Source organism: Mesoplodon bidens, assembly GCF_964165515.1.
Source record: "Mesoplodon bidens genome assembly, contig: HAP1_SCAFFOLD_412, whole genome shotgun sequence".
NCBI classification, from domain to species: domain Eukaryota; kingdom Metazoa; phylum Chordata; class Mammalia; order Artiodactyla; family Ziphiidae; genus Mesoplodon; species Mesoplodon bidens.
This window is the reverse complement of record NW_027672600.1, coordinates 219,921-292,009: the sequence shown is the minus strand read 5'-3', so window position 1 is coordinate 292,009 and position 72,089 is coordinate 219,921. Positions and strand designations below refer to the sequence as shown.

At 39.1% G+C, this 72,089-nt stretch overlaps 2 pseudogenes across 2 annotated transcripts; one reads left to right on the top strand and one right to left on the bottom strand.

The window, feature by feature from the left end:
- The first annotated feature begins 33,190 nt into the window (after window positions 1-33,190).
- Window positions 33,191-57,483, top strand: LOC308609933 (ubiquitin-like modifier-activating enzyme 1; annotated as a pseudogene). Its single transcript has 25 exons — window positions 33,191-33,328; window positions 33,391-33,449; window positions 33,553-33,721; window positions 33,816-33,950; window positions 34,592-34,702; window positions 34,934-35,020; window positions 35,136-35,266; window positions 37,150-37,247; window positions 37,334-37,480; window positions 37,604-37,780; window positions 37,900-38,004; window positions 38,095-38,175; window positions 38,499-38,654; window positions 41,099-41,264; window positions 41,388-41,583; window positions 43,181-43,245; window positions 43,467-43,662; window positions 44,324-44,398; window positions 44,457-44,688; window positions 55,678-55,766; window positions 56,183-56,276; window positions 56,400-56,591; window positions 56,891-56,992; window positions 57,097-57,197; window positions 57,348-57,483. The product of its transcript is annotated as a ubiquitin-like modifier-activating enzyme 1 (transcript).
- On the bottom strand, window positions 45,591-47,059 carry LOC308609929 (uncharacterized protein C2orf78-like; annotated as a pseudogene). Its single transcript has one exon. The product of its transcript is annotated as an uncharacterized protein C2orf78-like (transcript).
- Window positions 57,484-72,089: the final 14,606 nt, after the last annotated feature.

Sequence of the window (72,089 nt, the reverse complement as noted above, 5' to 3'; positions counted from 1 at the left end):
ATACTGCTATTTTAAAGGTAACTGTAGAAATTATAGCGTTCATACTGAAACCACCAAAGTTTAAAATTTTTTATCCTATTCTGGGAAAATAGGTGTTGAGAATACCACACCCCTCTCCTCTTTAACTTCTTGGAGCTTGAATGGTTTCTGGCCATGTTCCGGAAAATTAGGTTTTCCTTCCTCTCTCCTCTCTTTTCTGGGACTTGGATTTAACCTGGATTTAGGTCTTTTCACATTAGTCAGGTTCATCCATACTTCTGTTTTTCACCTTTTTGTCTTTCCATGGTGAGTTTAGAGCAACTTTTTCTCATCACCCACCATTTTTCTAATTTGTTCTTCAACTGAATGTAAATACATTCTTTAAACCCATTCTATTTGGCTTTTAATTTCAGTTACTGCATTTTTCATTCCTAAAAGTTCTTCTTGATTGTTTTTAAAATCTGTTTGGTCTCTTTGCCATGATTGTCTTTTATTCTTGTAGATACTTTCAGAGCAGTTCTAAATTCTGAAGTCTGTTTGAGCCTGACTTCTGTGGGTGCTGGTTCTTTATCATGCTGTCTTAGTTCCATCTGTGCTGGACAGTGTGTGCAAAATATAATTAGTAAGAATATTAAGAGGCCTAGGACAATGGCTTCCTTCTTAGATAATGTGCATTTTGATCTCCCTAGTCTCTGGGGTGTCTGTCAGCCTGAGATCCCCTTGATCGAGGCTTGAGATTCCTTGTGCTGACCAGGCAGTGTGAAATTCATTTGTTTTTAAGTTCTTAGGAAGATGGGATTGTTTCCAGCTCAGCTGTTTGTGAGGCTATGGGCCTTTGGGGCCCAGCTAATTGTGAGCAGGGTCTCCTATTAGACTGAACTTTACCCTGAGACTTTGGGCTTTGATTTCTATTCCTGTTTCCTTAGGAGGTCATCAAAAAGAAAGCTGATAGTCTTTATGAAAGAATGAAAAATTAATTACCTTGCTCTGAGTTCTTTTTGCTCCTGGTTTTGAGTCTGGAACTTCCTTTCTGTCTTCTCACCCCTTAGGTCCTTTTAGGAGGATTTGTAAGTAATTTTTTTTTTCTTTTTGGCCACACCATTTGGCGGGATCTTAGTTCCTCCACCTGGGACTGAACCTGGGGCTATAGGCCCAGAAAGTGTGAAAGTGTCGGTTCCTAAGCACTAGACCACCAGGGACCTCCCTCATTAGAAATATTTTCATACATGGCTTATAGTTGTTTTCAAAAGCAGCAAGGTTGATCCAAAAAAAACTTGCCCACCATAACCAGAAATTGAAAGCTGGAGGATATTTTAACTGATGAGTCCCTGTGTACTCGTTCTCTGTAGAATGTGCTGTCCCTTTCATTCTCATTGTGTTTGGTGTACGAGAATGGACCTTCAGGTCAGAGGATGTACAGCAGTTCAAAGGGTGATGGGTGCTCTAGTTTATTTAGCAAAACTAAAGAAATTTGCAAGCCAAACTTTATACATGCAGACTGCTAGCAGGACCACTTTAGGTCTTGTTGAGGTAGAAGCCCATGGTGGTATTGTGATCAGGATTAAGAATGGTCTCTAAGTACAGTCTGTTTTCCTGGGGGCATAAAGAGAAGAGCCACTGTGAAGTAAGGGTGCTGCCTGCCAGATCAGTAAACAAAGGATTTTGTGACCATCAAGCCATCAGCCAGTGCAGCTGTCCCTGAAGGTGAACCCAGAGGGAACTCAAGATGGGAAAGAACATGATTCTGACCCTAGATAGCTAAGGTGCACATCAAAGGAATGCTTTCAGTGAGCCCAGACTCTTGTATCTTCTCATAGTAGAAAAGTGCTAAATTCATTCAGGTGAGATGTCTGGTTTTCTTTAATTAACTGTAATTTTTTGACATTCTGACTACCTGCCCTTTGTTACAAAACTCTTATACATCCAAAGTTTTCTGGGAAAGATCAGAGAAAGAAAATCATTATCTTCCTCTGGTTTGGAGACATAAAACATGTAACGTGGTCTTTTAATCAAGGATCCTTCAGACAGAGCCTGAAATTAATTTTCTTCAGTCATAGATCTCATGACTGAATCCTCAGTGAATGTGTGATCACACAATGGAGATCTAATGGAGGTTTCTGAACCAGTTGGTACTTTTTTAGGAGACACATCTTGAATTTCAGAAGAAATATGTGCCATCTCAAATAAAATTTTCTTCAGCTACTTTTCTCACCTTGTTTTTCAACCCTGCAGGTTCACATGCTGCTTTGGCAGACCTACAGAGATAAATTGTCTAGACCATCACAGTGGTTCTCAACCTGAGTAGCTGTGACACCACAAGATGACTGGTCCCCTAACAATTAAAGTGTAACATCCAGCCAGTGTTTACTTCTCTGTGAAATTTATCCAGTTAAAATAAAATATGGGCTGCTTACTTAACCAGTAACTTAAAAAGAGATCTGCAAAACCTCATTCCTAAAAAATCTTTTAAATAAACAAACACACCACATAAATAAATCCACTTCATTTCTGAAATAAAAGTGATTTCTCTCCCTTCTACACACATACTCTTGACACCAGCAGTGTTACCAAGCCACACTTTGGTCTGCTCAATGTGTGCAATAAAGCCAATCTACTTACACCTGGTTGTGGTGAAGGAAAGTGTAGCCTTTATTGCAGGTGCCAAGCAATGAGTCCAGGCAGCTAGTGCTCAAAAGGCCTGAACTCCCTGCAGGCTTTCAGGGAAAGGTTTTTAAAGATGGGGTGGGGTGGGGGGTAGTTGTGGGTTGCATGATCAGCTCGTAGACATTCTTCTGATTGGTTGGTGGTGAGGTCATCATGAGTCAGCGTCATCAACCTTCTGGTTCCAACCAGTCTGCAGTCTACATGCTTGTGGGCAGCATGAAGTTAACTTCTCCCACCTGGTGGGGGTTTCAGTATCTGCAAAATAGCTCAAAGGGCATGGCTCAGAATATGATCTATAGCCCTGGAGGAGGAACTAAAAGTCCTTCACTTTGTTTAATGGCTAAACTATTATTATTTCTGTTTTGCTTCACTGTTTTCCTCTCTTTCTGCATATTCTGACTTCTCTGATTAAATTTGCTCTTTGGAACTTGGGGAAGGTCTAGGAGGGTAAAGTTTTTCTACAGAGAAGGGCAAGCAGAGGACATTGTGGGGAATGTCTGTTCCAGGAAGCCTCCATAGGATCCTGCTCAGTTACAATTACCCCCCACCCCTTTTTTTGATACTCCTCAGTCTTGAGGGACAGGTAGAGAACAAGAAAGGGAATAAAGTTTTGGATAGAGAGGTTAATTATAAAAATGGCAGAAGAACTCAGTTTTAGTTTCCATTTCTGTTTCACTTTTCCCCAACTGTTTGGGGCAACAACCACTTTGGCTACTGCCTAATGAAATGGGACATAGACCTGCCTAATTTGGGAATGGACACAGAGCTGGAAATACTCTTGAGTTTCAAATTTAGCATCAATATTTTGTAGTATGAAAACATTACTTCTCTCTTTGATTGTTTTGTTATAGCACTTGGACAAACATTTGAAAATTAGCCAACATATTACAATGAGGATAATGATCAAAAAGAGTCCTCTAATTTTAGATGCAACCAGAGAAAATAAGTTTTGGAGTGTTTCCTCTTTAAATATATTCAGTAACCAAGTAAGCTTTTAAATTATTCTATATTTGGGTTTTTCATTTTTCCAGGGGTATTATACATAATAGGAGCTATTGGCCACCGTACTTGTCTCTCTCTTCTTTTTTTGCCAAAATGTAATTTAAAGCAATTTTATTAGCTAATAGTATTCTGGCTGAATAATCTAGTGCCTTTGGCTGGGAGTCTCTATTTGGAACTGGCTCATTTACCAATACCATTTCTAAAGTAGGAGGTGGGTTTCACAGTTATGAAGAGACCTTGAGACCAGAAGGTTGCAGCTTGCAGCTGCTAACAGATACTGTTTTGAGAAAGGCTGGTATTGTCCTTACATTTGATAAAGTTTAGAAAACCCAAGTTCTCAGTAGTATAGGAACATGTCTGAACTCACATCAACAATGGCCACCAAGCTCTATTTTGGAGGCTTGAACGACATTTGCTCCATTCTGATTTTTAAGTGTATCTTTCATTAATGGCTAAAGCCGATGCACAATGCATGTTTTATAGGCCACAAACAGGATATTTCAGTTAGCTTAAATTTCATATTAAATCATGTATAAGCCAGGGTCACATTTTCTCAATATGTGAACATTTCCTCCATCATTTCTCCCTTTTGATTGCAAATCTTTCAGTACAAAACATTGATGATCAAAATATCTGTCTGTCGATGCTGGATTGTTTCAGCTACTTGTCCCAGGTCCAGATCATGTTCCTTGGTGCTAGGCCTCCTTCATATTGGCCTAGTTATCCACAATGGAGGAAAAGTAATCAGATATCACAAACATGTTCAGAAGTATGTTAATGGGGAAACATTTTATAGGGTATATGTTTTATCAATCATACCCAGTTGTCACATAAGCATTTTACCCGTGCTTCCAGCAATAAATTTAAAGCAAGCAGTGTTAAACATCATGAGCAGTTATACTCTGTGAAAACTCCATTAGAGAATTATTTTCCTATTTTAAACACTGAGGGCAACAAAATTATAGTAGAACAATAACTTTCAAAGTTGATAGGGAGACAAATATTTGGTACAGTACAATTGAATTCATAGGATGGGTCTTACAGGCCTGGTCCAGTTTCTTGGGCCAGCTGCCTACCATTGCTGTTGTCTTCTTATGGTATGAATGTTGTTTGGAGTCAGCAGTCCTTTCTATTGACCAGTCCAATGCAAAGGCCCTTCTTAAGTGGGAAATATGATTTTTTTTTTTTTGGAGGTACGCGGGCCTCTCACTGTTGTGGCCTCTCCTGTTGTGGAGCACAGTCTCCGGATGCGCAGACTCAGTGGCCATGGCTCATGGGCCCAGCCGCTCCGCGGCATGTGGGATCTTCTCGGACCAGGGCACGAACCCGTGTCCCCTGTGTAGGCAGGCAGACTCAACCACTGCGCCACCAGGGAAGCCTGGGAAATATGAATTTAAGGGTTAATTCCCTTTAGTTTCTTTGTGCATGAGGCACTTAAGAATACTCAATAAGGGTTATTTCAGCTAGGTTGGAGATAATCCTTTAAATTATGCTTCTTTTACTATGTATGGTGTGTGATCAGCTCGTGGACGTTCTTCTGATTGGCTGGTGGTGAGGCAATTGGGAGTCAGCAGAATCAACCTTCTGGTTCTAAATGGTCTGTGGTCTACGTGCTTGTGGGCAGCATGAAGTTAACTTCTCCCACCTTGTGGAGGTTTCAGTACCTGCAAAACAGCTCAAAGGTCATGGGTCAGAATATTATCTATAGCCCTGGAGGAGGAACTAAATGTCCTTCACTTTGTTTAATGGCTAAGCTATAATTATTTCTGTCTTGCTTCACTGTTTTCCTTTGTTTCCATATTTTTCTCATTTCTCTCATTAAATTTGCTCTTTGGAACTTTGGGAAGGTCTAGGAGGTGAAGGTTTTCTACAGACAAGAGGCAGGCAGAGGACACTGAGGGGTGGGGGGAGGATTGTCTGTTCCAGGAAGACCCCATAATAAGGTTCCGCTTGGTTACAATAGCATATGGCCTGGTAAATGGACAATGCAAAAAATGAGTAAAGCAAAACAAATGATAAATAGCTCTGTCAGTTTGGAACTGAAATCTGTACAGAACTTGTATACAAAAAAAGCATAGCCATGAAGACAGAAAACAGGTTAATTACTACCAGGACCTGGAAGAGGGGCGATTGGGAATACTATTTAAAGGGTATGGGCTTTCTTTGTAGGGTGATGAAAATGTTTGAGAACTAGAGAGGTGATGGTTGCACAACATTCAGAAGATACTATGTGTCACTGAATTGTATACTTTAAAATGGTTATTTTTATATTGTGTTTTTTAATTCAGTTTTTAAAGTTGGTTTGGATCTGTTGTCACTGATTTCACAATATAAAGTTATTTATCTGTATATTCTATATAAGTAGTCTATGCATTAAACAATATTCAAAACATTTTCATATTAGTGTAATAAACATGATTATATTTAGCATGTCTGTAAATGTCTGATAAGTACTTATGAAGTATAAGATTTTAAGAGAAAGTAGTAGGTGTACCATTAAGTAGATCCTAAACAGTGGGAGATAACAAGTAAAAAGACAGTGTTATAAGTAAAGTAAATTTATATATGTGTCTAAAAGGAAAATTACTTTTGCTGCAAGAGCCAAAGGATTTTTATTAAAAGATTATGTGGAATAATCTTTTGTCCAACAACATAGGGGTATCATTATTAAACAGGATTTCTGTGAAACAATCTTAGTGTTAAATAAAAAGTTTCTTCTTTGTTTGAAAAATAACAACACTACATTATCAGTAAGAATTTCTCTTTGTTCATGGCTGAAAGAATTATTATAATAATATTGTGACTATTTGACTTCTCTGGCTTTGGTAAGTGTTTAATATGTGCACAAAAAGTTAGTAATGACTTTTATATTTATTATGTTTTAGGGGGCAGTTTTTCAAACCTAGAAAGAGTGCCATTATTAAGAGCATGTCTTTGTGTAATACGGTTTTTAATTCATAAATTTGTCTTTTTACAGTAAGTAATAAAATTTCACATCATTAAACATTTTGTGAAGATAAAACAGATACTCCCATGAGATACAGGTTTATGAATTTTGACAGTTACTTCATTCAAAAAGTTTTTGCAGAATTGTAAAGATTTTTTTTCAATTTTCAGGGAATTTCCTTAATTTTCAGGCCCTTTTCTTAATTTTCCACACACAGCTTTTGTGGGGGACTAGTGATTACTTAGGGCTGCAAACAATGGCATGTACATGTACAGAAAACAGGGAGTTAATGGGAGGAACAGAAAGCAGAAATTACTTTAAATGTAAAAATGTCTCATCAAAATTGTGGCTGAGAATTTTGGGGAGCTAAAATGGGTGGATCATGTAGGAGAAAAGGTTTTACAGACTTCAGGGGAAGATGGCCTAATTCAGTTGTCTCCTGGCTCCAAATTACAAACTTTACCTTGCATCATAATGATAGGAGAAAATGAACAGTTTTTTTCTTGAAAACATGACTGTAATATGTTGTATCTACTTAACTATATAAAGAGTAAAATTTCTTCCTGTCTTTGCAATCTCTAGCAGATAGCATGTGACGCATATCACATTCCGTCTAGTCAAGTACTCATTCCATAATAAAACTGTTTTCTTTCCCTTCTCTCTTTATGAGAAGGTTTTCTAGATTGGATGGAGATGTTGTTTTTAATCATATTTCTCCAATATGTGTAAATTTTAGCCTTCAGACAGAATGTGGATGGGAAGGGGAAACCACAGGGGAGATGGTAAGTTAGCAAGCTGAAAATAGGAGACCAGAATGGTGATGCTTAAGGGAGATAAGTAAAGCCCCTCATTTCAGTAAAAGTTCTAGGAAGTTTCCAGTTGAGAGTAAAATCACATTTACCATGTTCCAAAAACATGGAGCAGCAAAGGTGTGTTTTCCTGTAAACTTGGAAGAGCCACACCTTTTCTTGGGTCAGCTACTTCTACCTCTCCCATTCTCTATCTGCCTAAACCCAGATATTTTACAGTAGTTGAGTCTGGCATAAATCTGGTGACTTAAGGAATTGCTTTTTGGAAGCTTGAGACCTCAATTCTGATTTCAAGAGAAGTAAGAAGGCTGCTGAGCAGTGGAGTTGGAGAAAGGTGAAGTGTTAATTTATTACCAATTTCAGAGTTAATCATCAAGTTAAGTCTCAATCAAAGCAGCAAATGAACCATATTCTAAATGATTCAAAGGTACTAAGGCATGGGCTATATCAAGAGTAAACAAGTACTATTGCCATGTACATCTGAAGTCTATTGCTCTCTGACTCGATTTCTCTTTAGTATTCCACCGTAAATTTTCGACTACTGATAACCCACCTCTAACCTCCAAGGGTCTTCCGTATGTAGATGTTTTCCAAAAATAAACTTTAGGGGCTAACTTATGTGTTCTGAGGATAGTGGAATGGCTGGAGTAGACAGAAAGGTATAATCTACATTAACATTACTTTGATTTATGGATGGCTGGGGAGAGAAAGTGTTTCATTTCTTCTTTTTCATAAAATTATTTATTTATTTATTTATTTAAGGCTGCGTTAGGTCTTCGTTGCTGCACACGGGCTTTTTTTTTTTTTTCCTAGTTGTGACGAACAGGGGCTACTCTTCATTGTGGTGTGTGGGCTTCTCATTGAGCTGGCTTCTCTTATTGCGGAGCATGGGCTCCAGGCACATGAGCTTCAGTAGTTGTGGCACACAGGCTCAGTAGTTATGGCACATGGGTTTAGTTGCTCCATGGCATGTGGGATCTTCCTGGACCAGGGCTCGAACCCAGGTCCCCTGCATTGACAGGAGATTCTTAACCACTGCGCCACCAGGGAAGTCTCTTCATTTCTTATCATACTGATTTCTCTCTTCTCTGAAGCTTAGAAAGACTTCTGTATAATGATTTACTTGTGGTTTACATTGTGCTCTTCATCTACTTTAATAGTGTCTATATCTCCCTCTCTCCACCCACTCTTCTCTGTTCTTTTCTCTCTTCCTCTCTTCCCATACTGTTTATTTTTCCTTTTCTGTTTTTCTTATTCACTTAGTCACTAGTTATTTAATAGACATTTTAAAAAGTTATTTTAAGTAAGATTCTTCTTTTGCTTCCTTAGCTTGCATTATTTGGAAAGAAAGTTTTTATGATATCTTTGGGTGAGTAATTACATCATCTGCAAATGACTACCATGTTTCCATATTTATACTACTTTGTAGGTAGATGTGGATGTTTCATTTGTCTTCTCTCTTCTCTACTTGTAGCTACAGTGTACTTTCAGTCTCATCCCTTTAAAAAATACATTATTTTCTCTCTTTTGTGATAGTATAATTGATTAGTTCAGATGTTATCTTTCTGATCTATTGATTGCAAAGATACATTCCATTTGTATTTCTTGTAGATCAGGCTGGCTAGCAAGCAATTATCTCCATCCTTTTGTTTATATGGGCATATCTATATAATCAGTCCAAGAGGCAAATATTGTTGCTCACAATTATTATTTCTCCTCAGAATTTCTCACCCACTAGTTTTAGCAGACTTTGATGATCCTGCTCTGGACCTATATCTCATCAAAATTGCTAAAAGCTAATATGTTAATTCTGATACTCATCTATTAGTTGGAAATTTTATATTTTAGAAAAAGAACTTTCTTTCATTTACTATTTGAAAACACTGTTTATTTTTATAAATTGTTGAGAGACCTCTTATTACTATTGTTTTTATCGATGGAGGGTACTAGGCAATGCTTAGCTTCCTTCTTTTTGCAATCTGTATTTTCTAAATGTTTCAGAGTAAAAGTTTATAACTGCTGTAATGCAAACATCAATCAATAAATTTTAAAGGAACAAGGTTCACATTTCTGTTTTTTCTTTGTCAGCAGACATATCAAAACTAAGATGTTCACACCTATTTTTTATTTTTCTCCCCACATGCTGCTTCCAAGAACATTCTTTCAAGCTTCACCGATGAGATACCCAGTGTCAGTTAAGGCAATTCCTTCTCCATCATTCCACTGCCAGATACTATTAATCAGTCAGTCCCATTCATTCTGTTTGACAAAGAGATGACTAGATGGTGATGATGGTAATGGTGATGTCACTATGTGCCAAAAACTTCTACATGCCATTGGTGTATTGTTTATTTACACCATTTTCTCAGGTTTTTTCAGGTAGGTTCTCATATCATAGTAATTTTATGAGTGTGGAGACCATAGCTTCATGAGGTTAAGTAACCCAAAGATGTGATGAAGCCATCTAATCCAGAAGATTGCACTTCTTACCAGAGTTGATTTGGGAGCATTGGTTGATCTCTTTTATTAGTAATTGACATCCTTTATTCTCAGGTTTTTTTTGTTCTGAAATCTACTTTGATATTAATATAACCACCCAGCTCTTTAATGACTAGGACTAGGAGGACATGCCTTGCCTTCTATACCTTTATTATTAACCCCTGTTTCTTTTACTTAATATTTACTAATTATCCATGTTTTTATATGTATTGTATGCTTCTTGAAGGCAATATATATTTTGAATATTAAAAAAAAAATCCAATCCAGCAAACCCTGCCTTTTTATTAGGGCATTTAGACCATTTACAGTTAGTGTGCTCATTCATGTAATTTTCTGTTTTCTCCTTTTGTTATTTTTCCCATTTTTCTCATGATCTCTCTTCTTTTAAAAAGAAGCTAGTATGTTTTATTTCATTTATTCTCTTTTGCTTTTTTATTAGCTGTAACTCTGTGTTTAATTATGCTAGCTCTTGCTTTGAGGTTTGCAGTATATATCTTTAACTTATCACAATATCCCTCCAGGAGATATTATATCTTTTCATATACTATATAAAAAATTTAAAATTGTATATTTAGTTTTCCCCTCAGTCTTTGTACTATTGTCATGCATTTTACTTTTTCTATGTTATGTGTAAATAATACATTGCTATTATATTTGCTTCAATAGTCAATTCTGTGAGATTTAGACAAAAGAAAAACTATCTCAAATTTATCCTTGCAATTATCATTTTCAGTCTATTTTTTTGTGAAGATTCACCATATATTTGTACCACATGTAATATCCATTTTATAAACTAATTTGTAGGTAGACTGAAAATACCAGATATTTGTTAAAATTTTTTAATATTTTAGCTTGTAAATTTCTTATGATGACAGTTATTCAGTAATTTTTTTAAATGAAAATAAATAGCCAGAGTCACTGTTTTATAAAGTTGAACTTTCATGTCCTTATTAAACTATATAATCACATATGACAGCTACAGCACACTTTATTTGATTGAAGCTTACACAAAATAGATACCTTGAAGTCTAAAAATTTACACTTTTTATATACCTTTTTATACAAAATTGTAACACTAGGTTTCCTAGATAACTGCTACCTTCTGAACTAGAATCTAATTATCTCAATGATTATTCTTGTTATAAGAACTTTTGAAATTCTACATTCTGAAGGAGCATGTGCCAGTGAAATGTATAATACTGTTGTCTGTTGCATTAGCATCTATGAACAGAGAAAAATAGGGTAAAAATATCTGTTGTGTTTTTCCTTATTTACCAAATCTTGTTTGTATTCAAAATCAACATGAAAAAAAATATTGATCCACTGTATCAGATAACTGTCAGTATACCTGGTAAGCAAATACATTTAGTTTATTTGCTACTATTTTCAGTTACTTACAAAATTAGTCAATATCAATAAAACTTATAACTTAAGCTCAAGTTATTTGAGATACTTTATCTATTACAGTAGTGTTCAGATAAAGTTGGAGTTGCTTTAAATATTATTTTATTGATATTTTTCTCAAATTTAGTTGCGTTTTCCTAAAGGTAGCTTTCTAGAAAGGAAAGAAGTAAGGTTGTTTAACAGCGTTCCTCCCACCACTCCAGATTAAGCCAATGATACAGTAGACACATACATGCTAACCAATCTCTTACTCTTAAAACATTTTCATAGCAGTTATTAGCCTTGAACTCTAAAACTTTATTTAATATTTTAATTTTATTAAATTCACTCTTTTCACATATTTTATTGTTTTGTTTTAGTTATAACTATTTTATGAAGTATTTATTTCCATTTTATTTTAAGGGGTATAACTATGATCCAAGTATGAAGTAACTATTCTATTTCTAGTATGCAGATTGTTTTCTAATCTGTACCTGTGAATGACATTTCCTGATCATTTAGTTATTTCCTGGATATTATCTAATTAAATTTTTGGTTCTAAAATAGGCATAGTAAGCGATTTAATGAAATAATCTTCTCTCAATATTATGTGCTGAGTGGTGACATCAGCAAGCTGGTAGGGTAGGAATATATGGGTTCTTGTTCTCCTACTGAGACAGTGAATTAACAACAATGTACAAAAAAGAATAACCACGGTGTTCATTGCAACACTCTTTACAATAGCCAGGACATGGAACCAACCTAAATGTCCATCAACAGATGAATGGATAAAGAAGATGTGGCACATATATACAATGGAATATTACTCAGCCATAAAAAGAAACAAAATTGAGTTATTTTTGGTGAGGTGGATGGACCTAGAATCTGTCATACAGAGTGAACTAAGTCAGAAGGAGAAAAACAAATACCATATGCTAATGTATATATATGGAATCAAAAAAAAAAGGTACTGATGAACCTAGTGGCAGGAGAGGAATAAAGACACAGATGTAGAGAAAGGACTTGAGGACATGGGGATGGGCAAGCTGGGGCAAAGTGAGAGTAGCATCAACATATATACACTACAAAATGTGAAATAGCAGAGCTTAACTCATTTGTTGGTGTATATGCTTTCTTACCCTAGGTGTTACCCACCACGTGTAAACTACTTGAGGGTAGTCACTATCTTACTTTGGGTCCCCAGAAGCAGAATTTGAGACAAAAATACAAACTGAGTTGTTTATTTAGGAACTAATTCTAGGAAGCAGCAGTAGGACAGTGAGGAAGTGAGACAAAGAACAGACAGCCTTTGAATGTTATCAGTTCATTTAAACCAGTGGGCAAATGGATTGTAATCCCACTGGGGAGCTCTGGGGCCTGTGGGGAGCACACACCTTGAATTGTCTCATCTGAGGACCAGGGGCCAGGAATTTTTATCCATCAGCTCTCATTAGTCATTGATTGAGGGTTGCTTTCAGGGGTGTTAATTCCTGCCACTTCTAGCCTAACAGGTGGGTGGGCCACCAACATCCAATGCTGGTCTGAAGTGAGAGTGGGTACAGAGGGGATCTTAACACCCAGGAGCTAGATATGAACAGGGTGGGACTAAAACCCAGACTTAGGCCTCCCATGGTGTGAGAGGAGTCTTGTGGCAGAGATGAAGACTCTGATAGTTGGAAGTTTGTCAGTACCCCACTGGAGCAGTATGAGCTCAGTGATTTGGGCAGATTTGGTGTCTGTTACAAGGAATATGTATTTCTTGTTCACTAGGTCTTGTACATAGAGCTACTCAATTAATATTGAATTGAGAGAAACAGAACAGAGAAAAGGGGGGTGGAAATATAATATACTCTGAGTTAGAGACCACTCAGATCTGGGGGGAAATGAGGTAGAGGGGGTTCTCTAGACTCACATAATGAACGTAATGGAGACAGAGAAGGCAGGGAGAGAAACAGAGAGGCATCTATGTAAGAGAGAAGCCAAGGTTGTTGTTCCTTCTTCCCAGAAAGCCTTCTCCTCAAATTTAGTTGTGGCTGGCATCTTCTTCTCATTCAAGGTTTCAGCTCAAATATTACTTCCTTTAACAGTTGAGGTCTGACATCAAGTGCTTTGTCCGATTTCCACATTACTGTATCCCTATGCCCCTGAACTGTGAGCATGCAAAAGTCCCTGAATACATAGTTGCAGAATGATCGAATAAGTGAGTAAGCATTCTGTACATTCAGACCACTCAACTACAATTTTTATTGATGAGGTCCCTATTATGTACTAAATCTTTTCACATTTAGAAACCTTACAATATCTTATTGTGCTATAGAGGACCAATGAAAATAATGCCTTTAATACTAAGTGTCAGCTAATGTTTTGAGCATCTTGATTCATTTAATTTTAGAAAACAGACATAATATTTTATTTCCTAGGATGGAGAAAACATTCATTTTACAAAGAGTCACCATGAGATTAAGCATTTGCCCAAGGTCACACACATGAGTAACTGTCAGTGCTATTTGACTTCAGAGTCTCTGCTGTTAATGCAACACATAAGAGGTTCAAATACGTCCAGTTCCACCACCAGTTATTTGAGCTTGAGCAAGACACAACTTCTCTCTGTCACAGTTTCATCATCTGTAAAATGAGAAAAAAAGTGTATCTATCTATTTATTTTTAATTTTTACTTGATTTATTTATCTTTATTTTTGGCTGCATCAGGTCGTAAGTACAGCATGCAGCATGTTCGTTGAGGCATGTGGCCTTTAGTTGTGGCCTGTGGGTTTTCCCTCTCTAGTTGTGGTGTGTGGGCTCCAGAGCACAGAGACTCTGTAGTTTGTGGCATGCGGGTTTAGTTGCCCCGAGGCCTATGGGATCTTAGTTCCCTGACCAGGGATAGAACTCACGTCCCCTGCATTGGAAGACAGATTCTTTACCACTAGACTGCCAGGGAAGTCCCCAAAAATAACATATTTAATGTAAAATGTGTGGACAAAAAGTCATCATTGACCATCTACTTCTACAAAGATTAGATCACTGTCCACTGCAGTCTCTGACCTTCAACATCCCTGAAAGGAGTTCAGGTTGGAGATCACGAATGAGGCTCTCTGTGCTCTGGGAAAAAACTAGGAGAGCAGGTTTTCAGATACTTAGATGTTTTCAGAAGAAGACTTTATAAGGCCAGATCTTACATCTCCTCATGTCCAGAAAAGCACTAAAATTATTAACAGGGACATCTGCTCCTTGTGACTAGCAGCAATCTTCCACTGATATGTGTGCTTGGTTGCACATACCTCACTTCACCAAAATCACCTATATGCTGGCTCCTCACATACCTCTCCAGAGTTGTTTCTCAGAGATTTCTGAGATTCTGCATCCCAGGTTATAGTCCTCATTTTGCCCCCAACAAACTTAACTCACAGTTCTCACATTGTGAAGTTTTTTCAGTTGACAACTGTAATAGATAATATAAAAGGAGAATTTATTCAATTGTATTGTGGTAAAAAATAACACGTAATGTATCCTCTTAACAAATTTTCAATGTATAGTTCATTATTGTTAACCCTGTACACACTGTCGTACAGCAGGTCTCTAGAACTTTTTCATTTTGCTTGACTGAAACTGTGTATTCTCCAAACAGCAACTTTCCATTTTATCCTCTTGACTCTACCCAGCACGTGGCAAGCACCATTCTTCTATCTGTTCCTATGCATTTGACTACACTGGATTATTTATGTAGGTGCACTTATGAAGTATTTGTCTGAATCTGGGTTATATTTAACATAATGTCTTCCATGTTGTCATAACCTACTATAAGGTAGGATTTCCTTTTTCATAATATTCCATTGTGCATTGGCATGAACTTGGTCTCTTTCTCCTTCCTTCCCTGCAAATTTAAATTTTGAAACTCAAATTCCCAATTATTTTAGTTTGATGTAGGTTCCACTTGTTTATTTTAGTTTTTATTGCCCGTGCTCTCGGTCCCATATCCAAGACATGGTTGCCAAAGCCAATATCCAGCGGATTTTACCCTATATTTTCTTGTAGAAGTTCAACAGTTTCAAATCTTACATTTAAGTCTCTAATTAATTTTTTCCTTTATTTTTATGTATGGTGTAAGATTAGGTCTCAGTTTCATCTTGAAGAGAATCTCCTCATTGACTAGTGTTGGAACTCTTCCTGAAGATTGTTTGATTAAACATGTGGGTTAATTTCAGCACTTTTTATACTGTTCATTGGTCTATGTGTCTTTTTGCCAGTCTTATGACTGTTTTGATTACTGTAGATTTGTAATATGTTTTGACTCAGGAAGTATGAGACATTGTAAGGTTCTTCTTTCTCAAGATTATTTTAGCTCTTCAGGGTCCTTTGTTGTTCCATATGAACTTTAGGATTATTTTTTCTATTTCTGTGAAACATGCCCCGTAGATTTTGATAGTTATCGTATTAGATCTTCAGATTGCTTTGGGTAATACATACAGTTTAACCATATTGAGTATTCCAATTCACAAACACAGATGTCTTTTTGCCTGTTTGTTCTCCTTAATTTATTTCAGCAATGGCTTGTAGTTTTTAGCAAAGAGTCTTTTGCCTTCTTGGTTAAGTTGATGTCTATGTATTTTGTTTTTTTATGCTATTGAAAATAGGATTGTTTTCTTTTTTATTGAAGAATTGTTGATGTACAATATTATGTTGGTTTCAGTTATACATCAAAGTGATTTAGTTAAATATGTATTTTGAGATTACTTTCCACTATAGGTTATTACAAGATATTGAATATAGTTCCCTGTGCTATACAGTAGGTCTTTGTTGACTATCTGTTTTATACATAGCGGTGTATATATGTTAATCCCATACCCCTAATTTGTCCCTCGCCCCCTCTACCCTTTGGTAACCATCCTTTTGTTTTCTATGTCTGAGTCTGTTTCTGTTTTGTATATATATTCATTTGTATTGTTTTCAAGATACCACATATAAATGATATCATAGAGTGTTTGTCTTTCTCTGACTTACTTAACTAATTATAATATTCTCTAAGTCCATCTATGTTGCTGAACTTTTCAGGGAGGAAAGGGTGTAGATTCAGGCCTGACCTGCTTAATCCTGGTGTGGGTGGGCTGGGCAACCAAAACCTCAGGTATTTTATACAGTGTTTTGAGGGAGACTTATGGTGGCAGAGGTTTGACCAGTATTGAGGATCAGTAAGGGACAGTGTCTGAGACCCTCATTATTTTACCGGTCTCTACTGGCCGGCTCTGGTAGAGATTTTAAACTTTTCATATGCCCACATTTTGGGGGCAGGACCCATTCGGTGGCTTTTATTGGGAAACAGTAGAAGATGTGTAGCCTTCTGAGTCTTGTGGAATAATTGTGCATATACAAACTGGGCTGATGAGGGAGCAAGAAGGAAAGAACATAGAAAATGGGGTCCAATATGGAAACTCCAAGCAGTATTCTCAAAGAAGATTAAACTGTGTCAGGTGACATTTTCTTAGGAATTCCCCTTCCACCTCTTCTACTACCACTCCCTGCACCAGTACTGCCATCAAACTCCCCCAACAAAACTCCCAAGGCACTTCCCCAAAGCTAGTTTTCTTTCAGAATTTGTAGCCGCAGAACATTTACATTCTACAGCCTCACCTACAAAAAAGAAGTTGCCAGGGGATTTTATTTCCCATTTTTTCTGTATCCATTTTTGTCAGAAGCATCAACTTTCTTCACTGATTGCATATATCCTTCCTACCTTACTTTCCTTCACATTAGTCTCCCCCTTCCATTTTTCTACTTTTTCTCCTGTTTCCTTATCATACAGCTGCCTCATGATAAACCATGTTAAAACTCCAAGAAGGCAACTGGAATATCCTCCTTACCATCCTCCTCCTGATTCCCGTCCATCTTATTTTACACTACCCCCCTGAATTCTATTTTTTTAATATAGCAGTCTTTTTGTTAGTTATCCATTTTATACATATTAGTGTATATATCTCAATCCCAATCCCCCAATTCATCCTACCACCATATGTGTACGTATAGCTGATTCACTTTGTTATACAGCAGAAAATAACACAACATTGTAAAGCAATTATACTCCAATAAAGATGTTAAAAAAAGTTTAAAAACAGACAAAAAGAAGTTAGATATCAGCCACTTTTGGTGGCTGCAAAAAGCATTGTAGCACAGCAGACATCCCTAAATTCCTTAGTCCAAATAGTATTAGATAACATAGTTGCCTTATAAAATGTGTAGTCATAAAATATTTCCCCATCAGCATATACATCCATGATTGTTTACTACATTTGAATAATTTACTCAATTTTGAAGTTTCTGTGTTGGGAAAGTGATGTTACAAAACCAAATGGCTCAACTTTTAAAATGGCTTTGCACAGAGAAACTTATGCTGTAATTCAGAAAATGTTGTGCTTTCATACCAGATGAGACCTCTAATATAGCTCGTCTAGCAACTCACATGAAAAATCAAACATGTACTAGTCCAGGGGAAATCTTGGGTAAATGGTTCAGTTCTGAGGTTCATAACTGAAATATCTGCTTATTGTATTTTTATTGTTGCTGGCTATACTATGTTGTATACAATAATATCTCCTTTGCCTCTTGATGTATGTTCAAAACTCCAACTAAAATAATGGTGTCTAAATGACATGAAACTATTGATTTTAGTTCTGTATAAAACGATGGGCATGCACAATGCACATACAGGGTAAAACCGGCATAAGTCCAATTGGACAACTTGGAATTTACTATCAGTCTTTGCCAAGCATTCTACTAACCTAACCACCTAAAAACAAAGAAAGAGCCCAGCTATTAAGACTTGGCATCAAGGAATATAGTGGATCCATGGCAGGTAAACAACCACCCAGTCATCAGGGACCCAATATTTGATTACCTAAAGCTTTCTATTGAAAATCAATGATCAAAGGGGGAAAACTGATGAAGTAAAATTTATACCTTAAGGCATGACAAGAAAACTTAAACCTAAACTTCTCTTTCTCTGGCCAGTTGGGTCTCTTCCCTCCTCTTTAAGTATGCAATATTGATAAACATTTTAAATTAACCAAACCTCCTCAAAGATGGGAGCACCTGATCAACCATAAAGATCTTTTTTTTTTCTGAAGCCAACAAGTAACTTCTTAAAAGAATAGTGTTCTTTCCCAACTCTGTAGGGCATCATTGTGACTTACTGATTGCTTTGTACCTACTTACTTGGACTATATATCCATGGTGAACTTTATGTAAAATATCAGTATGACATTTTGATGTAGGATCCTTTGTCTCAAAGACTGCATCTTCAAGTTCTAATAGTTAAGAACAGATTTCAGAGCTTTCTGAGAGTCAGTCTCCCAGGATATATTCCTCAGTTTGTCACAAATAAAATTCTTTTTTTCTTCTTAACTTGATTGTTAGTTGAATTTTCATGGACAGCAAGACATTTTATTCTTTTTGATGCAGTTGTAAATTGGATTGTTTTCTTAATTTCTCCTTCTGTTAATTCGTTGTCAGTGTATAGAAATCCAACAGATTTATATTAATTGTGTAGTCTTCAAATTGACCCAATTTATTGATGAATTCTTGTGGGTTTTTTTAGTGTCTTTAGGATTTTCTACGTATGATATTGTCATCTACAAACAGAGAGAGTTTAGTTCTCCCTTTTCTATTTGGATTCCTTTTATTTCTTTTCCTTCTCTGATTGTTGTGGCTAGGACTTCCAAAACTGTGAGTAAAAGAGGTGAGATTTGTTACCAGTGCCTTGCTCCTGATCTTAGAGGAAATGGTTTCAACATTTCACCATTGAGTATCTTGTTAACTGTGTACCTGTCATATATGGCCTATGTTATGTTGAGATGTTCCTTCTGTAGCCACTTAGTTAAGAGTTTCTTTTTTTTTATCCCGAATGGATGTTGAATTTTGTGAAAACCTTTTCTGCATCTATTGAGATGATCATGTGGTTTTTATTTTTTAATTTGTTAATATGGTGTATTACATTGTTTGATTGGCAGACATTGAACCATCCTTGCATCCCTTGGTTTAATCCTACTTGTTCATGCTGTATAATCCTTTTAATATATTGTTGGATTCAGCCTCCTTATGTTTTGTTGAGAAATTTTGCCCCGGTGTTCATCAGTAATTGTCTTTTCTGGGGATATTTTTGTCTGGCTTCAGTATTAGGGTGATCTTGACCTCATAGAATGAATTTGGATGTGTCTGCTGCTCTGCAAGTTTTTGGAATACTTCCAGAATGATAGGAATTAAGTCTTCTTTACATGTTTGGTAGAATTAACCTTGAAGCCATCTTGTCCTTTTGTTTGTTGGGAGTTTTTATACTGATTAAATTTCATTTTATCACTTATCAATTTATCACTCAGATAAATGAGAAATCATGGATCAGTGTGTTTTTTTAAGTGAAGTTCTCTTATTATGAGTGAAGTTCCATGACCTTTTCCTATATCATGAATAATGTTAAGGGTCATGTATTTATAATGTGCATGTGATGTGCTCTGTTATTATGCTTTCAAATGGTAATTGAATTATCCCAGTATCATTATTAAAATGTCCATTTTTTATACTGAGATATTTAAAAATTTCACTTGTATTTGGGTGGAATTTGTGCTTTCAATTCTGTGCCACTGCAAAGGGTTTATATTATTTCATTTTATTTTTGTCTATTCATGTGTAAGAGCCAAGTGTTCAATTATACAAGCTTTGGATTGGGCTTGAGACGTAGTAGGACTAATTTCTTTCATCTCCCCACATTTTTTTGGAGGGGAGCTTTCCTTTTCCATTTATTTTGTTGTTACTCTTACATGTTTACTTTCTGGTCTCCTCAGAATGCTCTTCAGTGAGGTTTATTTTTTCCTTAGTTGTGTTAGAATATACATAAGATAAAGTTGTCTGTTTCAATCCTTTTTTTCTCCTTTTCTTTCTTTTTTTTGTTTTTCATGTGATACTTAACAATGATATTATTATTTAGCCATTTTTAAGTGGCAGTAAGAACATTGACAATGTTGTGCAACCATCACCACTGTCCCTCTCCAAAAATCTTTCACATCCTAAACAGAAACCCTGTCCCATTAAATAAGCACACCAAGTTACCACCTACTTCCAGCCCATGGTAACCTCTGTTGTACTTTCTGTCCATATGGTTGTTGTAGTTAGGTTATTGAAAGATTTCTGCACTAAGGTATTGCAGAAGTTGTGGTTATTCCTGGCAATTTACTCCAGAGATTGCAGTAAGGCTTCTGTTAACCCAGAATTCCAAGAACAGAGATGAGACAAAACAAACAAACAAACAAAAATAAAAATAAAAAACTCTGCCTTTTATTTAAGATTTGTACTACTTCATCCCGAAAAATACAGATTCAAGAAGCGTTTTGATTCTATTCTGCCACACTAAAAAATGGAGGAAAGTTATAGAGGCAAGAAGTTACATAAATTGTTTGTCAAGTATTGTAACTAGAGAAAGCAAGAAGTAAGGGTGTTTGTTAAGCAAATATTTGCTGCGCGTGTGAAATGTTTGCATAATTACAAGGGGGAACCTTGTTACCATATACTTGCAACTGGCACGTGTTATTCCAGATATGGCTGGTGGTGTTCTTGGGGTTATACAGTTCATAGAATGTTCAACTTCTTAGTGGTACAGGGACATAACTGAGGACAGATGCTCAATGGCTGCCCGACACCACTTGTTATGTCAGAACTGTAATTACTCCATTATGATTTCAATCTTTCATTACTGTGTTGACCAGTTTCTGCAAAGGTTGTGATTTAACTTCCTTGTCCAATTTCTGCAAAGATTGAAATTTTCCTTCTTACGTAGTTACTGCAGAAGTTGTTTAGTTTGCCTCTCTCTTCACTACAGAGGCTGTGTTTGTTTCTTGGGCTGATTGTTTCAAAACTGTGTCTTAGACTTCCTGGGCCAATTGCTGCAAAGGTTGTGTTTATCTCTCTAGCTGTTGCTGCAGAGGATATGGTTTGGCTCCTGTCTACCTGATGAAGAATTTGTGGTTAGCTTTCCTAAAGATCACTGCAGAGTTTTGTGGGTCAATTTCTGCAGAGGCTATGGTTAAACCTTCAAAGTTGGTGGTCAAAGTGATTGTGGTTAAGCTTTCTGGGCTAGTTGCTTCAGAGGTAGTGGCTGGCTTCCTGTGTCAGTTGCTGCAGAGCTGTGTTATTTTTCCTGCGAGGATTGCCATACATTTGATTTGCTTTCTTAGGTAGATTTCTATAGAGATTTGCTTAAACTTCTCAGCTTGACTATGTTCATACTCAATGGATACAAGCTACAGAAGTTGCAGTTAGAGTTCCTATGTGCTTTTTACATCTAGGTTTTAGTATTCAGGTGTGGTTTGGCAAACAGTTCAGGAAATAACTGCCACTGAGGAGATAATGTATTACAATTCCAAAGTACTGAAACCATATCATGTCATGGGGAGGGGCCATGCTGTTAAGCAGCAGTGTCAGTCAAGGGACAGAAGGAGCAAGTAAAAATGCATGGAAGAGCCTTTATTGTGCTTTCTGTATGAAGAGTAAGACAAGGCAGTGTAATCAGCCTTAGCATTGACTGGAGTATAGTGATTTCCTAGAGTTGTCTGGTACTTAGCCCTGGTGTAATTAGGACAGGTGGATAGTGGCCTGAGTTTTAGAACCAGATAAAGTGGGTGGTTGGCATATGGGCTTCAATTTGGTTGGTTTGCATTTGGAAGATGTGCCCTGGGCATGCTTTCTGCTATCTCTAGGCAGTAGCTAAATTTGGGAAGGGCAATCCCTTCCAGTGTCAGAAAGACCCCAAGATATCAAAACATAAAAAGAAGTGCTTACTATAATTGGACCTGTGATAGTCCACTGTCATATTAAGAACTTTTGGAGTGTTGATATCATGTTCAGTGGTAAGGTCCTGGGCTGGAGGTGATATTGAATATTGTCTGAGGTGATGTCATCTGCAATGATGAGTTCCTGAGCAAAGGTGATGTTGTCTGGGAAGAGGGAGTGCATTATCATTGTTAAGTGGATGCCCACTTGAGTTGATATGTCTTTCATATTTCTTTCTCTGTAGTATTATAGTAAGTCTGAGTTTGTTGGAGCCCTGCATAAGTCTGTAGGCAGACCCTCTAGATTTGCTTATTAGCTATGGGCCATTTCCTTACTTATTAGTTTGGTGATGAGCAAGCCAGTGAGGTAGTTGGGTCGTACAGCTTATATTACCCTGGTTCAACGGCCTGTGGGTCTAAGCATTAGAGCCCCAGTATTGATGAAGTCCATGGAGTATTATGGACTTAAAACTTTAAGCAAATTTTCATTTAAGCAAATGTTACAGCATTATTAATTTAGAATCTATGCTACAGAGGTGCAAAAGTGCCCTTTTCTTTTCTTATATAAATTACTTTAGTGTATAAGAAATTTTTAATATATAATTTATTATATACATATTTTACTATATAAATTTTGTTATGTAAATTTGGGTTTCTACTTTTGTCAAATTATGGATCTTTCTTTTAGTTAATTTTTGTAACTTATTGTACATTTATATTATTATATAAGATATATACATGTCAGTATATAATTTACCTATTTACCTTTTTTTTTTCTCTAGGGTTGCATCTAGGGTTGTTTTGTATCTATAGTTTGTTTTTCCCTTTTTAAAATATTTATTTTAGGCTTTTAGCCACCTGAATCCAAAATTTTGAGGTTTTTCTCTCTGTGGCTGATTAAAGGAAAAAGGAGATAGGAGAAATTCTGTTTACCTGTCTCTAGACAACAGTGTCTCTCTGGAATGGCACAGCCAGCTCCCTGATCTCAATATTAGCAACATTTGCATGAAGCACAATGCTTCCCAGGCTGCCACTGCTGTGTGGCAGAACTAGTTGGTAAGATAAAGAGTCTAGTGACATATCATTTCAATCTGAAACCAAACCACCTTGCTTGCTGCACCAAATGTTTTAATGTGGGTTTTATTATTGTTGAGGCCACAGGTCAGGAGATGAAATCAGTTGAAAAGAGCATCTTCTCATAGTTACCAGGAGGACTGGCACACCATGCCATGTTGGGCCACACAGAGAGATAGCAGGGTTCATCAGGAGACAGAAGGAGTAAGGAGAAAACAGGGGGAGATCTTTTATTGAATGGAAATTCCTTTTAAGAAATAGGTGAGACAGGGAAAGAAGGCTTAGGATTGGTTAGCTTTAATAATTTCAGTACACTGTGCCACTTTCTACAGGTGCCTCTGTAGTTAGCAACCTTCTGTGGTTCACTCAGAGATTGCAGTTTGGCCTCCTAGGCTGCTTGATACATAGGTTTTGGTTAGGTTCCCTGGATTGATGCTGAACAGTATGTGGTTTGCTCAGCTGGTTGATCTGGAGGTTTTTTAGGCTCTTTGGGCAGATTTCTGCAGAGGCTTTGGTTAGGCTCCCTTGGATAGTTGACATAACATTATAGTGTGACTTCTGGATTTGTTTCTGCATAGACTGTGTTTAGTTTATTGGGAGTAAATGCTGCTGATTTACTTTAGTCTTCTTAGGCAATTTGCTGGAGAATTTGTATTTTGGCCTCAAAGCTGGTATCTGCTTATCCTGGTTGATACCTGGAGAGTTCACGATTGTAGTTGCTGCACAGGTTGTACGTGGGCTTTATTATTGATGAGGGCTATTGTAGTTCCCAGGACAGTACAACCTTGGGGTTGTTGTAAATTATTTGCCTTATCTTTAATGTTCTTCCCCAAGTATATATATAAATCCCCTCTTCCAGACTTCCATGGTGGTGAAGTGGTTACGAATCCCCCGGCCAATGCAGGGGACATGGGTTCGAGTCCTGGTCTGGGAAGATCCCACATGCTGCAGAGCAACTAAGCCTGTACACCACAACTACTGAGCTTGCATTCTAGAGTTCGAAAGCCACAACTACTGAGCTCAACTGCCACAACTACTGAAGCCTGTGCATCTGGAACATGTGCTCTGCAACAAGAAAAGCCACCACAATGAGAAGCCCACGCACTGCAATGAAGAGTAGCCCCTGCTTGCTGCAAACTAGAGAAAGCCTGCGTGCAGCAATGAAGACTCAAGCAGCCCAAAACAAACAAACAAACAAACAAATAAATTTAAAAACACTCCATCTCCTCCATATCTTTGCCCAAATGTGCTCTCTTCAATGAGTGAGAAGTTCTCCTAACTTCTCATATTGAGATTCATACCACTTTTCTATCATATTCCTTATATCTTGTCCTTGATTTTCCTTAATTTATTTCTTCATTTTAACTTTATATTTTTAAGTTCATCTTGATTGTCTGTCTTGATCCTCAGAATGAAAGTTCCATGGGAAACAGATTTTTATCTATCTTGTTTAGTGCTATTACACCATTCCCTAATACAGAGCCTGACACTCTAGTAGATGCTTATAATCAAATCTGAAAAGGATAAAAGAACACATGATAACTATGTTATGAGTATTCTCTTTTAAAAATTTCTGAAAAGAGCTAGTTTATAAAATGTATTGGTAAAAAAAAGGCACTAATAGTATACACAATTCAAATGGACAAAGAACATGATATGTATTTTTAAAAAAGGAAAATATTCATGGTCTTTAAATGTAGGGAGATGTCCAACTTCACTCTTAATAAGAAAAATGAAAAATAACACTATTTTAAGATGGTAATTTTCATTTCTCAAATTGGCAAAAAACAAAGCTTACTATTGACAAGGCTGTCACAAAGAGGAATGTACACCGATGGCACTCCTATAGAGGACAAAATGGCAATATATAGTAAAATGACCTACCTTAGATTTTAAGTGAGAGTAAAGATTTAAAAAATAATAATCACTTCAAATTATTTCTAAAAATATTCACCTTTACTGACACTAATTTTGCTTATCTATCACTATGTCTTGTTCCATCTCTTTCCTCCAGCAGAAATGGCTTCCCACAGAATTACATTTTTTAAGAGTTCCAAATTGTTCCCTCACGTTACTCATAATTTTTCTGTTTTTTCCATGGTTAGTTTGTGCATACACACAAAAAAACTTAAATATATATTAACATTAATACATAAATAACAAATATGAACATACATAATTTTTAAATATAAAAATACATGTAAATAAAAATACATATAAATAAATTTATATTGTATAATAAAGTGTATGCTATATATTGTAATAATGTATACATAGGTTTTCCTACTTAACATGTAATGAAAAAAATTTATATTTTAATTATGTTTTAATTATTTGTTTTGATTGTCACTTCATTTAGAATATGGGTACATGAAACAGGGACATTTTTAAATTAAAGGCACTGCTGTGATACAATGGCATTGACAAACCTTTATGCCTGTTTCCCTCTTCACATCTCCTAGGCTCTCCTTTCTTCCAAAACACTTTAAATCTCCCGTCAGATTCTTCAGGAGGAGTGTAATACCCAGAAGGGACCACGGCTTGTTAAAATGGGTAGGTCTGAAGGGGAACCCAGGTTGAGGTCCCTTTTTGGTGGCAGGCATTATGAGCCAATTCAGCCACTGAGGTCCTCTTTGGCTTCATGTTTAGAACTTGGCTGAAATCAAATTCATGTTTTAGAGGGTGACAGCATTAGCTGCTGCTCAGCTGCTCTGTCTTATCACCAACAGAAAGTTCGCCTTCTGCTCAGTTCAGGGAGTCAACAGGAGTTCAGGGTGTCTAAAAGCCTACACATCATTTGTAGAAGGGATCTAAACTTCAGGTATCCTCTGAGGTATGCCTTTAGGTCTATGGACCATGGCGCCATTTAAGGGATGTCTATTTTGGAGGGGACCTATAGGAGGTGGTGTTTAGGGACTGAGGGGAGGGATTTGGAAGTCTCTTTGGGGGCATACCCTTTTGCAACAGGGCTTAGAAATATTTGGCAGGAGGTCTTTGGTGTCCATGTTTCGATAGCACACAGTATTTGCAATGTTCTCCAAAGGGAAGTGGATTTGGGTAAAATTTGAGATTTCTAATCAAGGCAGGATTTGAAGAAGATTGTTTAAGTAAGACTCCTAGTACAAGTGTTGGGAGCTTGCCAAAATGGCCTTTGTGACCCACGTTCCATTATAGGGTCCTTCAAACATTTGGAGACATGGGTCAATAAGATCGGATGCATCTGGGCTCACTTTTTTTGTAAGGATAGTCATCAACTCAGGCTAAGAAGGGATACTGGAGCCTAGTCAACTAGGATCTTGCTGAGAAACAGGGTACCATTAGGACATCATTTGCTATAGCTTTACTCACCATTCATGAAGATATGGGGCCCTTCTTGTCAGGAAAGGAGAAAGGACAGTTGTGCTGAAGGGACACAGATATTATCGTACAAAACTAAATGAATTGGTTATTCATGAGGGAGAGTATAGTCCCAATTTAGAGAGCCTTTATTTAGGACACTTGTACATTTATCATGAAGAGTATGGTTTTGCTCATTCATGTGCATAAAACATGTATAGATTCCCCTAACAGGTTGTAGAGTTTTGAGCCTTGCATCTAATGAAGGAGTAGATACTTCTGTATATGAGGAGGGAAAAGCCTTCTGGTGCAATATGTCAGTTACCTGCAAAGTTCTAAATGAAAAATCCAGCATTTTTCTTTCCCAGCTGTGTGAACACAGGCAATTTTTTGCAGCATCCATTGGTGGTATGAAGGTGATGACAAGAAGAACAGCAAATACTTACATGATCTTTACAGTGTGGTGAATGTCTTTATCAGGTGTCATAATACACCAGGCAATTTAATAGTACTCCAACTACTAATATTAATTAGGTAGTACTTACTGTGTGTCATGCTCTTTTTTAAGCCCTTTATTCATATTTAGTCATTTAAACTCTACCACTGGGGTAAGTTACAATTATTATCCTCATTTTATAGATGGCCCATAGAAGTGAGGTGCCTGTCTTCAGGCCACACAGCTGATAATCATGGAAAGAATTACTGTGAGGGTCCAACACTTCTCTTGGGTCACCTTTGAGCTGAAACACAAACAAACCTTTGTTTCTTCCTCAGTAAGGACAGCTCATGAGTTGTGTCAGAAAATGATAGAGTAAGGCCCTCCAAAAATTCTCTACATTACAAACCTACAATGCAGACTCAACTTTTTCAGAACTCTGGAAATTGACAAAATTTTACAGGAACTAGGGGAGTATTTACGTGTTTAAAAATGACTGAATCTTGGTAAGATCAGCAAGCTCTAGAGACTTTAAATTGTCACAATCCCACCCTCCTTTTTTCCAGCTTAATAATGGTACACTTTGAAATAGTATGCATTCCTTTTGCATCCCAGTAGCCACCAGAAGGAGAGGAACAAAGTGAGAATTCTTTCAGAACCTCATCTCCAAGGCTTTGACATTATCTGTTGTGACTGAGATGTTCTTTGGAAGACTCCATTTGCAAGACTGTCTATATTTGCCATAATTTGGAGCTCACCCAGTGCAAATGAACTTTAACCTGGGGAGTTGCCAAAATAATTATGGGAGCAGAAAGAAAGTTTGAAGAAGTAATGCCAAGATACATCCCAAATTTGATGCAAAACATCATTATACAGATTCAACCAGCTAAACAAACTCAAAGCAGGATAAACTCAAAGAGATCCATACCAAAACATATCATAATCAAACTACTGAAAGCCAAAAACCAAGAGAGAATTGTGAAAGCACTGTGTAGCAACCCATGGCATGTAAGAGATTCTCAATTAGACCAAAACCAAACATTTCTCATCAGAAACCATGCAGGGCAGAAGACACTTGGATGACATTCATAGTGTTAAAAGAAAACAAAAACAAAAACTGTCAACCCAGAATTTTATATGCAGCAAGACCATCTTTTGAAAATGAGTACAAAATTAGGACAATTCCAGATAAACAAAAAAAACGGAGAGGATTTATTGCTAACTATCTGCCATACAAGATGAGATAATACCTGGAGGGAGTCCAAACTAAAATGAAAGACACTTTGATGTTGACTCAAATCCAGAGAAAGAAAGAACATCAGTAAAAGTAATTATATAGGTAAATACAGAGGATAATTTAAACAAATTTTTTCTGTGTATGATTTTAGTCTGAATAATAGTCCACAAATATGTCCACATTTTAATCCCCAGGACATGTATGTATTTTTAGGCAGAAAACTTTGCATATATGATTAAATTAAAGTCTTCAGATGGGAAATTGTCTTGGATTACCTTGGGTGGATCTAATCAAAATGTTTCTTATAAGAGGGATGCAGGAGTTGTCAGAGTCAGAGGAGAAGCCAGTGTGATGACAGAAGTAGATAATGAAGTGATGTATTTGAAGATAGTAGAAGGGGTTACTAGCCTAGGAATACTGGCAACCACTATGCAAAAAAAGGCCAAGGAAATATATTATCCCAGCAGAGCATCTAGATGGACCCAGTCCTGCCAACATGTTGAATTTAGCCCAGTAAAATGGATTTGGGACTTGTAACATTTAGGATTGTAAGAGAACAATTTGTAATGTTTTAAACCACTGAATTTCTGGAAATGTGTTACAGCAACAATAGTAAACTAATGCAGTTACTTTTTTCCTCTTACCTGATTTAAAACATAACTCCACAGGAAAAAAAATTAATTGGTGCTGATGTATAAAGGGGATAAAGATGTAATTTATTATAAGAACAACACAAGAAAAAGGGGGATAAACTAGATAAAAGCAAAAATTCATATTTTGAAATTAAGTTGGTATTAATCTGAACTAGGTTGTTAGAAACTGTCAGCTTAATTTATAACAACCTAAATCCAGAGCAACCACTAATAAAATGACTCTAAAATGTATATAGTAAAAGAAATAACAAATAACCATAAAAATGGTACACTAGAAGATGTCCAATTAAAAAGCAGATTGCAGTATGGATTCTTTAAAAACATGATGAACTACATGATGTCAAAGAGACAAATCTTAGAGTGAAACAAAGAGATTTTAAGTAAAAAGTTGCAAAGATAAGTTTGTTGCCAACAATAATCAAAAAAGAGCTACAGTGACTATACTAATGGCAGACAAAACAGATTTTAAATAAAAAAATTATGAGACAAAAGACAGTATATATTACTATATTATTATATTAGGTTAATAATATATTATTGATAAAAGGGTAAATCTGTTGAAATACATAAGAATTATAAACATATACTCTCCTAACTAAAAAGTTCCAGATACCTGAATCAAAAACTGACAAAATTTGAGAGAGGAATAAATAGATTCAACAGTATATCCAAATAAATGACAGAACATAAGATCACCAAGGGAAGAGAAGACCTAAACAACACTATGACATAAACCGAGTGGACTTAACAGACATGTACAGAACATTCCTCCCAAGAACAGAAGAATACAATCTCCTTTCAATTGAACTAGGAATGTTCTCCAGGATAGACTTCACGTTAGGCCATAAAACAAGTGTCAATAATTTAAATTACACCAAATATGTTCTCTGACCACAAAGGAATGAATAATGGGAAATCAATAATAGGAGGAAATTGTGAAAACTTGTAAATATGTGGAAATTAAACAACACATTCCTAAGTAATCAATGAGTCAAACAGTGTCCAAGGGATATTAGAAAATACTCTGAAGTGAATGAAAATGAAAACACAACATACCAAGACATGGGATTCGGCAAAAGCAGAACCCAGAGGAATATATATATATATACATATATGTGTGTGTATATATATATATATATATATATATACAAACACACACATATGCAGGCCTATATAAAAGGGAAGAAAGAGTTCAGAAACTGGAAAAAAAAGTCTAACCGCAAAACAAAGTGAAAGAGGAAAATAATAAAGGTTAGTATAAAAATAAATAAAATAATATACATAGAAAAAGCATAAAGAAAATCAACCAAAACCAAAAGTTGGTTCTGTGATAAGATTATTAAAATTGAAAAACCTTAGGTTGACTGCAAAAATGAAGAGAGAGAGAGAGAGATGACTCAATTACTGAAACCTGAATGAATAAAATAAAATGGCTATGAAACCATATAGAAATAAAGAGAATTGTTAGGAATTCGTTTGGACATTACTTTTGACTATATGAAATAGTCAAGTTAGTGGAAAAACAGAGTGAATAAAACTGAGTTAAAAAAACTAGAAAATCTGAATAGACCTGTAACAAAGAGGTTGGATTCGTAATCAAAATTTCCAGAAATAAAAGCATGGGACCAGTTCTTTTACCAGTGTACTCTACCAGATGTTTTTCTGAGCATGCCAGTGGCAAAATGTCAAAGACACAGGTGTACTGTATATTAGCAATCAGTTAATGTCATATCTTATTATTATTCAATAGAAATGCATTGGGTGCTTATTGTGTATCACGAGGTTTGTTAAATGGTGGTGTCTATGATGACTTGGTATTGTGTTTTTCTTATTTCATGGGCACTGGTAACATTAGCATTATGGTTTCAGGGTCACTTTGGAAGGGTGTTTCAAGGCCTCATTATGAAATAATGTCCCCAAATGGAAGTTTCTCTGGTGCCTGGGTATATCTTCACCCATAATCAATTTAATATTAATAGGAAAAACATGTATTCATATATAAATATTACGTTAATATTTAAACTTAACAGTGTTTAGTGCATAGACAGCATTGCTGTAAACTTTTTACACCATAGTGATTATTCATTTTATCTTATTTCCCTGTACATAATGTTTCCAATTTCATAACATGTTGACCTTATCAGGTGGCTGATGTTATCACAGTTGTATAGAAGAGGACAGTGAGGCATTGGTCCCTACTCACTTATTAAGTTCAAGAGTGAGTAATGGAAATCAGAGCACTCAGGTGGCAGAGTAGAAATTTTACATGCTTAAACTATGTGCTGTTAAAAAGAATCATAAGCAGTTCCGGGAAATTTTAGCACCCGTTTGCTTTCATATGCCTCTGTTGCAAGTCTCTTTCGGCACGGACTTCTACTCAGGAAGTCCGTTAACACCTAGTGTCTTGTATAATTCGAGACCAAAAGTCTTGACTTCTCTAGCTTGCTGTCTTCCCTCAGAGTGATTCAGTGAGGTAACTTTGCGTGTTTCAGTTTATACCCATTTTACTGAATGCAGCCACTAGGTGGAGCTGTCTTCCTTCTGCCGTCAGCACACGTAATGAGTCACACAGGGGCTGCTGACGTCACCAGTGATTCACTAAGGGTGCGACGGCGAGTAGGACCAAACGTTTTGTTTGGGCTTCCGGGTCAGCGGTTGAGGTAAAGGAGGCGTGGTCAGTGGAATTGGGTAAGGCTGAGGCGGCTGCAACTCTCCTCCAGCCAGACGGCGGGGGAGGAGGAGTAAAAAGAGGGCGGCAGCCCGGCTTGTCTTCAGATCCACATGGAGTTGGCGGCAGAACCCCCGTGGAACGGGCATTTGTACCAAACGGCCTTTCTCGGCACCTCTCCCTGGGCAGGGTTTTTGGGAGGGTCTTGGAGGTGGTTAACTGGGCTGAGGAGGCGGCATAGGGGCGGATGCTGGGGCTGGGTTGATGTTACTCTTTCTTGCCTGTGTTCTGGAATCTGACCTCAGGGCTCCAGAGGCCCAGTTCCTAACCTTTAGAGTCTCGGGTGCAACATATCTAGCCAAGAACCTTATTCCCTCACAGATCTAGCACGTTACAGCACCAGATTCAATATTCCCAGCCAGTGTATTACATAGAAGACCGTAAACCCAAATTACCATCCTCACAGCTTCCAAGAGGAACCGGAGCCCTGACAAGGTCTGTTTCGCTCTCATTTCCCTAAAAGAGACCTTTCTCTAACATCTTTACTCACCCTTCCCTCCCCTTTTTCCTCCTCCTAATCACCATTCAGAGCTAAAAAAATACAACACTATGGAATACCACAGACCCTGACTCATTCTCAGAGACCTCTTGCTCACGTCTCACCCTGGTAGTCTCATCTGTCAGAGATCACTCTGTACGCAGCATTTCTACTTAATATTTTTTAGCATTTCCCTTGAAAGACCTTTATTACCTGCCGTTAAAGACCTTCCATTCTATGGCATCTTCAAGAAGTGTCCCTACACCTAGCATTTCTACTTAGTCGTCGACCTTCCCAAACTCCATTTTAGCATTTTCCATCAAAAACACCTCCGAATCTGACATTGTCCTTTACTAAAATGCTTTACTACTAACCCAATATCTGCTCTTAGAAAATACCCCCTTTTCATCGTCTCAGAATTCTTTCCAGATAATCCCAAGTATCTTCTCTCAGAAGCTCCCGGGGGACCAGATACCAGGTAGGAATTCTTCAGATACATAATCTGGCAGACATCCTTTCCCAGTCCCCCTTCCCTGCACCAGTATTTGATAGACCCTTTCAGATTTTGGTTCTAACCACCCCTATCAGAGACTCACCTTCCCAGTCTTGCCCAGGGCTCTACCTGTGCATTCAAAAGGAAACAGGTTGTCCTCCCTTCTTTTAAGATCCTGTACTCCACATCGTGCCTTATAGTCTCCCCTAGGGCCTTTCAAGTGGCCAATATCTTCATTCACAAGCCCTCATCTTCTGCTTTCAGCCTCATAGGCCCCTATATCATTATTATACAACCCCTCCCTGAGCACGCTTCCTTCCTACTAGATCCCCTTCTCAGCATCTGTTCAGCCTGCATGGTGCTCTGCATCAGTGGTCACAGAAGCCCAGCCGGACTTCACAATCTAGCCAGTGTCTGCTCACTCACTCTTTTAGTCTGTTATCTTCCTGAAACTTTTATCCTCCATTCCTGGGGAAAATCAACTGTCTGAGCTCAGCCTCCTCTTTCCTCCCTCTCAGAGTAGCTCTAGTACCTAGCATGTCTTCATGTTTCCGTTCTTGAAATGAGGATGCTAGTACTTAAGTCCTTCTCTCCACCAGAGTTACCACCAACAAAAGAGAAAAACCTCCCCGTATCTGGCTCACCTCTGACCCTTTTTCTAAAGATGTGCACTATGCCACTATCGAAGAAACGTTGTATGTCTGGGCCTGATCCAAAACCATGTGCTGATTGCCCTTCCAACCAACGTGAGTGTCCTTTCCCTAAATCTTGGATGTGGGATGGTATTGTGGTTGGTGGGAAAGTACCTCTTATTTAAGCGTTTTTTTGCTGTCTTGATGAAACTCTTTTCCCCTCCATTCCTAGGGAATGCCAAAAACAGGCAGTGCACCAGACATAGGTGAGGGTCTTTACTCCTGGCAGTGGTGACTATGGCTGAGCCTGGGAATGTGAAGCAGGAGGGGGGCAAAGAGAGTATAGAGTTGGGTGGGCCAAGCCATGACCCAGAGTCTCCTTCAAATCTGGCAGGTATGTCCTGGGCCGTGAGGCTATGAAGCATCTCCAGACATCCAGTGTGCTAGTGTCGGGCCTTCAGGGCCTAGGGGTGGAGATTGCGAAGAATATCATCCTTGGTGGGGTCAAAGCAGTCACCCTTCATGACCAGGGCACTGCCCAGTGGGCTGACTTCTCATCCCAGATACCTCTTCCTGGATCCCTTCCCCTTGCCCAATCACCAAACCCCCTGGTCTCTGCATTCACTTCACTTCTTTCCTTCTTGTACCTTGTTGTAGTTCTACCTAAGGGAGGAGGACATCGGTAAGAACCAGGCTGAGGCATCACAGCCCTACCTTGCTGAACTCAACAGCTATGTGCCCGTCACCACCTACACTGGGGCCCCTGTTGATGACTTACTTAGTGGTTTCCAGGTACTTTGCAGCATCACCCTGCCTCCTGACTTGCATTCTCAGATCCTTTTCCTGGTTGGTTTGTTCAGTATTTATTTAATGGACCAGCCCTGTGGGTGCGTGCCCTTGCGTTTCCCAGAGAACTTGGGCACTGGAACTCCTGATGCAGCAGTAGGAACTTATCCTGGTGAATAAGGAAGGGAATTCAAAGATTGCCTACATATCATTGCTGAGCAGGCTTTGCTTTGTTCTGTTTTGTTTTATTTGAGAATTGAAGCAAATGATTGTAGGATTTGGGGATAAACCCAAACTTTAACTGGGAACAGACTGTGACTCATTGTTTGACTCCCAGGACATGCAGGGTTGTAGGCAGGCAGGAATGGGTGTTTTTCAAATAAGTGAATTAGTTGGTCTTCAAATTCTGTCCTCCTAATACTGCTTTACTTTTCTTGTCATAGTCTGGGGTTTCATATTTCTCTTCATTGAGTTTTACCCTCACTGAGTATGACACACATACTTTGTAAATATTTGAAGAAAAGGTCTGAACCAGTAAGCTTTAGTCCTGCCATTCTGCCAACCCCTGGCCTGCCTTTCTCCTTTATTTTCTTATTTCCCTTCACCCCAATGCCAGTCCCTTTGCATGAGCTTCCTTCTTGTTACAGGTTGTGTTCCTCACCAGCTCTCCTTTGGAGGGCCAGCTGCGGGTGGGTGTGTTTTGTCACAGCCATGGAATCAAGCTGGTCGTGGCAGACACTCGGGGTCTGTTTGGTTGAGTGCCTGCTTCTTCCTTTATCCCCAGCTCCTCCCAAGCCCAGGCTAAGACCCCCTGGCTCCCAGTGGCGTAATGCTACTCTCAGCCCACCAGATTTTCCATTCTCCATGTTCACCTCTCCCCAGTTAGCATGAGCACTGACTGCCGGGAGTGATGGCTAAGCTTTCCTAGGAAGTGTTCACTATTTCGAAGGGTCTCAGGCACCAGTCCTCGTGTCTCCTTTTACAGGCAGTTGTTCGGTGACTTTGGAGAGGAGATGATCCTGACGGATTCCAATGGGGAACAGCCTCTCAGTGCTATGATTCCTCTGGTTACCAAGGTAAGGAGATTGGCCACAGGGGTTCTGGAAGGCATGTGGGTAGCCATAGTCCTCCTTTATGCTCCTGGTACCCTGATCCTACCTCTGAGGCTTTCTTTACTTCTCTTCCATCCAGGACAACCCTGGTGTTGTAAGCTGCCTGGATGTGCCCGACACGGGTTTGAGAGCGTGACTTCGTGTCCTTCACAGAAGTTCAGGGCATTAATGAACTCAATGGCATCTATCCCCTAGAGATCAAAGTCCTGGGTATGCCAAGACTGGGGAGCAAGAAATTGTTGCCCAGATCAAAGAGAGAATTGTCCCTGTGGTGTGGGCTGACCCACAACCCAAGGGTTGACACATATCTGTAGTCTTGACTTGTACCAAAGTCCAAGAGGAGATGCCTCTCTGAAATCTGACTTGGGACTTAGAAGAGATGGGTCCAGGTAGCTTTAATAAAGACATGTGAACTGAGCTACAGGCAGAAAAGGTTTATACCACTAGGGTTTGATTCCATTATTATTTTTTGGCCCATTGACTCTGTTTCTTTCTTTTTTAAACTGTTTTAGAATGTATAGTATAACAATCTCTAAGTAATACTTCATCACCACACATATTAAAGAGAAACTTACAACAAAATATTTCCACTTTCTGGTTCACCATTTGCTGTCCTCATATATTTTATGTATGTTATAAACTTCTCAATACATTATTTTTGACTTCACAATTATATTGTTGAAAAGATTTAAGAAAGTTTATTTTTACCCACATAATCACCATTTCCAGTATACTTTTCTGTGGCTCCAGATTTGCATCTGATGCAATTTTTCTTCTGCCGAAGAAAGCCTTTGACATATGTTGTGGAATGGGGTCTGCTGGTGATGATTCTTTCAGCTTTTTCATGCTTGAAATTTCATTTTGCCTGTGTTTTTGAAAGATGTCTTTACAGAGTGTAGCATTTTAGAATTCATTGCTTTAAAGATATTGCTCTGTTGTCTTTCCTGCCTTATTTTCCACAGGAAGTCTGCTATTCTTATTCTTGTTTCTCTGTATTTAATGTGTTTATTTTCGCTATCACTGATCTTAATGGGATTATGATATACATTAGTATAGTTTTCTCCGTGTCTCTTTTGCAGTTTATTAAATTTATATTAACTATGGTTTTATAGTTTTATCAAATTGGGAAAATATCTGGCCTTATTTTTTTTGAAAATGTTACTTTCGCAGCTCACTGCCACCCCATTATCTCCTTCCAGAACTCCAATTACATGTATATTAAGGCACTTGACTTGTTTGTCTTTTTCTCCCCGTCTTTGTTGTATTTTGGATAGTTTCTTCTACTTTGTTAAATCTCCTAATTTTTTCTTGTGTGTTAATTTGTTAATCACATCTGTTATGTAAAATCACTGGTCAAGAACATTAAAACAACTATTGTAAATATATTTCACATGTCAAAGAAATTCCCAACAAAGGAGGGGGCCAAAAGAGTTTTTGAAGAAATAATGGCCAAAAATTTACAAATTTTTGAAGACTAAAGCCACAGATCTGTGTTCTGCTAATTTTTGATGGATGGAAGGTAATTGTGAATGTTAGCTTTTTGGAGTTGCGTTTTGTGTTCCTTTAATATTTTTGAGTTTGTTCTAGAGAAATTATGTAGTTGCCATTGGATCCTTTCAGGGCTTACTTTTTCTCTAGAGTGGCATTTAGACATAGGGTGCCTGTGCTGTCTGAAGAAATCAGCATTGTGTTTGTTTGTTTTTTATGGTGTACGATACCTTATTTTTATTTTTTAATTGAAGGATAGTTGATTTAATGTTTAATGTTGTGTTACTTTTTGCTTTACAGCAAAGTGGCTCAGTTATCTATATACACATTATTTTTCATATTCTATTCCATGATGGTTTATCTCAGGATACTGAATAGAGTTCCATGTGCTCTATAGTAGGACCTTTTTTATCCATTCTATATATAATTTTTTATCCATTCTATATATAATAGCTTACATCTGTTAACTCCAAACTCCCACTATATGGGGGAGGGGGTTTGGGGAGAAAGGAGGTGGGAGGTTTTCCCGTTCCTGTTTTGATAGTGCTGTTGATCTTGGGAGGGAATGAATTGACATATAAACCTTCATTCTTTTCATCCCCCAGGTCCCTACACCTTTAGTATCTGTGATACCTCCAATTTCTCTGACTACATCTGTGGAGGCGTTGTCAGTCAGGTCAAAGTAACTAAGAAGATAAGCTTTGTGAGTATGAGCAGGAGAGTGTGCTGTAGGGTTCCAGGCATCTCTACGTTTTTTCCTTTTTTGTTCTGATATCTTGCTCTCCACAGAAATCCTTGCCCACTTCACTGGCAGAGCCGGACTTTGTGATAACAGATTTTGCCAAGTATTCTCGCCCTCCTCAGCTACCCATTGGCTTCCAGGCCCTGCACCAGTTCTGTGCCCAGCATGGCCATTCTCCTTGGCCCCACAATGAGGTAGATGGGTGGGCAAGCCAGCCAGGTCCTTGAGCCAAAGCTGCTCTATGCCTCTTCATCTATTTAGTTTTTTTACCTCTCCCTCTCCCCACAGTGGTGTGATTGTTCTTTTTCTCCTTCCAGGAGGATGCAACGGAACTGGTGACCCTAGCACAGGCTGTGAATGCTGAAACTCTGCCAGCAGTGCAGCAAAACAGTCTGGATGAAGACCTCATCCGGAAGCCGGCTTATATGGCCCCTGGGGATCTGGCACCCATCAATTCCTTCACTGGTTGTGTGGCTGCCCAGGAGTTTATGAAGGTCAGCGTGAGTGGAGATGGACAGTGCTGGGCCTGGGCCAGGTTCCTTTCCGGCCCTGCTGCTTGCTTTCCAGCTCTGATTAACCAGTGATCACATTCTCTTTCTAACCGACTCCTCAGGGCTGCTCTGGAAAGTTTATGCCTGTTATACAGTAGCTGTACTTTGATGCCATTGAGTGTCTCCCTGTGGAAAAAGAGGCCTTCACAGAGGACACGTGCCTTCCAATATGTGATTTGGGCCCATGGAGAAGACATTATTGTGGATCTTTTTAACGTGGCTTTTCCCTAACCCTCTCTTCCCTTCACATGACTCAGTGCCAGAACCATTATGATGGGCACATGGCTGTATTTGGCTCTGACCTGCAAGAGAAGCTGGGTAAGCAGAGATACTTCTTGGTGAGAGAACCTTGTGGTCAAAAGCTACCTTTAGGTCCCCTAGGCTCTGGCCACCTCTTCTGGAGTCTCCTCGTGGTGTACAAGGGATGGTGTTGGCTTGTACCCTCATCTCATCCCTCTTCCATTTTCTTCACACCAGGTCCTTTATATCCTGGTCTTGTGCCTCTTTCCTTAGAGGACCATGGATTTTTATGGCACTGTGACTTAAATATGCAGTCATAGATCCTCTTACCCTCTCTTGCCCTCTGCAGGGGTAGTGAGGAGTGGTTTTGTTACCCAGTGACCCTAACCATCTTGTGTCTCTCTTCTTGGCCACCTCCCAGGTGGGTGCAGGGGCCGTTGGCTGTGAGCTACTCAAGACCTTTGCCATGACTGGGCTAGGCTGTGGGGAGGGTGTGGCAATCACCATTACAGACATGGACACCATAGTAAAATCCAATCTGAATCGACAGTTTCTGTTCCGACCTTGGGATATCAAGGTGAGTGGAATGGATATGGTATGTGGTTCAGCTTTGTTTTTCACTTTTCCCCTGTCTTTTTCTGGTTATCTGTCTTATTGCCTTTGGACTTTTTTTTTTTTTTTTTTTTTTTTTTTTGGTACGCGGGCCTCACACTGTTGTGGCCTCTGCCATTGTGGAGCGCAGGCTCTAGACCTTCAGGCCCAGCGGCCATGGATCATGGGCACAGACGCTCCATGGAATGTGGGATCTTCCTGGACAAGGGCACGAACCCATGTCCCCGAAACGGCAGGTGGACTCTCAACCACTGCCCCACCAGGGAAGCCCACCTTAGGACTTTTTGTTTGTCTCTTTCCTTCAGTTCTTACCTTATTTCTTTTCTCTACCACTCACTCTTTCTTCCAGGAGATATTTATTGAAAAGTTATTACATCGTTCATTTGTGAGTTTAAAACTGTCCCCAGCCATCTTTTTTTTTCTTTGGTTTTTGGTTACGGCTAATGTGGAACTCTGGAAGCTAGATTATAGAGGGATCTATCTGGGGCGTCTCTGTAAAGTTCAGTGTTATTTTGCCTGGCCAGTGTTTATCTTTCCTTTCATTTTGTCATGCAAATACTAGGTACTACTTAAGTAGTTAGAATATATAAGATAGCAAATGAAAGGTTTCTGCTTTTGTCTAGTGGGAAGACATAGTAAATGAGAGATTCTCTAATGCAGTGGAGGTTGGCAGCACTCTTTCCTCAAGTCCAAAAGATCACAACTCTTTTAAGAATACTAAGACATTATGTCCTTTTTATCCTCATTTTATCAGGTGAAAGGGTAATTTTCCACTCTGCTCTAGGAGGCTGTCCGTAACCCAAATACACAGTATTTTCCAAATGACCAGACCAATTCATGATGATACAGAGTTGTGCATTAACTAAAGAACCATTCAAAATACAGAGAAAGACAGTGGATATTGCTGTGGATCAGTATTTTACCTTGCAACTAAACTTTACTATCACATGTCAAGTTTTGATGTATTTTAAAAAAAATATCAACAATCATCTGAAAATGTTATTGAAATATTTTTTGGTAAGGCTGGATGTCCCTTACATCTTTCAAGCAAAACATGTAATACATTACAGGCAGTAGATAATGAAAATTCAGCTATCTTCTAAGATATTATATAACTAAAATTTGCAAAACTGTAAATACAGATTGACTCCTATCATTAAAGATTTGTATTGGAGTGTTTTTCATAATATTTGTACTATATAATGGAATTATTCCAATTTTATTAATTAATTAATTTATTTATTTAGTTTTGGCTGTGTTGGGTCTTCCTTTCTGTGTGAGGTCTTTCTCTAGTTGTGGTAAGTGGGAACCACGCTTCATCGCGGTGCGCGGGCCTTTCACTACCGCAGCCTCTCTTGTTGCGGAGCACAGGCTCCAGACGCAGAGGCTCAGTAGTTGTGGCTCTGGCCTAGTTGCTCCGCGGCATGTGGGATCTTCCCAGACCAGGGCTCGAACCCATGTCCCCTGCATTAGCAGGAAGATTCTCAACCACTGCACCACCAGGGAAGCCCCTCCAATTTTAAACGGAGTAATAATATTTAAAAATTTTCTGAGTTTAAATGTCTAATGTAGGAAATCTTGATAGCTGTGCCTCACATAAAAAACCCCCCACAAACTTCGTTTTAACATCATTAGTTTGGAGAACTGCTACAGCAAATAATAAATACAATAGCACAGTATGTGGTTAGAACATAACAAGGTGAAAAATACTGTGTAGGGGCAAGAATGAAAAACAAGATATAGAACTGGAAATGCCATGAGAGGGTGGTTTTCAGTGTGGTAAAGGAAATCCTCATTGGAAAGGTGGTATATCCACAGAGAATTAAAGATGATATATGAGAACAGGAAGAAATCTCAGGGAAGAGTATGCCAGGTGAAGTTAACAGTATGAGCAAAACCCTGAGGTTGGAATATGCCTGCTGTGTTTAAGGAATAGAGACAGAGACAGCCCACAGTATGAGAGAAGGTTGTAAAAGTAATAGGGAGCAGCTCATTTTACCCTTAGTGAGAGTGGGAATCAATAGAGGGCTGTGAGGAGAGGAATGTGATCTGACTTGTACTTTCAGAGGATCCTTTTTGTTTTTGTAAGTTCAGAGGACCTTGGTTTTCTTTGGGTGAATGCACTCCAACTCTGGGTGCTAGTAAGTAAAAACAATGGATGTTCGGTAGACAAAAGAACAGATACTAAACCCATTGGCTCCTATTGTATCACTGTTTTCCTTTTTTATTCACCCCATTCCTCATTTGTCCCAGCCCAAGCTGTGTGGCATTTATCATAGACCACAGAGCCTCCTGACCTCAGAGCCTAGGTCTTGTGCATCATTGCGTAAATCAATTTTCAGAACAGCTCTGTAAAGTTTTGTTGGGTGATTATATGAATGACAGTTCTGTTTCTCCATCCCTATCCAGAAATTGAAGTCTGATACAGCTGCTGCAGCTGTGAGCCAGATAAATCCACATATCCGGGTGATGAGCCATCAGAACTGTGTGGGCCCTCACACAGAGCATGTGTATGATGATAACTTCTTCCAAAAGCTGGATGGTGTGGGCAGTGCCTCGGACAGTGTGGATGCCCGTGAGTTTTGCGGGTCGGTGAGGACAAGGCGAGAGTAATGTGTGTGTTTTAGGGAGTGTGTGTCACTGTGTCCTATCCTGATATTATTTTCCCCCACCCTCACCTGCTGCACCTTTCTCACAGGCACGTATATGGACCGCTGCTGTGTGTTCTACCGTAAGCCTCTTCTGGAGTCAGGCACACTGGGTACCAAGGGTAATGTGGAAGTAGTATCCCCTTCCTCACAGAGTCATACAGCTCCAGCCAGGACCCTCCTGAGAAGTCCATCCCCATCTACACACTGAAGAACTTCCTGAATGCCGTTGAGCACACTTTGCAGGTGATCAGCCTTGCAGGGAGTAAGAGGTGGAACAGATAGGTACCTGGACAGTGTCTCATTTGCCAAACTCTTGTTATTCAGATGATGAAGCCTCAGTGTATGTAATATCTGCCCTCTCTTTAACTCTCCTTCACTCACTTTAAACCTAGCAACCTAAGCTTTTCAAAATGATTTTCTTTAACTTGAAATTTTTATTTTGGAAACATACAGGGAAGTATTATTTATACCATGTGAAATACTTTATGTAAGAAGTGTATATCTAAAAGGTGAGGATGTGTTTCTTTGTGTACAGGATACTATTTTGCTAATATTAAGTCCATATTTAGGACTACTTTTTTGATTGTTTCCCAATATATGTTTAATAGCTTGTCAGCATAGTTGTGTTTATATAGTACACATACATACAAAACAGCATACCTATCATGTAGGTTGACAAAGTAAAAGCACCCCATTAACTGGCCCTCAGAACTTGGCCCTAATTACAGTCCCCTTTCAAACCACAAATAACCATCCTTTTATCAAAATGATTCTTAATGCAGTCTTTGAGGCTATGTTTAGGAAGTATGGGAACAGGAAGAAAATGAGCAGTAACAGTTCAGTCACTTTTCCTTCCAGAATGGATGAGTTTATACTTGTGGACTCAGTTCAGTATGTGTCTTTCTCCCTGTCCATACATCCCATGTTGGTGTGTGTGTGTGTGTGTGTGTGTGTGTGTGTGTGTTTAGATACAGAGAGATGGAGAGAGAAAGAGATGTGTTTTTGTGTGCATGTTCATTTCTATATACATAAAACCTCTACTAGGTTATGGTTCTATTACTGTGTTTCTCTCTACCCAGCATGCAGAAGGGCCAATAAAAAGGCTTTTAAAACAAATATACTATGTGCCCTTGGACTTAACATCTTCATGCTTCAGATTCCTTATCTGTAAAATTGGAATGATGGTAGTAACTCTCACAGGACTTTTGTAAAGCATTTACACTTAATATGTCCTTGTGACTTTCAAACTAAGCTTTAAATGTGTACATGTTTGCTTATTTCATATTAACTCCATGAGGTGTAGTTTTACTGTTACAGTGTATGTCTTTAAAATGAGAAAAAACAAGTAAAGATATACCTGATGGTCACAAAACTGTGACAGAGCTGGCCTTTGAACCTGGATTTCGAGCATCAGGATGCTCCAGATCACTTCACCAGTGACTATTTATCGACCTCTGAATTCACAGGGGTCAAACCTCTATCTTACTTTCTGCCCAGTCCCCAGAACCTGCATAGAGATCGTTCATGTTTTATTCTTGGTGTGAACTTTTTCTTTTATTGAGGCCTCACATACCTAAGGTAAGGTGTACATCTTAATAAATTCTGCATGAATGTACACTTGTGTGTTAACCTCTTCCCAGATTAAGATCATTGGATTTTACATTGAAGTGGTGAGGGCTTGACAAGTTTGAGGAGTCACATTGGGAGGGCTTCCTTCCTCTGTTCTCCCATAACAGCCATGCTCTTCCTATTTGCTGCATTTCCTGATGGTGTTCCTAAGGTCTACATAAACTTATTTGTTTCCCATAACCCACGTAGTGTTGATTTGCTCTGTCTGCAGTGGGCTCAGGATGAGTTTGAAGGTCTCTTCAAGCAGCCAGCAGACAACGTCAACCAGTACCTAATGTGAGTAATTCTGTCCAAATCCTCGCTCACTGTGTCCCCTGCCTGTCAGTCAAAGCATTCTGTAACCAGTGTAACACTTAGGACCTGGCCTACTTTTCAAATAAACTAATAATTCCTTGGGCCTTATACCTTTGGGAGTCAGCACTGACTTTTCATGGTGTTAAGCTCACTCTGGGATCACTGTGTAATTTTGAGTTTGTGTCCCCTCTAATTCTTGATAGGGATTCAATGTTTGTGGAGCAAACACTGCACCTGGCAGGCACTGAACCCCTGGAGGTGCTGGAGACTGTGCAGCGCAGCCTGGTGCTTCAGCAGCCACATACCTGGGCTGACTGTGTGACGTGGGCTTACTACCACTGGCACACCCAGTACTCCAACAACATCAGACAGCTGCTGCACAACTTTCCTCCGAACCAGGTATTACACTCTTGTGGGGTCCATTTGTCAGAATAGGCTTACTGAAAGCAGTTTGCTACACACTTTTGACATGATTCATTGCAGTTAATCCAGTTGTGGCAAGCCCACCAAGTCCCAGAGATCTCATTAAATGATTAAGCGAGTGATTTTTGAAGTCAAAGACCTGTTCCTCCTGACCTCTCTCCTCTGCCTGCCCATCCCTGTTCTCTCAGGCAAGATACTTGGTACCTGTTTCCCTCAGATATGACATGAGTCATTCCAGATTCCCAGTCAGGGCTATAGATATTGTAGAAGAGAAATTTTGGTGTTAAGAGCACAGGACCTAGGTGGGTTCAAGTCTCAACTGCATTTGATATTGGGACTAATCATGTATTTTCTCTCTGTGCCTCAGTATCCTCATGTAGGAAGTAGGAATAATAGTGACCTAACTTCATGAGAGTTTTATGAGGGCTAATTGATATTTATTAAGTTAATAAAGTAAGTATGTTAGTACCTGCCTGGCAATCTATAAAAGTTTCATAAATAGCTCTGTGTCTGGCACAAAGTGAGTGCCCAGCCATATACTAAGTTGGGACTTCCGGGCTTGAAAATGAGGAGTCACAATTATCAGAAAGACCTCTTCTCTCATGTCCCACTCCCCCCAATCTTTCTGTTTTCTTAGCTTACAAGCTCAGGAGCCCCTTTCTGGTCTGGGCCTAAACACTGTCCACACCCGCTCATCTTTGATGTCAGCAATGTAAGTCTCCTCCTTCAAATGTGGGTACATGGATGGGAAGGAGGCTACGGCTCCTTAGGTGAGTACTGATATGCTTACCCCTCCATACATTGCCTTCTCTTGGCCCCTGCATCTGGACTACATGATAGCTGCTACCAACCTGTTTGCCCAGACCTATGGGCTGAGGGGCTCTCAGGACCGAGCTGCTGTGACCATACTCATTCAGTCTGTGCAGGTCCCTGAGTTCACCCTGAAGTCTGGAGTCAAGATCCATGTTTCTGATCAGGAGCTGCAGACCACTTCGTGTGTTGGTGAGGGTGTTTAACTAGTTGGCCTAGAGCTAGCATCCTACTTATCACCTATGTATGCAGGCCTCCCCTGTGCTTGTGTTTTGCCACTGGCTCTGCTCTGAGATCTCAGGCCTGAGATTTATCCACACTGTCCTTTGGTCCTTGCTTCTTCCAATTTAAAATAAGGTTGGTTAGTTGAGGCAAATTCTCTGATGTGCTACTACTTTGTTCTTCCCACTGTTTCTCCCTCAGGTGCACCAGTGGTCCATCTCTTTTCTGTGTGTATGTTTGCTTTGTTTTGTTCTTTCCTCTGTTTCTTTTTGTGTCCATATGCAGGGACAAATGGATATGATCTTTACCAGTAGTCTCTCTGCCTTGATTTCTTCCCTGTTTCATTTCATTATAGATCTCCTCATCCACCTCCCCACCTTCCTTTGGTATGCCTCTTTACCCTATGTTTATTTATTTATTTATTTATTTTTGCTGTGTTGGGTCTTTGTTTCTGTGCGAGGGCTTTCTCTAGTTGCGGCGAGCGGGGGCCACTCTTCATCGTGGTGCACGGGCCTCTCACTGTCACGGCCTCTCTTGTTGCGGAGCACAGGCTCCAGATGCGCAGGCTCTGTAGTTGTGGCTCACGGGCCTAGTTGCTGTGCGGCATGTGGGATCTTCCCAGACCAGGGCTCGAACCCGTGTCCCCCGCCCTGGCAGGCATATTCTCAACAACTGCACCACCAGGGAAGGCCTAACCTATTTTTTTTTTCAAAATTCAAAGGGTTTATTACTCATCTATTAATTCTATTACATTTATTTATTGTTTTATTGTTTTAAAATATATCAAAATAAATAGAGAAATTTATACGTATTTTATCTATATATGGAAGAGCAGCTGGTACCCAAGGTGGCACCAACAATCCTAGCAGCTCTTAGTTTAAATATCCGTAGTAGTCAGCAATTTCCATTTCATTTTCCCTCTCAATGAAAAATTGCAGTTTCCCCAGAGAGGTGTATTTGGCAGCATTCTCACGATCTTGTTGAGCCCGCCTCTTCATGGCCTCCCGCTCTGGCCTCTGCTCTTGTTCGATGGGCTTTGACCTGACTGACACAGGAACATTGGGTTCCCTGCATGGAATTCGTTGCTTGCTGAAGTCTTGGAGTAGAAATGGGGTTTGGAGCTTGGGTGGGGACTGGTGCTTAGTTACAGCAGGGGGAACAGGCTCCCGCTGGAGAGAAGCACAAGATGAAATTTTGTAGGGTGCAGGCCTAGGAGCAGCAGACTGAGGAACACTAGGCTGGGTATGGTCAGTCCAACCTGGTTGGGTTGGGTTGGTCACAGTTGTCTGAGCTGGTTTGGCAGGACCTGGCAAAGAGGCAGGAGCTGGCTGGGATGAACTGGCTGCAGCAGGTTGAGCTGAGTTAGTAGAAGCAGGCTGGGCATGGTCTGCCACAGCAGGCCGATGTGAGGCCAGAGACTGTGGCCTCCAAGGAGCAGGTCGAGCTTGAGGCTTGTCCCAGGCAGAAAAAGGCAGAGGTATCAACTTGACCTTCCCAGGAGGAGGCAGCTCATACTGGGATGGAGATGGACACTCTTTCAGCACTGCTGTCTGGTTTCTGGGTTTTGACTTGAGTTTTCTCAGGGCTCTTACCCTCATGTGGGGTATGCCACCATGGCTGGATAGCTGGGGGTGGCTGGGGGTCCTTAGGGTTGCTTGAATTTCCCAAGACCTGACAGGAAGAGAGCCCAGTTTTCTTATCATTCTTCTCCCCCAGTGCATGAAAAACCTTCACAGACTCCAGCATGCGCATGCCTAGGGAGGTTCGAGGTTTTTTTAAAGCTCTCTTGGGTAAGCTCTGTTTGGTGTTTCTTTCGCTTTGTCTTGGGAATTGTTGGCTTCTCTTCTGCCTTGACTTTGTTCCCTGACTGCTTATTGTCTTCAGCCTTCTTTCTTCCTCTGGTCCTTGTGGTCTTTTCCTGCCCGTGGCTCTTAGTTTTGCTGATCTTTCTGGATGCAGCTTTCTGAGGTTTGCCTTTAGAATGCTTGGCCGTGTTCACAGGAGCCCTGTCACTGACTGCAGCATTGCAGAGAACCACTTCTCCCCCTAACAGGCACTCTGGATTCTTTGGCTGGATTTTGGCCTTGGGAGCACCACTGATAGGCTCAGAGGCTTTATGTTTGTTCTTCCTGGGTTGATCAGAGGGAACCTTTATGACACTTGGCTTTTCCTGCACCTGATTCACCTTAATGGCTCTGGTGTCTTTGGCTTTGATCACGTTGGGACCTTTGGATTGATCAAGATCTGACATGCTCAGAGAAGAAGAGGAAACATCAACACATACAAGGGATGAGGAGACAACACCAGAGGATGTCTGAGTGGCTGCAGCTGAACGGCACATGTGTCCAGTACAAAGGTCACTGGTTACTGGTCACTGGTCACTTGTGATGATCCAAATTTATTTACAGACAACTCTACAGAAACCCCAAGACTCTACCAAGTGGTAGTAGGTTTGGTAGGAGAATGATGTCAAAAAGCAGGCAGTTGAAAGATATGAGATAGCCAATAGGGAGGTTTGATCCCCAACAGGAAGGCAGGATTGGGTGGAGAGAGTGTAGAAGAGCTAAAACAACGCCTAAATTTCTGAGTTCTGGGGAGGAAATCCTAGAAGACAGATTTACTTCCCCCAGGCTCTTACATTAGGGAAAACATTACAACATTCCTTTTTTTTTTAGTTTCTGCTTTATAACAAAGTGAATCAGTTACACATATACATCTGTTCCCATATCCCTTCCCTCTTGCGTCTCCTTCCCTCCCACCCTCCCTATCCCACTACTCCAGGCGGTCACAAAGCACCGAGCTGATCTCCCTGTGCTATGTGGCTGCTTCCCACTAGCTATCTACCTTATGTTTGGTAGTGTATATATGTCCATGCCTCTCTTTCGTTTTGTCACAGCTTACCCTTCCGCCTCCCCATATCCTCAAGTCCATTCTCAAGTAGGTCTGTGTCTTCATTCCTGTTTTACTCCTAGGTTCTTCATGACATTTTAAAAAAATTCCATATATATGTGTTAGCATACGGTATTTGTCTTTCTCTTTCTGATTTACTTCACTCTGTATGACAGACTCTAGGTCTGTTCACCTCATTACAAATAGCTCAATTTCGTTACGTTTTATGGCTGAGTAATATTCCATTGTATATATGTGCCACATCTTCTTTATCCATTCATCCGATGATGGACACTTAGGTTGTTTCCATCTCCGGGCTATTGTGAATAGAGCTGCAATGAACATTTTGGTACATGTCTCTTTTTGAATTATGGTTTTCTCAGGGTATATGCCTAGTAGTGGGATTGCTGGGTCATAGGGTAGTTCTATTTTTAGTTTTTTAAGGAACCTCCATACTGTTCTCCATAGTGGCTGTACCAATTCACATTCCCACCAACAGTGCAAGAGTGTTCCCTTTTCTCCACACCCTCTCCAGCATTTATTGTTTCTAGATTTCTTGATGATGGTATTCTGACTGGTGTGAGATGATATCTCATTGTAGTTTTGATTTGCATTTCTCTAATGATTAATGATGTTGAACATTCTTTCATGTGTTTGTTGGCAATCTGTATATCTTCTTTGGAGAAATGTCTATTTAGGCCTTCTGCCCATTTTTGGATTGGATTGTTTGTTTTTTTGCTATTGAGCTGCATGAGCTGCTTATACATTTTGGAGATTAATCCTTTGTCAGTTGCTTCATTTGCAAATATTCTCTCCCATTCTGAGGGTTGTCTTTTGGTCTTGTTTATGGTTTCCTTTACTGTGCAAAAGATTTGAAGTTTTATTCGGTCCCATTTGTTTATTTTTGTTTTTATTTCCATTTCTCTAGGAGGTGGGTCCAAAAGGATCTTGCTGTGATTCATGTCATAGAGTGTTCTGCCTACGTTTTCCTCTAAGAGTTTGATAGTTTCTAGCCTTACATTTAGGTCTTTAATCCATTTTGAACTTATTTTTATGTATGGTGTTAGGGAGTGATCTAATCTCATACTTTTGCATGTTCCTGTCCAGTTTTCCCAGCACCACTTATCGAAGAGGCTGTCCTTTCTCCATTGTACATTCCTGCCTCCTTTATCCAAGATAAGGTGACCATATGTGCATGGGTTTATCTCTGGGCTTTCTATCCTGTTCCATTGATCTATCTTTCTGTTTTTGTACCAGTACCACACTGTCTTGATTACTGTAGCTTTGTAGTATAGTCTGAAGTCAGGGAGCCTGATTCCTCCAGCTCCATTTTTCGTTCTCAAGATTGCTTTGGCTGTTCAGGGTCTTTTGTTTTTCCAAACAAATGTTGAAATTTTTTGTTCTAGTTCTGTGAAAAATGCCAGTGGTAGTTTGATAGGGATGGCATCGAATCTGTAGATTGCTTTGGGTAGTAGAGTCATTTTCACAATATTGATTCTTCCAATCCAGGTACCAGATATATCTCTCCATCTATTTGTATCATCTTTAATTTCTTTCATCAGTGTCTTATAATTTTCTGCATACAGGTCTTTTGTCTCCTTAGGTAGGTTTATTCCTAGATATTTTATTCTTTTTGTTGCAGTGGTAAATGGGAGTGTTTTCTTGATTTCACTTTCAGATTTTTTATCATTAGTGTATAGGAATGCCAGAGATTTCTGTGCATTAATTTTGTACCCTGATACATTACCAAATTCATTGATTAGCTCTAGTAGTTTTCTGATAGCATCTTTAGGATTCTCTATGTACAGTATCATGTCATCTGCAAATAGTGACAGCTATACTTCTTCTTTTCCAATTTGGATTCCTTTTATTTCCTTTTCTTCTCTGATTGCTGTGGCTAAAATTTCCAAAACTATGTTGAATAAGAGTGGTGAGAGTGGGCAGCCTTGTCTTGTTCTTGATCTTAGTGGAAATGGTTTCAGTTTTTCACCATTGAGGACTATGTTGGCTGTGGGTTTGTCATATATGGCCTTTATTATGTTGAGGAAAGTTCCCTCTATGCCTACTTTCTACAGCGTTTGTATCATAAATGGGTGTTGAATTTTGTCGAAAACATTCTCTGCATCTATTGAGATGATCATATGGTTTTTCTCCTTCAATTTGTATATATGGTGTATCACGTTGATTGATTTGCTTATATTGAAGAATCCTTGCATTCCTGGAATAAACCCCACTTGATCATGGTGTATGATCCTTTTAATGTGCTGTTGGATTCTGTTTGCTAGTATTTTGTTGAGGATTTTTGCATCTATGTTCATCAGTGATATTGGCCTGTAGTTTTCTTTCTTTGTGACATCCTTGCTTGGTTTTGGTATCAAGGAGATGGTGGCCTCATAGAATGAGTTTGGGAGTGTTCCTCCCTCTGCTGTATTTTGGAAGAGTTTGAGAAGGATAGGTGTTAGCTCTTCTCTAAATATTTGACAGAATTCGTCTGTGAAGCCATCTGGTCCTGGGCTTTTGTTTGTTGGAAGATTTTTAATCACAGTTTCAATTTCAGTGCTTGTGATTGGTCTATTCATATTTTCTATTTCTTCCTGATTCAGTCTTGGCAGGTTGTGCAATTCTAAGAATTTGTCCATTTCTTCCAGGTTGTCCATTTTTTTCACATAGAGTTGCTTGTAGTAATCTCTCATGATCTTTTGTATTTCTGCAGTGTCAGTTGTTACTTCTCCTTTTTCATTTCTAATTCTATTGATTTGAGTCTTCTCCCTTTTTTTCTTGATGAGTCTGGCTAATGGTTTATCAATTTTGTTTATCTGCTCAAAGAACCAGCTTTTAGTTTTATTGATCTTTGCTATCATTTCCTTCATTTCTTTTTCATTTATTTCTGATCTGACCTTTATGATTTCTTTCCTTCTGCTCACTTTGGGTTTGTTTTGTTCTTCTTTCTCTAATTGCTTTAGGTGCAGGGTCAGGTTGTTCCCTCGAGATGTTTCTTGTTTCTTAAGGTGGGATTGTATTGCTATAAACTTCCCCCTTAGAACTGCTTTTGCTGTGTCCCATAGGTTTTGGGTCGTCGTATCTCCATTGTCATTTGTTTCTAGGTATTTTTTGATTTTCTCTTTGATTTCTTCAGTGATCACTTCGTTATTAAGCAGTGCATTGTTTAGCCTCCATGTGTTTGTATTTTTTACAGATCTTTTCCTGTAATTGACATCTAGTCTCATAGCATTGTGGTCGGAAAAGATACTTGATACAATTTCAATTTTCTTAAATTTATGAAGGATTCATTTGTGACCCAAGATATGATCTATCCTGGAGAATGTTCCATGAGCACTTGAGAAAAATGGGTGTTCTGTTGTTTTTGGATGGAATGTCCTACAAATATCCATTAAGTCCATCTTGTTTAATGTATCATTTAAAGCTTGTGTTTCTTTATTTTTTTTCATTTTGGATGATCTGTCCATTTGTGAAAGTGGGGTATTGACGTCCCCTACTCTGAGTGTGTTACTCTCAATTTCCCCTTTTATGGCTGTTAGTATTTGCCTTATGTATTGAGGTGCTCCTATGTTGGGTGCATAAATATTTACAATTGTTATGTCTTCTTCTTGGATCAATCCCTTGATCATTATGTAGTGTCCTTCTTTGTCTCTTCTAATAGTCTTTATTTTAAAGTCTATTTTGTCTGATATGAGAATTGCTACTCCAGCTTTCTTTTGATTTCCATTTGCATGGAGTATCTTTTTCCATCCTCTTACTTTCAATCTGTATGTGTTTCTAGGTCTGAAGTGGGTCTCTTGTAGACAGCATATATATGGGTCTTGTTTTTGTATCCATTCAGCCAATCTGTGTCTTTTGGTGGGAGCATTTAGTCCATTTACATTTAAGGTAATTATCAATATGTATGTTCCTATTCCCATTTTCTTAATTGTTTTGGGTTTGTTATTGTAAGTATTTTCTTTCTGTTGTGTTTCTTGCCTAGAGAACTTCCTTTAGCATTTGTTGCAAAGCTGGTTTGGTGGTACTGAACTCTCTCAGCTTTTGCTTGTCTGTAAACGTTTTAATTTCTCCATCAAATCTGAATGAGATCCTTGCTGGGTAGAGTAATCTTGGTTCCAGGTTTTTCTCCTTCATCACTTTAAATATGTCCTGCCACTCCCTTCTGGCTTGTAGAGTTTCTGCTGAGAGATCAGCTGTTAACCTGATGGGGGTTCCCTTGTGTGTTATTTGTTGTTTTTCCCTTGCTGCTTTTAATATGTTTTCTTTGTGTTTTATTTTTGACAGTTTGATTAATATGTGTCTTGGCATATTTCTCCTTGGATTTATTCTATATGGGACTCTCTGTGCCTCCTGGACTTGATTAACTATTTCCTTTCCCATATTAGGGAAGTTTTCAACTATAATCTCTTCAGATATTTTCTCATTCCCTTTCTTTTTCTCTTCTTCTTCTGGAACCTCTATAATTCGAATGTTGGTGCATTTAATGTTGTCCCAGAAGTCTCTGAGACTGTCCTCTGTTCTTTTCATTCTTTTTTCTTTATTCTGCTCTGCAGCAGTTATTTCCACTATTTTATCTTCCACGTCACTTATCCATTCTTTTGCCTCAGTTATTCTGCTATTGATCCCATCTAGAGTATTTTAAATTTCATTTATTGTGTTTCTAATTGATGCTTGATTCATCTTTAGTTCTTCTAAGTCCTTGTTAACTGTTTCTTGCATTTTGTCTATTCTATTTCCAAGATTTTGGATGATCTTTACTATCATTATTCTGAAATCTTTTTCAGGTAGACTGCCTATTTCCTCTTCATTTGTTAAGTTTTCTGGGCTTTTATCTTGCTGCTTCACCTGCTGTTGTTTTCTGTCTTCTCATTTTGCTTATCTTGCTGTGTTAGCGGTCTCCTTTTTGCAGGCTACAGGTTCGTAGTTCCTGTTGTTTTTGGTGTCTGTCCCCAGTGGCTAAGGTTGTTTCAATGGGTTGTGTAGGCTTCCTGTTGGAGGGGACTGTTGCCTGTTTTCTGGTGGATGAGGCTCGATCTTGTCTTTCTGGTGGACAGGTCCATGTCTGGTGGTGTGTTTTGGGGCGTCTGTTGCCTTATTATGTTTTTTGGCAGCCTCTCTGCTAATGGGTGGGGTTTCGTTCCTGTGTTGCTAGTTGCTTGGCATAGGGTGACCAGCACTGTAGCTTGCTGGTTGTTGACTGAAGCTGGGTGCTAGTGTTGAGATGGAGATCTCTGGCAGATTTTTGCTATTTGATATTATGTGGAGCTGGGAGGTCTCTTGTGGACCAGTGTCCTGAATTTGGCTCTCCCACCTCAGAGGCACAGCACTGATTCCTGGCTGCAGCACCAAGAGCCTTTCATCCTGCAGCTCAGAATAAAAGGGAGAAAAAGTAGAAAGAAAGAATTAGCAGAAGAAAGAACGAGAGAAAGAAAGAAAGAAAGGAAGAAAAAGAAAGAGAGAGAGGGAGGGAGGGAGGGAGGGGAGGAAGGAAGGAAGGAAGTGAGGAAAGAAAGAAGGGAGGGAGGAAGAAGAGAAGGTAGGAAAAGAGAAAGAAGATAAAGTAAAATAGAATACAGTATGATAAAATATAATAGCGTTATTAAAATAAAAAAGTTATTAAAAAAATTAAAGAAAAAACAGACAGGACCCTGGGACAAATGGTGCAAGCAAAGCTATACAGACAAAATCTCACACAGAAGTATACACATACACATTCACAAAAAGAGGAAAAGGGGAAAAATCGTAAATCTTGCCCTGAAAGTCCACCTCCTCAATTTGGGTTAATTCGTTGTAAAAAGAGGAAAAGGGGAAAAAATCATAAATCCTGTTCTCAAAATCCACCTCCTCAATTTGGGATGATTCGTTGTCTATTCATGTATTCCACAGATGCAGGGTACATCAAGTTGATTGTGGAGCTTTAATCCGCTGCTTCTGAGACTACTGGGAGAGATTTTCCTTTCTCTTCTTTATTCTCACAGCTCCCGGGTCTGAGCTTTGGATTTAGCCACCAGAGGGCGTCTGTTCTTCACTCAGACAGGATGGAGTTAAAGGAGCAGCTGCTTCGGGGGACTCTGGCTCACCCAGGCCGGGGGGAGGGAGGGATACGGAGTGCGGGGCGATCCTGCGGCGGCAGAGGCCGGCGTGACGTTGTAGCAGCCTGAGCCATGCATTCTCCCGGGGAAGTTGTCCCTGGATCCTGGGATCCTGGCAGTGGCAGGTTGCACAGGCTCCCGGAGGGGAGGTGTGGACAGTGACCTGCGCTCGCACACAGGCCTCTTGGTGGCGGCCGCAGCAGCCCCAGCGTCCCACACCCGTCTCAGGGGTCCACGCTTTTAGCCGCGGGTCGCGCCCATCTCTGGAGTTCCTTTAAGCAGCGTTCTTAATCCCCTTTCCTTGCACAACAGGAAACAAAGATGGAAGAAAAAGTCTCTTGCCTCTTCGGCAGGTCCAGACTTCTTCCTGGACTCCCTCCCGGCCAGCCGTGGCACACTAACCCCTTCAGGCTGTGTTCACGCCGCCAACCCCCGTCCTCTCCCTGTGCTCCGACCGAAGTCCGAGCCTCAGCTCCCAGCCCTGCCCGCCCCGGCGGGTGAGCAGACAAGCCTCTCAGGGTGGTGGGTGCCAGTTGGCACTGATCCTCTCTGCGGGAACCTCTCCACTTTGCCCTCCGCTGCCCTGTGGCTGTGCTCTCTTCTGCTACTCCGAAGCTTTCCCCCTCTGCCACCCACAGTCTCCACCTGCGGATGGCCTTCCTACTGTGTGGAAACCTTTCCTCCTTCACGGCTTCCTCCCACTGGTGCAGGTCCTGTCCCTATCCTTTTTTCTGTTTATTCTTTTTTCTTTTGCCCTACCCAGGTACGTGGGGAGCTTCTTGCCTTTGGGGGTGTCTGAGGTCTTCTGCCAGCGTTCAGTAGGTGTTCTGTAGGAGTTGTTCCACAGGTAGATGAATTTCTGGTGTATCTGTGGGGAGGAAGGTGATCTCCGTGTCTTACTCTTCCACCATCTTCCCAGGGCCCTGGCCTAACCTATTTTTAACCTCCATATATCTTTCCTCATCTCCCTCTCTAGATAGCCCTCCTCTTCTCTCCCTCTAGATAGCCCTACTCATCTCTCCATCTATAACTACCCCCCAACTCAAATTTCCCACCTCTCCCGTATCCTGTCTCATGCCCTGTAAGTCTTCCTCTACATTTTATCTTCTTTGTATATATCCTTCAATTTCTTCATCTGTATATCTGTCCCCTCCTCATATATCTCCCGCATTTTCCTTCCCAGACAACTACTCTCTCATGTTTCTCTTTGTATATTTTCTTTATTTCCCTACATGTCTCCCTTTCAGGTATTTTGTACTTTCTCATTCTCTGAACATTCTCTTAATCTTCACATTTATTCTCCTTGGTCTCTCTCTTCAAATTTTCTGAGGTCTATCCCATGTAATATTACTCTCTTCTTTGCTGTCTGTGCATTTTCCCCTATGCCCCTTTCTGTATCTTTTATCCCTCTGTCTCCTGTTTTCCCTTATATCTTCCTTCATGTCTCCCCTTCTCTCTTTCTGTCTTTCTCTTTCAGTATGTTCTCATTGACCTCCTTTTTTTTAAGTTGTGGTAAGAAACACAAAAGATTTACCATCTTAACCAACTTTAAATATAGTAGACTTCCATTTTGGAATGCTTAATATTTCATTGAATGGATTTTAAGGCTTAATATTTCATTTGATTGATAGATCAGTTTTTCTATCCACTCATTCATCAGTTAACAACTTCTGTGCTTTCACCTGTTTTATGATTAGTGCTGCTGTCTATATTCTTTCTTAGTGGCTTTACCTGTTTTCCTCAGTGTCTCTAGATATATCTCCATGTCCCACACACCTGTCTGCCTTTTTCTTTTCTGAGGTGTTTTCTGCCCTATCTTTCCCCATTCTTTTCTCTTTCCCATGATGTCTCTCCTTTTCAAATCCTTTATCTGCCTGAACATCTCTGCCCCACCCTGGACTCCTGCTTGCACCTCAGACACTGGCCTGGGATCTCACATATATCTAAGGCCTAACATGTACTACCTCCCTTTCTGCAGCTGATAAACGCCTGCAGGAGCTCGAGACCATGCTGCCCAGCCCAGAGAGCCTCCCTGGGTTCAAGATGTACCCCATCAACTTTGAGAAGGTGCTGTGATGGGGACCTTCAACAGTGTAGGAGAATGGGCTGAGCCATCCTAAGCTTTTGTGGGGATTACAAGCCTGCCTGTAATTTTGTTAATTTTTTTTTTTTTTTTTTTGCAGCACATGGATTTCTCACTGTTGTGAGCTCTCCCTTTGCAGAGCACAGGCTCCGGATGCTCAGGCTTAGTGGGCATGGCTCATGGGCCCAGACGCTCTGCGGTATGTGGGATCTTCCCAGACCGGGGCACAAACCCATTTCCCATGCATCAGATGGCCCAATTATCTTTTGTGGTCTGGGCTAGTATTTGGCTTGTCTGGCAGGTAATTTAGGTGAATATACCTCAGGTCCCAGTATTCAGGAAACCTTTTTTTCCTTTAACTCTGTCTCTCCTGTTCTTCCTCTGTCTCCACTCACAAGAGGATGATGACAGCATCTTTCATATGGATTTCATTGTGGCTGCATCCAATCTCTGGGCGGAGAACTATAACATTCCCCACTGCTGACCAGCATAAGGTAACAGTAGTCTAGAACTAACCTTGCACCCTTTTCCAAGTTTGAGTCCACCATGTTTGACCTCTTCTGTAGACCTTGAACGTCTCTAACAACTGCGTCTGCTCATCACCTTCTGCGTTACAGAGCAAGTTGTTTGCAGGGAAGATCATTCCAGCCATTGCCACAACCACAGCAGCTATAGTTGGCCTTGCATGTCTGGAGCTGTACAAGGTAGTGCAGGGACACCAACAGCTTGAGTCCTATAAGAACAGCTTCATCAACTTGGCCCTGCCCTTTTTCAGCTTCTCTGAGCCCCTTGCCCCACACCGTCATCAGGTAAGGGCTTGCTTTTATAGAAACCTTTGGTGTTGCCCATCAGTGAGTGATGCTATGTGTGTGTGTGTGTGTGTGTGTGTGTGTGCGTGTAGAGGTTGTGTGTATCTTATCTCCATAGAACTGGCTCTGGTTTTCATCATACCAGGTGAGAGGCTTTGTTTAATTTTGTGTAGCCTTTGTTCATTGAACCTGTGCAAAGTAGGAATGGAACTGGCATGTTTGTGAAATAAAGAGGAGCATATGATCTGGGCTTGCTCCCGTTTTACTCTTTGTGCTTTACTCTGTGCTTTGTCCCAGTGTACTATAACCAGCAGTGGACATTGTGGGATCGCTTTGAGGTACAGGGGCTGCAGCCTAATGGTGAAGAGATGCCCCTCAAGCAGTTCCTTGACTACTTTAAGGTAAGGCCCTTTCACTCGCTGCACTTGTGGTGGTGGTTGCCCAGGTTACTGGTACTGTCCATCCCAGTGACCTTGTTGCCCCTCCTCCTTTCCACCCTCTTCAGCCAGAGCACAAGTTAGAGATCACCATGCTGTTCCAGGGTGTATCCATGCTCTACTCCTTTTTCATGACAGCAAGTAAGATCAAAGATCAACTCAGGCTTGAGTTGGGTCAGTGTGCAAACAGAAACAGGTCCTGCCTGGGGTGGGAAGCATCAGCTAGCTATGCAACTCATCTTCACTGTTCTCCTAACTTTGTCTCTGTAAGTCCTTTCCTCTCTTTCTTCTTCACAGACCCTCTTTTTCCTCACCCCAGGATAACAGCAATAGTGAGACGAGTATCAAAGCAAGAGCTGGGACACCACATTCAAGCACTGGTGCTTGAGCTGTGCTGCAACGACGAGAGCGGCAACGATGTGGAGGTCCCCTATGTACGATACACCATTCGCTGATCCCTCTACACCCATCTACCTCATTCTCAGTCAAGTCAATCTATTTCCGTTTCTCTTATAGTTGTGGCAAAAGCTGAGCCTTAAGTTCTTCTGAGGACTTTTTGTTGTTGTTGTTGCTGCTTTCTACTGTTTGGAGTTGGAATTCTTAATAAAGAGTTATTAATCCAAGTCTGTCATATCCTTGTTTTGTCAAAGGCTCGTACCCTGTTGTCTGTGGGAAAGACCAGCCTTTCTTTAGCTCTGTAGGTTCAGGTGATAGTACAGAAGGCTCAGCCCCTCCGCAACAGCATGGAATTTGCCTCACATCCAAGCTTATGAGAAAAGATTAAATCCACCTCTTCTGGTAAATCATTCGTTTGCTATTTTTCCTTTGTCCTCTCTGTTTAAAAAGAAATAGAGGGGGAGTTGAGGAAGATGGCAGAAGAGTAAGACGCGGAGATCACCTTTCTCCCCACAGATATGTCAGAAATACATATACACGTGGAACAACTCCTACTGAACACCTACTGAATGCTGGCAGAAGGCCTCAGACCTCTCAAAAGGCAAGAAACTCTGCATGTACCTGGGTAGAGCAAAAGAAAAAAGAAAAAGGACAAAAGAGTAGGGATGGGACCTGCACCTATGGGAGGGAGCTGTGAAGGAGGGAAGGCTTTCACACACAAGGAGCCCCTTCGTGTGCAGAGACTACTGGTGGCAGAGGGAGGAAGCTTCGCAACCACAGAGCAGAGCAGAGCAGCAGGGGTGCAGAGGGCAAAGTGGAGAGATTCCTGCACAGGATTGGTGCCAACTGGCACTCACCAGCCTGATAGGCTGGTCTGCTCAGCTGCCAGGGCAGGCGGGGGCAGGGGGCTGAGGCTCGGGATTTGGTCGGAGCGCAGGTAGAGGACTGGGGTTGGCAGCGTGAACACAACCTGAAGGGGTTAGTGCACCACGGCTGGCTGGGAGGGAGTCCAGGGAAAAGTCTGGAGCTTCCCGAAACACAAGAGACATTTTCTTCCCTCCTTGTTTCCTGGTGCGTGAGGAGAGGGGATTAAGAGTGCTGCTTAAAGGAGCTCCAGAGAATGGCATGAGCCGTGGCTATCAGCACGACCCCAGAGACGGGCGTGAGACAATAAGGCTGCTCCTTCCACCACCTAGAATCCTGTGTGCAAGCACAGGTCACTCCCCACACCTCCCCTCCCGGGAGGCTGTGCTGCCCGCCACTGCCAGGGTCCCGTGATCCAGGGACAACTTCCCCAGGAGAACTCATTGCGCGCCTCAGGCTGCTGCAACGTCACACCGGCCTCTGCCACCGCAGGCTCGGCCCGCACTCCGTACCCCTCCCTCTCCCCGGCCTGAGTGAGGCAGAGCCCCCGAGGCAGCGGCTCCTTTAACCCCATCCTGTCTGAGCGAAGAAGAGACACCTTCAGGCGACCTACAAGCAGAGGCAGGGCCAAATCCAAAGCTGAAACACAGGAGCTATGCGAACAAAGAAGAGAAAGGGGGGCTTCCCTGGTGGTGCAGTGGTTGAGAATTGGCCTGCTAACGCAGGGGACACGGGTTCGAGCCCTGCTCTGGGAAGATACCACATGCCACGTGGAGCAACTAGGCCCGTGAGCCACAACTACTGAGCCTGCACGTCTGGAGCCTGTGCTCCACAACAAGAGAGGCCGCGATAGTGAGAGGACTGTGCACCACAATGAAGAGTGGCCCCTGCTTGCCACAACTAGATAAAGCCCTCACACAGAAATAAAAACCCAACACAGCCAAAAATAAATAAATAAATAAATAAATAAATAAAGTACCCTTAATTAAAAAAAAGAAAAAAATGTATTTCACACCAGGGTCAAAAATAAAAACAAAAATTTAAAAAAATAATAAAAATAAAGAGAAAGGGAAATCTCTCCCAGCAGCCTCAGGAGCAGTGAACTTAATCTCCACAATCAACTTGATGTACCCTGCATCGTTGGAATACCTGAATAGACAATGAGTCATCCAAAATTGAGGAGGTGGACTTTGAGAGCATGATATATTATTTTTTCCCCTTTTCCTCTTTTTGTGAGTGTGTATGTGTATGCTTCTGTGTGTGATTTTGTCTGTATAGTGTTGCTTTCACCATTTGTCCTATTGTTATGTTCATACATTTTTTTTACTTAAAATTTTTTTCCCTTATTTTATTTTATTTTATCTTCTTTCTTTCTTTCTTTCTTTCTTCCTTCCTTCCTTCCTTCCATCCTTCCTTCCTTCCTTCTTTTTCTCTTTTTTATTCTGAGCCATGAGGATGAAACACTCTTGGTGCTCCAGCCAGGAGTCGGTGCTGTGCCTCTGAGGTGGGGGAGCCAACTTCAGGACACTGGACCACAAGAGACCTCCCAGCTCCATGTAATATAAAATGGTGAAAATCTCCCAGAGGTCTCCATCTCAATGCCAAGACCCATCTTCACTCAACAACAAGCAAGCTACACTGCTGGACACTCTGTGCCAAACAACTAGCAAGACAGGAGCAGAACAACACCCATTAGCAGAGAGGCTACCTAAAATCATAATAAGGCCACAGACACCCTAAAACACACCATAAGACGTGGACCTGTGCACTAGAAAGACAACATCTAACCGCATCCACCAGAACACAGGCACTACTCCCCTCTACCAGGAAGCCTACAAAACCCACTGAACGAACTTTAGCCACTGGGGACAGACACCAAAACAACACGAACTACGGACTTGCAGCCTGCAAAAAGGAGACCCCAAACACAGTAAGATAAACAAAAGGAGAAGACAGAAAAACACACAGAAGATGAAGGAGCAAGGTTAAAAACCCACCAGATCTAACAAATGAAGAGGAAATAGGCAGTCTACCTGAAAAAAAGAATTCAGAATAATGATAGTAAAGATGATCCAAAATATGTGAAATATAATAGAGAAAATGCAAGAAACATTTAACAAGGACCTAGAACAACTAAAGAAGAAAGAAGCAATTATGAACAACAAAATAAATAAAATTAAAAATAATCTAGAAGGGATCACTAGCAGAATAACTGAGGCAGAAAAATGGATAAGTGACCTGGAAATTAAATAGTGGAAATAACTACTGCAGAGGAGAATAAAGAGAAAAGAATAAGAAGAACTGCAGACAGTCTCAGAGACCTCTTGGACAACATTAAATGGACCAACATTCGAATTATAGGGGTCCCAGAAGAAGAAGCGAAAGAGAAAGGGATTGAGCAAATATTTGAAGAAATTATAGCTCAAAATTTCTGTAATATTGGAAAGGAAAAAGTGAATCAAATCCAGGAAGCACAGAGAGTTCCATGCAGGTTATATCCAAGGAGAAACACGCCAAGACACATATTAATAAAACTATCAAAAATTAAATACAAAGAAAACATAGTAAAAGCAGCAAGGGATAAAACACACACACACACACACACACACACACACAGGAATCTGCATAAGGTTAACAGTGGATTTTCAGCAGAAATTCTGCAAGCCAGAAGGGAGTGGCATGACATTTTTTAAGTGATGAAGGAGAAAAATATACAACCCAGATTACTCTAACCAGCAAAGATCTCATTCAGATTTGATGGAGAAGTTAAAAATTTTACAGACAAGCAAAAGCTGAGAGAGTTCAGCACCACCAAACCAGCTTTACAACAAATGCTAAAGGAACTTCTCTAGGTAAGAAACACAACAGAAGGAAAAGATCTACAATAAGAAACCGAAAAACAATTAAGAAATGGGAAGGGGAACATACATATTGATAATTACCTTAAATGTAAATGGATTAAAAGCTCCCACCAAAAGACACTGCCTAGCTGAATGGACACAAAATCAAAACCAATATATATGCTGTCTAAAAGAGACCAATTTCAGACCTAGGGACACATACAGACTGAAAGTGAGGGGATGGAAATATATATTGCATGAAAATGGAAACCAAAAGAAAGCTGGAGTAACAATTCTCGTATCAGAAAAAATAGACTTTAAAATAAAGTCTATTACAAGAGACAAAGAAGGACACTACATAATGATCAAGGGATCAATCCAAGAAGAAGATATGACAATTGTAAATATTTATGCACCCAACATGGGAGCACCTCAATACATAAGGCAAATGCTAACAGCCATAAAAGGGGAAATCTACAATAACACATTCATATTAGGGGACTTTTACACCCCACTTTCACAAATGGACAGATCATCCAAAATTTAAATAAATAAGGGAACACAAGCTTTAAATGATACATTAAAACAGATGGACATAATTGATATTTATAGGACATTCCATCCAAAAACAACAAAATACATATTTTTCTCAAATGCACATGGACTGATCTCCAGGATAGATCATATCTTGGGTCACAAATCAAGCCTTCGTAAATTTAAGAATACTGAAACTGTTTCAAGTATCTTTTCCGACCACAACACTATGAGACTAGATATCAATTACAGGAAAAGATCTATAAAAAATACAAACACATGGAGGCTAAACAATACACTACTTAATAACGAAGTTGTCACTGAAGAAATAAAAGAGAAAATCAAAAAATACCTAGCAACAAATGACAGTGGAGACACGATGACCCAAAACCGATGGGATACAGCAAAAGGAATTCTAAGAGGGAAGTTTACAGCAATATAATCCTACCTTAGGAAACAGGAAACATATCAAATAAACAACCTAACCTTGCACCTAAAACAATAAGATAATGAAGAACAAAAACCCCCCAAAGTTTGCAGAATGAAAGAAATCAAAATGATCAGATGAGTAATAAATGATAAAGATATGAAGGAAACAACAGCAAAGATAAATAAAACTAAAAGCTGATTCTTTGAGAAGATAAACAAAATTGATAAACCATTAGCCAGATTCATCAAGAAAAAAAGGGAGAAGACTCAAATCAATAGTATTAGAAATGAAAAAGGAGAAGTAACAACTGACTGACACTGCAGAATTACAAAAGATCATGAGAGATTACTACAAGCAACTCTATGCAAATAAAATGGACAACCTGGAAGAAATGGACAAATTCTTAGAAATGCACAACCTGCCAAGACTGAATAAGGAAGAAATAGAAAATATGAACAGACCAATCAGAAGCCCTGGAATCGAAACTGTGATTAAAAATCTTCCAACAAATAAAAGCCCAGGACCAGATGGCTTCACAGGCGAACTCTGTCAAACATTTAGAGAAGACTTAACACCTACTCTTCTCAATGTCTTCCAAAATATAACAGAGGGAGGAACACACCCAAACTCATTCTACGAGACCATCATCATCCTGATAATAAAACCAGACAAGGATGTCACAAAGAAAGAAAACAACAGGCCAATATCACTGATGAATATAGATGCAGAACTCCTCAACAAAATACTAGCAAACAGAATCGAAGAGCACATTAAAAGGATCATACACAATGATCAAGTGGGGTTTATTCCAGGAACTCAAGGATTCTTCAGTATACACAAATCAATCAACGTGATACACCATATTAAAAAATTGAAGGAGAAAACCCATATGATCATCTCAATAGATGCAGAGAAAGCTTTTGACAAATTTCAGCACCCACTTTTGATAAAAACCCTGCAGAAAGTAGGCATAGAGGGAACTTTCCTCAACACAATAAAGGCCATATATTACAAACCCACAGCCAACATCGTCCTCAATGGAGAAAATTTGAAACCATTTCCACTAAGATCAGGAACAAGACAAGGTTGCCACTCTCACCACTCTTATTCAACATAGTTTTGGAAATTTTAGCCACAGGAATGAGTGAAGAAAAGGTAATGAAAGGAATCTAAATCAGAAAAGAAGTAAAGCTGTCACATTTTGCAGATGACATGATACTCTACATATAGAATCCTAAAGATGCTACCAGAAAACTACTAGAGTTAATCAGTGAGTTTGGTAAAGTAGCAAGATACAAAATTAATGCACAGAAATCTCTGGCATAACTATAAACTAATGATGAAAAATAAGAAAGTGAAATCAAGAAAACACTCCCATTTACAATTGTAACAAAAAGAATAAAATACCTAGGAATAAACCTACCTAAGGAAAAAAAAGTCCTCTGTGCAGAAAATTATAAGACACTGATGAAGGAAATTAAAGATGATACAAATAGATGGAGAGATATACCATGTTCTTGGATTGGAAGAATCAACATGGTGAAAATGACTCTATTACCCAAAGCAATCTGCAGATCCAATGCAGTCCCTATGAAAATATCACTGACATTTTTCACAGAAATAGAACAAAAACTTTCACAATTTGTATGGAAACACAAAAGACCCCGAAAAGCCAAAGCAACCTTGAGAACGAAAAATGGAGCTGGAGGAATCAGGCTCCCTGACTTCAGACTATACTACAAAGCAAGTGTCATCAAGACAGTATGGTACTGGCACAAAAACAGAAAGATCAATGGAACAGGATAGAAAGCCCAGAGATAAACCCACGCACATATGGTCACCTTATCTTTGATAAAGGAGACAGGAATGTACAATGGAGAAAGGTCAGCCTCTTCGATAAGTGGTGCTGGGAAAACTGGACAGATATATGTAAAACTATGAGATTAGAACACTTGCTAAAAGCATACACAAAAATAAACTCAAAATGCATTAAAGACCTAGATGTAAGGCTAGAAACTATCAACCTCTTAGAGGAAAACATAGGTAGAACACTCTATGACATAAGTCACAGCAAGATCCTTTTTACCCTCCTTGTAGAGAAATGGAAATAAAAACGAAAATCAGCAAATGGGACCAAATGAAACTATGAAACTTTTGCATAGCAAAGGAAACCATAATGAAGACCAAAAGACAACCCTTAGAATGGGAGAAAATAATTGCAAATGAAACAAGTGACAAAGGATTAATCTTCAAAATTTATAAGCAGCTCATGCAGGTCAATAACATAAAAGCAAACAGCCCAATAGAAAAAGTGGTCAGATGGCCTAAATAGACATTTCTCCAAAGAAGATATACTGATTGCCAACAAACACATGAAAAAATACTCAACATCATTAATCATTAGATAAATGCAAGTCAAAACTACCATGAGATATCATGTCACACAGGTCAGAATGAACATCATCAAAAATTCTAGAAACAATAAATGCTAGAGAGGGTGTGGAGAAAAGGGAACACTCCTGCACTGCTGGTGGGAATATGAATTGGTACAGCCACTATGGAGAACTGTATGGAGGTTCCTTAAAAATCTAAAAATAGAACTACCATATGACCCAGCAATACCACTACTGGTCATATACCCCGAGAAACAATAATTCAAAAAGGGTCTTGCACCAAAATATTCATTGCAGCTCTATTTACAATATCCAGGAGATGGAAACAACCTAAGTGTCCATCATCGGATGAATGGATAAAGAAGATGTGGCACATATATACAATGGAATATTACTCAGCCATAAGAAAAAAACCTAAATTGATTTATTTGTAGTGAGGTGGATTGACCCAGAGTGTGTCATACACAGTGAAGTAAGTCATAAAGAGAATGACAAATACTATATGGAAACACATATATATATGGAATCTAAGAAAAAAATGGCATTAAACACCTATTGGTGAAAAGGGAATAAAGACACAGACTTAGTAGAGAATGGACTTGAGGATATGGTGGGGGGAGTGTAAGCTGTGACAAAGTGAGAGAGTGGCATGGACTTATATACACTACCAAACGTAAAATAGATAGCTATTGGGAAGCAACTGCATAGCAGAGGGAGATCAGCTCAGTGCTTTGTGACCACCTGGATGGGTGGCATAGGGAGGGTGGGAAGGAGGTAGACACAAGAGGGAAGAGATGTGGGAACATATGTATAACTGATTCACTTTGTTATAAAACAGAAACTAACACACCATTGTAAAGCAATTATACTACAATAAAGATGTAAAAAAAAGATATAAATGAAAAAGAAATGAAGGAAATAATAGATAAGAAAAATAAAACTAAAAGCTGGTTCTTTGAGAAGATGAAAAAAACTGATAAATAAGTGGCCAGACTGATCAAGTAAAAACAGGACATGATTCAATTCAACAGAATTAGAAATGAAAAGGAGAAGTAATGACTGACTCTGCAGAAATACAAAGTATCATGAGAGATTACTACAAGCAACTATTTGCCAAGAAAATGGACAACATGCAAGAAATGGACAACTTCTTTGAAAAACATGAAATTCCTAGACTGAACAAGGAAGAAATAGAAAATATAAACAGACCACTCAGAAGCACTGAAATTGAGAGTGTGATAAAAAATATTCCAAAAAACAAAAGTCCTGGACCACATGGCTTCAAATGCCAATTCTATCAAACAATTAGAGAAGAGCTAAAACCTATCCTTATCAAACTCTTCCAAAATATAGCAGAGGGAGGAACACTCCCCAATTCATTCCACAAGGACACCATCACCCTGATACCAAAACCATACAAGGATATCACAAAAAATGAAAACTATAGGCTAATATAATTGATGATCATAGAAGCGAAAATCCTCAACAAAATACTAGCAAACAGAATTCAACAGCACATTAAAAGGATCATACACCATGATCAAGTGGGGTTTATCACAGCAATGAAAGGATTCATCAACATACGTAAATCAATCAATATGGTACACCATATTAACAAATTGAAGGATAAAAACCATATAGTAATCTCAAAAGATGCAGAAAAAACTTTTGACAACTTTCAATACCCATTTGTGATAACAACCTTCCAGAAAGTAGGCATAGAGAGAACGTACCACTACATAATAAAGTCCATATATGACTAACCCACAGCCAACATCATTCTCAATGGTGAAAATCTGAAACCATTTCCAATAAGATCAGGAACAAGACAATGTTACCCACTCTCACCATTATTATTATTATAGTTTTGGAAGTTTTAGACACTGTAGAGAAGAAAAGGAAATAAAAGGAATCCAAATTGGAAAAGAAGTAGTAAAGCTGTCACTGTTTGCAGATGACATGATACTATACATAGAGAATCCTAAAGGTGCTACCAGAAAACTACTAGAGCTAATCAATGAATCTGGTAAAGTAGCAGGATACAAAATTAATGTACAGAAATCTCTGGCATTCCTGTACACTAATGATGAAAAATCTGAAAATGAAATCAAGAAAACACTCCCAATTACCACTGCAACGTAAAGAATAAAATCTGTAGGAAAAACCTACCTAAGATGATAAAAGACCTTTATGCCAAAAAGTATAAGACACTAATAAAAGAAATCAAGGATGATACAAACAGATGGAGAGGTGTACCATTTCCTAGGATTGGAAAATCAACATTGTGAAAATAACTAAACTACCCAAAGCAACCTACCAATTCAATGCAATCCCTTTAAAACTACCAATGTAATATTTCAGGGAACTAAAACGAAATATTTCACAATTTGTATGGAAGCACAAAAGACCTCGAATAACTAAATCATACTTGAGAAAGAAAAATGGAGCTGGAGGAATCAGCCTCCCTGACTTCAGACTATACTCCAAAGCTACAGTAGTCAAGAATGTAAGGTACTGGCAGAAAAATCGAAATATAGATCAATGGAAGAGGATAGAAAGCCCAGAGATAAACCCAGGCACATAAAGTCATCTTATCTGTGATAAAGGATGCAATAATATACAAGGGAGAAAAGACTGCCTCTTCAATAAGTGGTGCTGGGAAAATTAGACAGCTACATGTAAAAGAATGAAACTAGAAAACTCCCTAACACCATACACAAAAATAAACTCAAAATGGATTAAAGACCTAAATAAAAGGCCAGACACCACTAAACTCTTAGAGAAAAACATAGGCAGAACACTCTATGGCATAAATCACAATAAAATCCTTTTTAACCCACCTCCTAGAGAAATGGAAATAAAAAGAAAAATAAAGAAATGGGACCTAATGAAACTTAAAAGATTTTGCACAGCAAAGGAAACCATAAACAAGATGCGACAACCCTCAGAATGGGAGAAAATATTTACAAATGAAGCAATTCACAAAGGATTAATCTCCAAAATATACAAGCATCTAATGCAGCTCAATACCAAAAATCAAATAACCCAATCCAAATATGAGCAGGAGACCTAAATAGACATTTCTCCAAAGAAGATATAAGGATTGCCAGCAAACACATGAAAGGATGCTCAACATTAGTCATCTTTAGGGAAATGCAAATCAAAACTACAACCTACAATGAGGAGTCACCTCACACCAGTCACAATGGCCATCATGAAAAGGGCAACCAAATATAAATGCTGTAGAGAGTGTGGAGAATAGGGAACCCTCTTGCACTGTTGGTGGGAATGTAAACAGATACAGCCACTATGGAGAGCAGTATGGAGGTTCCTTAGAAAACTAAAAATAGAACCACCATACGACCCAGCATCCCACTGCTGGGCATATACCCTGAGAATGTCATAATTCAAAAAGAGTCATGTACCACAATGTTCACTGCAGCTGTATTTACACTAGCAAAGGCATGGAAGCAATGTAAGTGTCCATTGACAGATGAATGGATAAGAAAGATGTGGCATATATATATAATGGAATATTACTCAGCCTTATAAAGGAACAAAATTGAGTTATTTATAGTGAGCTGGATGGACCTAGAGTTTGTCACACAGAGTGAAGTAAGCCAGAAAGGGAAAAACAAATACCATATGTTGATGCATATATATGGAATCTAAAAAAAAAAAGAAAAAGGTTATGATGAACATAAGAGCAGGACAAGAGTAAAGAAGCAGATGTAGAGAATGGACTTAAGGCATGGGGAGGGGGAAGTGTAAGCTGGGACGAAGCGTGAGAGTGGCATTGACATATATACACTACCAACTGTAAAATAGATAGCTAGTGGGAAGCAGCAGCATAGCACAGGTAGATCAGCTCGGTGCTTTGTTATCACCTAGATGGGTAGCATAGGGAGTGTGGGAGGGAGATGCCAGAAGGAGGGGATATGAGGATATATGTATAAGTATAGCTGATTCACTTCCTTATACAGCAGAAACTAACAGAACGTTGTAAAGAAATTATACTCTAATAAAGATGTTTTAAAAAAAGAAACATGTTAAATGAAAGATATTTATTCTAATTAATTTGGGCAGTAGTCATCAATAAATGCTAGAACTGGTGTTAAGTATTTGAGGAGTTTTAAGATGGCTACATAATCTCAAAGTATGTTTCCATAAAGCATGTATTAAGTAATGGTAATAATTATCATAATATAATATAATGTACTATATTAACAATTAATATAATAATGCCACAGTGAGATAATATCATAATGTTACAGTGGAGAAATATGACAGATATCACTTTTGCCAAATAATCAATTTTAACTTCAACAATAATGGGACAAATAAACGGCATATTCCTCCTAAAGTGGTGCACTGAGAGGAACACAGCCTCATTTCTGTGATATTCCTACCAAAGTGCAAAACTAGAACCTAATCATGAGAAAACATCTGAAAAACCCTAATGTGAAGGACACTCTACAAAATCCGTGTCCTTTACCTTTCAAAAATATCTGCTTCGTAAATACAAAGAATGTCTCAGGACTTCCATGTTGAAGGAAAGTAAAGAGATACGACATTTGAATATGATGCTTGATCTTAAATTTTTTTTGCTATAATTGACATTACTGGGCAATTAGTGAAATCTGCATAAGCGCTGTATAATAAATAATAGTGTTATATCAGTATTAATTTTGAAAATTGTACTGTGGTTATATAAGATGTTCTTGGTTTTAGGAAATACACACTGAAGTACATAGCAGGAAAGAAGTATTGTATCTGAAACTTAATCTTAAAGAATTCAGAGGTCTGTGTATTGGGGATGTGGTTGGGGATGTGCAAGCGTGCTGGGATGCATGTATGTGCACACAAGAGAGAGAGAGCGAGAGAGCGAGAAGGTGAGAGAGAGAGATAGAGAGAGAGAGAGAGAATGAAGAAGATTGTGAGTACAATAAAAATGAACATTTGAGGAAAAAAAGATTATTAGTACTTATCATTATTACTGATAATGGTTTAAGTATACCATTTTGTTATTGGTTTCTGTTAGTTGCCTTTATATATTCCACTATTTCTCATTGTAGACTATCCTCGAATTATCTGAATTTTTTAACATTCCATTTTAACTTGCCTATAGTGTATTTCTCAATTAATCCTGTTTCCCTTTTCATACCCTCTCTCTTTTCATCTCTGCTCCTACCTCCAACTGCTGTCTGTTTCTGTCTTTTTCTCTCTTCTTTTCTCTCTCTGCTGGCCTGTCTCTATTTTTCTCTCCCTACCTTGTGTTGCTCTGGGGATTACAGTACACAAACTTAACCTTTCATCTGCAAGTTAGAGTTTATTTTGAACCACTACATCATAATAAAGAAAAACTTTACTCTCGTATTAATTTACTATTACTAACCTTTCTGTTGTAGCTTTCATATGCATTACATATGCATATATTGAGAACCAGGAAGAAAATATTATAGTTCTTCTTTAAGCAGTTATTTGTATTTTAAGGGACTTAAGAGGAAAAATAAATCTTTTCTTTTACTTTTAACTATTTTCTGTTTCCTGTCCTTTGTTCCTATGGAAAGATTGTACTAATGAATTGTCTTCATTTATCTTGATCTCAGAATTATGTCTAGTATAAGAAAACTACATTTACTGCTTTCTCCCCCACACTCTAAAGAGTTATTTCACTGTCTTTTCACTGCATGGGTTTTTGATGAAAAATTTGAAGTTGTTCAAATTGGTGTTTCCCTACATCTAGTGTGTTGTTTTCCTTAACCTGGAAGGGTATATCTATGATAACTACTTTAAAGTCTCTAATTGTTCATACATCTCAATTTTGTGGTTGACAGCTATTTCATTTAGCAAGAGTCATGCCGGTTTTATTGTGGTTTAAATTGTGTGAATTATTCCTTTTATAAATTGTGGTAAAAGATAGCAAAATTTATCATTAACCATTTTTAGGTGTAAAGTTCACTGACAGTGAATATATCATACACTGTCACATTGTTGTGAAACATTCATCACTATTCACTCTGTACCCATTAAACGTTGTGAAACGTTCACCACTATCCACTCTACCCATTCACTCTGTATCCTTATTTTCACCTTGACCCAGTCCCTAAGAACCACTGTTCTGCTTTGTGTCTCTATATGTTTTTTAATGTTACACACAGTTTATAAGTGGAATTATACAATATTTGTCTTTTTGTGAATGGTTTATTTCAATTAACATGTCTTCAAAGTTCATTCATGTTGTAGCATATATCAAAATTTCATGCTTTCTTAAGGGAATAATATTCCACTTTAACTGTATATATAATATTTACTGTATATATTCACCCATGAATGGACATTAGGGTTATTTTTATCTTTTGGTTAGCAAAAATGCTGGCAGGAACATAGATATACAAATACTTTTTCAAGCCTATGAGTTCAATTGTTTGGTTATGTACCTAGAAGAGGATCATATGGTAATTCTATCTTTTATTTTTGAATGAACTTGCTCTACTCTATTCCATATGTTTGCATCATTTTACACTTCCACCAGCAATACATATGGGTTCCAACTTCTCCACATCTCACTAATACTTATTTTCTGCTTTTTATATTAACAATCCTAATGGGTGTGAAGCACTTAATATGTGTTGTGTGCATCTTTCCATCTACTTATTGGCATTTGTTTATCTTTTTGGGGGGAAAAGTGTATTCAAGTCCCGTGTTGTGTGCTTTGTTTTGTTGAGTTGTAGTTCTCTATACATTTTGAATATTAATCTCTTATCAGATATGTGATTTGAATATATTTCCTTGTATTCTTTTAATTATCCTTTTGTTCAGTTGATAGTCTTTTTTGAAATACAAAAGTTTAAAATTTTGATCTAATCCAGTCTGTGAATTTTTTCTTTTTACCTGTGCCTTTTATGTCATATCCAAGAAATCATTGCCAAATCTAGTGTCATCAAGTTTTTTCTTTATGGTTTCTTTAAGGGTTTTATAGTTTTTGCTTGTTATTTTTAGGTCTATAATCCATTTTGAGATTCTTTTTATATGGTATTAAGTAAGAGTTAATCTTAACTCTTTAACATATGGTTATCTGTTTTTCCCAGAGCCGTGTGTTGAAAAGGCTGCACTTTCTAGTTTTTTATCATTGAATATGATGTTAGCTGTTTGTCATATATGGTGTTTATTGTGTTGAGGTAGTTTCATTTTTCTTGCTTTTTAAGTACTTTTATCATGAAATGATGTAGAATTTTGTCCAGTGTTTTTTTCTACATCAATTGAGATTATCTCCTTTTCTGCCTAGTTTCTGTTGACATTACATCAAATGATTTTCTTTTAACCCATCCTAGTATTCCAGGAATAAGTCCCACTTAGTGGTAGTATATAATTATTTTTATATGCTATTTAATTTAGTTTGCTAGTATTTTATTGAAAAATTTTTGCATTAGTATTCAAATGGCCTATTTTCTATAGTTTTCTTGTAATTTATCTCTGGTTTTGATATTCTAGTAATAAAGGCTGGCCTCAGATTGAGTTAGGAAGCATTGCTTCCTCTTCTGTTTTAAGAGGAGTTTGAGAAGAGTTGGTGCTTATTCTTCAAATGTTGGCATTTTTTATAA